At 55.3% G+C, this 60948-nt stretch overlaps 3 protein-coding genes across 4 annotated transcripts in view; all 3 read left to right on the top strand.

The window, feature by feature from the left end:
* Positions 1–298: 298 nt before the first annotated feature.
* On the top strand, positions 299–14830 carry BPIFB6 (BPI fold containing family B member 6). Of its 2 annotated transcripts, XM_056121937.1 has the most exons (16): positions 299–398; positions 978–1097; positions 2392–2491; positions 3517–3621; positions 4057–4206; positions 4351–4414; positions 4825–4885; positions 5454–5542; positions 6240–6416; positions 7367–7420; positions 7752–7925; positions 8715–8782; positions 10460–10505; positions 11577–11640; positions 12347–12423; positions 14717–14830. In XM_056121937.1, the coding sequence occupies exons 2-16, from the start codon at positions 998–1000 to the stop codon at positions 14747–14749; spliced, it is 1362 nt and encodes a 453-aa protein (XP_055977912.1). In that variant the 5' UTR covers positions 299–398; positions 978–997; the 3' UTR covers positions 14750–14830. The 2 variants fall into 2 exon arrangements, with proteins under 2 accessions (XP_055977912.1, XP_055977911.1); XM_056121936.1 differs by lacking the exons at positions 10460–10505; positions 11577–11640.
* Positions 14831–23465: 8635 nt separating this feature from the next.
* On the top strand, positions 23466–37393 carry BPIFB3 (BPI fold containing family B member 3). The gene is made up of 15 exons (XM_056121958.1): positions 23466–23577; positions 24241–24397; positions 25165–25269; positions 25567–25707; positions 26961–27024; positions 28546–28606; positions 29294–29385; positions 29507–29689; positions 30727–30780; positions 32408–32578; positions 34056–34123; positions 35153–35195; positions 36121–36184; positions 36583–36659; positions 37296–37393. Exons 1-15 carry the CDS (start codon positions 23466–23468, stop codon positions 37323–37325), a joined length of 1422 nt encoding a protein of 473 aa, XP_055977933.1. The 3' UTR covers positions 37326–37393.
* A 7275-nt stretch (positions 37394–44668) lies between these two features.
* Positions 44669–60948, top strand: part of BPIFB4 (BPI fold containing family B member 4) — a 21075-nt gene continuing 4795 nt past the window's right edge. Inside the window, exons 1-12 of the mRNA XM_056121969.1 lie at positions 44669–44774; positions 46332–46394; positions 47149–47653; positions 48486–48590; positions 49329–49472; positions 51765–51828; positions 52243–52303; positions 53243–53334; positions 55030–55233; positions 55454–55507; positions 58260–58430; positions 59952–60019. Of these exons, the coding sequence (XP_055977944.1) occupies positions 44669–44774; positions 46332–46394; positions 47149–47653; positions 48486–48590; positions 49329–49472; positions 51765–51828; positions 52243–52303; positions 53243–53334; positions 55030–55233; positions 55454–55507; positions 58260–58430; positions 59952–60019 (1637 nt within the window). The remainder of the gene's footprint in view (positions 44775–46331; positions 46395–47148; positions 47654–48485; positions 48591–49328; positions 49473–51764; positions 51829–52242; positions 52304–53242; positions 53335–55029; positions 55234–55453; positions 55508–58259; positions 58431–59951; positions 60020–60948) is intronic.

The following is a 60948-nucleotide window of genomic DNA, read 5'->3' as shown; positions in this document are numbered from 1 at the left end:
ACATGCACGCACTCACATTCATATACATACATATTTACACACACACACACACACACACACACACACACACACACACACACCCTGTGTCTCATTCTATAGCTTCTGTTTAAGATTCGGAGGTCAGGAGGGGGTACAGCCACTGCCTTGTGGTGCAGCCTCTCTGCCTGCATAGAGCAGGCACTCAATAACGGAGCCATGAACGAGCGTGTGCAGGCAGGTGTGAGCCAGGCTGCTCAGCCCCGCACAGGAGCTCTCAGTGCTCAGGCCTGTGGGCCCCGGGGTCCATCTGGAAGCCCTCTCACCTGGCATCGTGGCCACCATCCACGTTGGTTCTTTTCAGCCATAGCTCAAACTTGATACAAGCACTTGGCCTTCGGTTGGGAGACCCTCAGGTCTTGGTAAGTAGGAGGGAGGGGCTTTGGGGAGGTCGTCCAAGCATGGGATGGGGCTCTCCTGGGAATCCTGATAAAGGTCAGGGGTGAGAGATCCTTCTTTGGTTCTTTGCCCACTGACTGGGAGACTGGGTGTGTGTGTGTGCGCCTCAGTTTCCCCATTGTGTGGAGAGTTCTGGGCTTCCTGTAGAAGTGGAGCTCAGCTAGAGGAGGCGGGGCTGCTCTTGGCTGTAGTTTCAGAGGGCGGGGGCAGCAGAGGGTCCCCACCCCCTGGGGCAGGAACACAGGGGAATTCTCTCTGCAGTGGCACCACCATCCCTGGAGCCCTCCCTGGGCTCACAGGAAATGGCAGAACCCTCCAGCGCCCTTGATGCAGGCTGATGGGTGGCCCAAGGAGAAGGCTTGGGGAGGGAAGGGCTCCCTGGGTGCGGTGGGGGCCTGGGGGCCTGCATGGCCTTGATGCCTTTGGGAAGCCTTGATGAGGAGCACTAGAGTGACAGCCCCTGGGCCCCTGAGACCCTCTGGCCTCCCCACTACTCCAGAGCACACACATATCTCAGGCACTGTGGGCTGCACCCAATCCAGCCCCGTGGCACAGGTGGAGGATGCTGTGGATCCCGTGTCTCGCATTCTGGGGCCTGCTGACCAGTGCACGGGCCAACCCTGGGGCCCAGCTGCACTTGGGCACGGACATCATGAACCATGGTGAGCCTGGGGGTCCCGGGAGAAGGGCTGGCAGTGGGACTGGGTGGGCAGGAGAGCGTGATGCTCCTGTCTGCATGGTTGGAGCATCTTATGATCCCGAAGATAAACTTCAAAGGAAGACATTATTATTCCTCTGTTTTACAAAGTGTGTGTGTAGGGTAAACTGAGGCCCAGAGAAAACGAGTGATGTGCCTGAGGTCCCCCAAGTGTGGGAGGCAGAACTGAAAACACTGACTCCTTGGAACTGCCCCTGGGCCCTGAGGTAGGGGACTGGTGACCACAGATGGGCTGTGGGGGTGACAGACAGGCATCAAGTCCTAGCTCTATCCACAATTTGCTGTGTGACCTCAGGCAAGTCACGTCCTCTCTCTGTGTTTCCTTAACTCACCTGTCAATGTCAATATATAGAGAAGGGTGAATAGGGTGTCAATAGGTGTCAGTAGGGTGTCAATAGGACACTCTTGCCTTACCTTGGAAGGATCAGATGAGACCTGAGATTCACAGCCCCTGAAGGGACTCCAGGAAAGTTTAGTTTTTCTAACTCCACAGCTTCAAATAAAGTGGCCCCCAGGAGCTAAGGGCTGATGGAAGTGCTCTGTGCCTTCAGCATTTGTCCCCTCCCTGGGAATTCTCCTGTGACCTGAGTGAAGGTGTATTAGGGATGAGAAACTCCTTTGGGGATGCAGTCTCCTTCGTGGGGAACACAATGTTGAGCTTCAAGGCTGGAATCTTCTGGGAGCAAATCCCAGGCAATGCCATAGTCACGCAGCATTCCCAGTGATGGGGCCACCGGAGCAAGTGGACACTGTGGCTTGGCGTTTAAGGCTCCCGTGACATACCCTGGCAAAGACTCCCATCCCCCAAGCCTGTGCCTCTCCACCCTCTGGCCGTGCTGAATTGATCACGGTCCTGTCCATGCCACCTTCTCCGTCCCCACCCACCTGTACTGCTGTGTCTTCAGCCTGCCCAACCCGTCTTTATCCCTTTGCAACTCCTGCTCCTCCCTCAAGGACTGGGCGATCTGTCACTCTGTCGCCTCCTTCTGGAAGACTTCCCTTCCTGGCCCGACCCCTCATGCAGTTTCTCCAGCTGCCTACACTTAGGAAGACTCTCAGCACTTTGCCCACCATTGCTGGTGGCTCTGTGTCTCCTGCGTGGAGCTAGAAGGGGGCTGGGTGGGGTGGGGCATGGCTCACTGCTGGGTCTCCACACTGGTGCCCCTTGTCAGGAGGGGGCCAGGGCTGGAGTGGTGAGAGCTACAGCGAGTGTGTCTCTGGGGCCTCCCCTGTTCTAGAGGTGAAGCGGGCCCTGGAGGAGAGTCAGATCCTAGAGAAGATGGCTGCGGAAGCAAGCAATAATGGGCCGGCGATGAAAGCCGTCAAAGGCATCAAAGAGTGAGAGGGCACTGGGTGCGGGGGAGGGGGGTGGGGTGGGGGGTAGGGGTGGGGGAGGGGCAGCAGGAACAGGGGTGGAGCCTCTTCCAGGTCTGATACCTGGGTCTCTCCTCAGTCATCAACAGGGGCAGACACTTCCTGTTGTGAGCAGGGTCCCTTAAACAGACACTTCCTGTTGTGAGTCTGGGTCCTTGGACAGACACTTCCTGTTGTGAGCAGGGTCCTTGGGTGGAGAAAGTGGGTTGAAAAGACAGGCTCTAGTTTCCTACCCCAAGCAGGAGGCCACTCTGTGTGTGTGTGTGTGTGTGTGTGTGAGAGAGAGAGAGAGAGAGAGAGAGAGAGAGAGAGAGAGAGAGAGAGAGAGAGAATATCCTCCCAGTGGTGGGGCTGCAAACTCCTGACACAGACTCTGAATCACGTGATGACAATATGAATGACGGGACCAATGGGTTCTGTTACATCATATGGGATTAATGGAAATGGGACTATAATCAACTAGTAATGCCTGCCAAGAGCGCAGCAGAGGGAGGTTGAGGACAGTGTGCCTTTCTGGTCTGCAGGCTTGCCACCAGGAGGGATTTTGCCTCCAAAGTCTGTTTGGCAAAATCTGGAGGTAGTTTTGCTTGTCATGACTTGAGGGATGGACTAGGGGGAAGGCACCTATGTCCTTGGTGGGTTGTGGCCACAATTACTTCTACGCACCTACCACCTACAGCATGATCGCCATGATCGTCAGTCTCCCAGGTGTCAGTAGAACCCTTCTTGAGAAACTCTGACCTCAGCAAAGCTCATAATGTTTCCCGTGGAAAAGCAGAAGGCTTTAGACAGGAAGGAGCATACATTTAGATAATCTTGACTCCTATGATAAGTGCTCCAACTTTTGTGTCTGTTTCACCCTGGCTCCGAGAGATAGGCTGGTCCCTGAGACGGAGTGGGGGGCTTACCCCAGATCTTCTGGCAAGGTGGTGGAGGAAAGGGTGGAGGATCTGGCTCTCATTTCCTTGATTCTCTTGATGACTGTCCAGTGTGAAGGTGTCGGATGTGCTGGAACCGAACATCACCTTTAACTTCATCCCCGGGAAGGGCGTCTCCCAGTGTGTGTCCACAGGCATGACCATCAATGGCAAGAGGTGAGCGTGGAGGGAAGGGGAGGAACAGGAAGTGTGCTTCACGTACTGAGCCCTGTGAAGCCCCTGGCTTCTGTGGTCTGAGATGAGGCAAACTCAGATCCTCTCATAATGGGTAACAAGACCTGAGCTCAGAGGTCCAGAGACTAAGGATTCGGATTAGGACAGATGGTGCACTGGCAGAGTAGAGGGATCAGAAAAGGCCTTTGGGAGATCAGTTCCCAGTGGAATAGGATGTAGAGGAGTTCACCAAAGAAAGGCTGGCTGTGGAACCTTGGGCGGGTTCCATTCCCCTTCTTCCTCCCTGTCCTGTGGCTATGGTTCCTCACCTTTCCCCATCCTCAGAGCTACTGAGCTCATAGGCCCAGAGGAGACAGGGAGAGTGGACACCATGTGGCTAGGATGCCTCTGATGCCAGCCCCTCCCTGCCTGCACTAGCTTCATGGGCGGGAATATGGAGATCATCATCGTCCTGAACATCACTGCCACCTACCGGCTCGTGCAGGATGAGAGGACGGGCCTCCCCACATTCAGGAGTGAGGACTGTGAGATCAACCTGGTCAGCGTGAAGACCAACCTGCCCAGCAAGTGAGGGGCTCTGTGGCCGTGGGGAGGAGGGCTGGGGCACATGGTACACCCCACTTCCGACACCGTAGCTCGTCCTTCCCCGATGCATCCCTGTCTGTGCCTAACTTCCTGCCAATTGTGGCTCTGTCTCCATCCTCTGTCTAGCATGCTGCCCAACGTGGTGAACAAATTCCTGGACAGCACCCTGCACAAAGTTCTCCCCGGCATGGTGAGTGTCCTCACAGAGCCTACCTGTGGCCAACCTTAGACCAGGGCTGGTGCTGCATTTGCCTCTTGGTGACTGACTTTGATTGACTGTGATGCCTGAGAAGAATGCAGCCTCCCACAGGGATGGGCTGGCGATGTCTGCCATGAACCCAGGAAGAGGACAGGGAGGGCTGTATGTGGCGGTGGGCCCCAGCCCCACCTCAAGTGAGCAGGAGCGAATCCTCACCTATCTCACAGGCTGGATCATAGAGCATGCTCTGCCTCTGACTCTCCATGTGGCCTGAAGTTTTCCCTTTGAGGCCCTGTCCTGCCAGGCTCATCGTGGGCCCCGCTGTGGAACCCCATTCTGCTGGAAGGAGTGAGGTCCTCCATGCAGGGGGACCCTCTGTCTAACACTTTCTCTAATTCCAGCTGTGTCCAGCCATTGACACGGTCCTTGTGTATGTGAACAAGAAGTGGGCCAACCTTCTGGGTGAGTGTGGCCCTCCTGGCCACATCCAGGAATCCCAGGGCCTGCCTTGGGACTAGATGAGGCCAATCATTATGGTTTCTGTCCACCCACTCCCCTTCTCCAGGGGACAGGTGAGCTTTCGAGGGACTCAGGGATCTTCACTCATTACTTCTCCTCCCAATGTTCCGTCCATCAATGCCCAGCCAAGGAACAGCAGCCATTGGGCCTTTAGAGCACTATTCCTGATTGCAAGAATACCCAACTCCACCACCATCTTGGGAGCCACAGTGCTTCCCAGGGCCCCCCAGTGTGTTGGAGAGGAGAGAGTCTGAGACTGAGGAAAGCTGATGATTGTGCCCAACAGGGATGACCTAGGCCTCATCAGCCAACCTGTGGGGAGCCTCCAGCTCTGTGGCTGCGAAGAGATGGGGGTGGGGGGCGGCGGCACCAGTCTCTGTCCCTAGATGCCCTTACTGAGCCCTGAGCACTGAGTCCCTGACCTTAGCTCACATGGTGACCCAGTGTTCCTGGCGCCTGCAAGAGGCTCCAGGGGCCTTGGGTGTCTGAATGTAGACTCCTCTCTGCACAGACCCCATGCCCGTGGGCTCAGTGGGCACCGTCAAATACGTCCTGTCTGACATGACCTCCACGGCCAGCTACTTCCAAGTGGACTTCAATGTGAGTGCTGGGGTGCCCCCCGGACAGGTGGCTGGGCTGAAGCTATGGAGGCAGGAAGGGCCCCTGGGGTCTGCGAAGATCAGGCCCACTATGAGCGTCCCCCATCCTCCCTTTACCTCTCTCAGCAGGAACCCCAAGCCCGACACTGCTGACTCCTTGCTCACACCTTCTGCTAGAGCCCTTATGCTCCTTCCAGTGTGCACCCCTCTATACTCTATGTCTCCCGCTATAGTGTAGAGTGGGGAGCACTAGGGCCCCGCAGGGAAGCAAACTTTCTAGGTTGGTGCTGGAGTTGTTGCAGAGTTGGGTCCTCACCTATGTCTCCCAAGCCTCAGGTGAGTAGGGGAGATGCATCTTCTAGAACTGGGAAGAAGATTTCCAAAAAGTCAGCTCCTAGAGAAGTTTTCCTCCGAGCTGGCTCTGACCAGCCGGGGCTCTCCTCTTAACCTGCTCCCAGGTTCCACATATCTTGGGTTCCTTCAGCAACCTTGGAGGCTCCTAACTAGTGGGTTAGGGGTTGACTTCGCCTTCCAGGCGTCTGTCAGCCCATTGGTGCACTGGGTGCATGGACCTCCACAACTCACTCAGGATCCAACATCCAGTGACTTGCTCCTTTGGGGAAGGTTTGAGAGCCCTCCTTGGAGCTCTGAGACTGGCCTCTGGACACGGTCCCACCTGACTCTCTACTCTCCCTTAGCCCGAGGTGCAGCAGCAAGAAGGCAACACAATTGCACTGGCTGAGGCTGACAAGACCCCCCAGATCCCTGAAAGTTATGCTGAGGGCTCCTCACAACTGATGCTCTCGACCTCCTTCCTCACCTCACAGCTGACCCTTCTGCAGAAGTCCTTTGATGTAAAAATCGAAGAGAAGAAGGTGGGATGTTCAATGTCACCTCTCCTCTCCATACACATGACTTTCTGTCATCCCTGAAATCATTGTCTTGGGATTATGGGTAATTCTAGGACTGGGTGATGCCAAGACTGACATGTGTTTCTGCCTTCAGTTTACCCTCTCCCCCAAATTGACTATTGCTCTGTTCTTGTGATCATCAGCTACTCACCCATCCATTTTGTTGCCCATACAAACTTATTCATGAACCTTATGTGCCACCCACCTATCTTCTTTTTATCCAAATATCCACCCACTTACCTATATTGGTACTACGTATTCCTCCCCTAGGGCCTATCCTTCCAAGTAGCATCCCTTCATTCCTTCACGTCATCCATACGACATCTAGAACACGGTCTGATACTATGGAATTAGTAAATCTATGCATTCACATTGATCACCCAAACATTCTGTTCAACTCTACATTACCAGCTATCCTATTTATCTATTCATCTGTCCCTGCATCTATCTATCCATGCATATATCCTTTCCACCCTAACTGATCCACCCATTCATTCCCTCATCCAAGCACCCCCTCATTTATCCATGTTCCTTCTCATCTATTCTACAACTCATTAACCCATGAATCATATATTTGTTATGCCATTGTATCCTTCAAATACCCATTCATCCATCATCCAACCAACCATTCACTTATTTGTTTTCTTATCTTCTATTCATCTATGAAATCATTAATCCACTCGATCCTTCTCAGTCATTCAATTCTGCAATCTATACATTCATCTACTTTTTCATCCAACATTTTCTCAGTATTTGTTATTATGCTAAAAGCTATGGAATGCCACAGCCTCACAGCATCATGCATTTTTTGATGAAGAGAACTTTAGAATATCCCTTCTCTAATCAAAGGAGATGTTTGTTAGGATAGGCCAAGGAAGGCTTCAATAATTCTAACTCTGGCTTTTATTTTGTAGATTGGGAAGCTACCCCCACAAACCACCAAGACACTGGCTAAATTCATTCCAAAAGTGAGTGCTCCAACGCCTGATGGTCTCTATTCCTGTGAGCCTTATTCTTTCCCAGTTAAGAGCACAAGGACCTCAGGACACAGATGTTCAATGCTTCACTCAATGGGACATCATCTGGATAGCTCCTTACATACTGTTTATGTAACACTATAGAACTAGGGAGATGTTTGTTTTGTGCTTCTTTGATTTCCCAGTAGACACACCCCAACCTTCCACACTGTGCTTTCTGACTTTAAAAGATAGAAATCGCCCTTCATGTGGCAGATTCCTGCTTTGAATCGAAGCCACGGTTCTGGTGGGTGTCCCTGAGCTAGATGTCTACTTTCGATAGGTGGCTAAAGCCTACCCCAAGTCAAAGCCCCTTGTGACACAAATCAAGATTAATAAGCCACCCAAGGTCACCACGATGTCAGGCAAGAGTCTGCTGCACCTCCATGGCACCCTGGAGATGTTTGCTGCACGGCGGCGTGGCAAGCCCCCCACATCTCTCTTCCTCTTGGATATGGTGAGTCGAATCTCTACCCCAGTCCCACCCAGCCTTGTGGGTACTTGAGGCAAGAGGGCAGGGCTGCAGTTGACATCAAGTAATGGAGGGAAGGAATCTTCCTTGATCTTGGCTGTGGTTAACCCCCCAGGCACTGCAACCTGGGGCTGATTCTTGGCTCTGCCATTGATCCTTTGAATGACTCAGAATCAACACACCGAGGGTCAAAAGTTTCTCTTAGATAAATTTCTCCTCCTTCTTCTTCCTACCTTCCCTCTTTCACCCCCAATCCTTCATTAGTATCTCTAAGGACAGGAATAGTCAGAGAATCATGGGAGCCAGAGAGAGCTCATTCAGTCTGAAGGAATCAGAGGACTTTCTGGAGGAGGTGATGCCTGAGCTAGGTTTTGAACGTTGAGCCGGAGCTGGGAAAGGGGTCGGTGTTGGGAGGACTGGGAATGGAGGCTACTCCATGTGTGCCAAAGTCTAGAGCAATCACATGGTATTTGTAGATTCAGGGACCCATAAATATGCTAGATGTTTGTGTGTGTGTGTGTGTGTGGCCAGTGTGGGGTATGTTCGAGGCTTGGTTGTTGTCCCAGGCCAGGCCCAGGGAGGGATGAAGAGTCTGAGCTGGGGCCAGGGGGGAATCTGAAGGGTTCAGCTCCTGAAGCTGAAATGAACAGAGAGAAGGACCCTGGATTTGTCTGGGAAGCGAAGGTAGTGCAGGAAAGGTGGCGATGGCATTGGTTTAACCAGCTCTGACTGGGTCTCATACCATACCTATTTCCCCCTGCCTCTCCCAATCAGCACTTCAACATGAAAATCCAGTTTTCACTGAGTAAGAACCGACTGAAGCTGGCCACATCTATGAACAGGTGGGTGCCTGCTGTCTGGGTGGCATCCCAGTGCCCCTGTGGGGGTTTTGCCTATGCCACTGGTTTCCTGCTCCAGGCTTTGATACAACCAGCAGAGCCCACACTGCCAGCTCTCCGTGCTCCAGACCCTCAGTGGCTCCTCCCTGTTGTTCTGACCTTTTCTTAAATCTCAGCCTGGCACTTGAGGGTCCTTCTCAAATCCTTCACTGGCTGCTCCCACTTTTTCGGCAGGCCCTTGTCCTGAGTCTCACCATTGTTCCATGCCTCCCCTTTTCTTTAACTGGCTTTGGTCTGCACCATTCAAATGTCATTTCCCAATCTGAGTTCATCTCATATGCCACCTCCTCCAGGAAGCCTTTTCTTACTTTATGGAGCTCTGTCTAGGTGAGACACTGTGCACACATTTGATTCACTGTTCAACTTCCCTGCTTTACAATCACTCATTTTTTCCCTATTTTCTATAATCTTCTATCTGACTTGTAAGAGGCTAGGATTTTTTTTAGTTGCAGGAGACAATTTTCATTAGAATTGATCAAAACCCCAAGGGGAAATTCTTGCTCATAAAATTGAAAACTCAAGGGTGGCAGCCTGCGCAAAACCCTTCAGAATCTCTCTTTCCTGCCTGGCCTTTGCTGTCCACTTTACTGGCTCAATACTCAGGGGAGAGGAGGAAAAAAGGGTAGCTTTTGTCCCCGGGGGAACATTCACCCTAACAAGACCAGTCCCTGGTCTAGTAGTTCTAACAAAATGACCAAGGTTGGGGCTTCCCCCACGGATCAGGGGTCACATGACCTCGCCTAAGCCAATCAGTAACTCCCAGTTAGAATACTCACTCTGATTGGCCAGGTCTTATGCTCACCTTGCGGGCTCTGGCTTCAGCTCCATCCTCAGAATGAGAATGGAAGATAGAGAGCTTGTTACTAGAACAGCAAATCCATGTTGGGGAGATAGAGCCCCAGGTGACCGTCAGAGGCCTGTCTTACTGCTAATTCTTATGCCTATTGGAGGCTGTGCAGGGGAGAGCCAGGGCTGGGTCCCAACTGTTCTGCAAGAATGTGGGACTAGGTTAGCAGGGTGGCAGGTCTCTGTACCTGACAGGGCCGAAGCCACAGACATGGATGGGAAGCAGGGAGTGGATGTCCCAGAGGGAAGAGTTAGGACCAGTTAAAGGAGATGTAGGAATGCCAGTTTTTATTTTTTAACTTTTTAATCAAATCACTGTGAGATAGACCTTTACAAAGCTGTTCATGATTGAGTTCCAGTCATACTGTGTTCCAACAACCATCCCTCCACCAATGTACATTTCCCGCACCAGTGTCTCCTGGTTCCCTCCAATCACCCTCCACCACCCATACCCTGTCTGCCTCGATGGCAGGAGCTTTTCTTCTCTGTCTGTCTCTGTCTGTCTCTCTATGTCTTTGCCTCTGTCTGTCTGTCTCTCTCCCTCTCCCCCTCCCCTTTTTGCCCAGTGGTTTGAGCTGCGGGAAACAGAATAAGCTGCATTGAGAGGCGGCGAGTGCCTCAGCCTAGGCAGCTTGCAAGCATTGACTGGTGACCCCTGGGCTGTCCACTGTGGAGGGAGCAGGATGGTGGGTGGGGTGGGGTGGGTGCTGCTCTGGGCCTAGAGGCAGCAGCCCTGATTTCCCTCCCTCTTCTCGTTCTTCCCCTGTTTTACAGCTTACTGAGCCTGACCCGGTCATTCTCCTCAGTCGGAGACTTTAGTGTAAGTGTCCCAGGTGCTCTGCTCCTTGGGCTTGAGGCCTGACTTGGCTTATAGTAGGGACTGCAGGGAAGGGCTCAGAAATGGGGACAGAGAGAATGAAGGCAGTCAATGCACAGGTGGGCAGTTCCTGACTTGCTGTGTGACCTTGGGGGAGCCAATGAGCCTCTCTGAGTCCCTGCTTCATTTTCTGGATACAATCTGTCTCCCCAGACTAACCTCACTGTCCTCCCATTGTTCATAGATTTTCTCAAGCGGGCCCAGTAACGTCTCCAATGTGAGACTTTGTTGTTACTGTGTTTGGCACATCGAATATGTCATGGGTAGCTTGCCAGGCTTTGCCGTGTGGGCGAGATACTCTCGGTAGCTTGCCGGGCTCTCCGAGAGGGGCGGAAGAATCAAACTCGGGTCAGCCATGTTGGCCGCTTGCAAGGCAAATGCCCTACCCGCTGTGCTATCGCTCCAGCCCAGATTAATTTAAAAAAATTGTCAGACATCATGGCAGCTCGACTTGGCATGGTTGACCCAGGGATCATTCATTCTTCTTCTTTTTTTTTAATCAGTCTTTGTAGTCTCAAGGCCCCACCCAGAGCTCGACCTAGCAGACATTAAAAACAAACCAGAGCCATAGCAATATCCAGAGCAAATCACAGCAGTCACAGATGAACACTTCCACAATGCCCTGGGTGATACCAAAACTCACTGAATCCTTATGGGAATCCTGTGAGGAGGCACTATTATATTCTGCCTCCACAGGAGAGGAAATTGAGGAAGAGAGGCAGGTGTGAACAAGTGGTCGGAATGGACTTTTCTGGAGGAGCAGGGATGGGGTCTCTAGAACATGTCTCCTGAATCCCCTCATCCTCCCTATGACCAAATCCCCAGGGACTGCAGTGAAGGGAAAAGAAGTAAAAGGCATTGGTCTGAAGCAGAAGCAGGAGATCTGGTTTGATGGCAATTGGGCACTAGAGTTTACCCCGGGTCCTGGGCTGGCTGGAGTGAGTGCTGACCTAATCTATGACATTGGCATGGATGATGAACTCTGGGTGTTTCCCCCCATTCTCTCTCCTCCAGGAGGAGAAATTGAAGGACTTCTTCACTGAATATCTGAAAGCTGGCTACGTCCCCATAGTTGATGGTGAGGGCTCCAACACTTTGATTTTTCAGGTGCCAAGAAGCATTTGAGGCGGAAAGGGCTGCCTGAATGGTCTCAAAGTCCCTTCATTGGCTCCAGCTGGGGAGGGTACAGGGAGCCGATGGCCGTTGCTAAGACTTTGGGACTAGTGTCATGATTTTTGTGTTTTTGTGAGTCACATTGGGCTACTCCTGACTCTGTACTGGGGTCACTCCTGGTGGTGAGGGAAAATTGTTCTGTGCGGTAGTGGGGGGTTGAGGGGGTTGGAAGGTGGAGGCTGGGCATCCTGCATGCAAAAGAGCACATGCTCCAGTGACCCAGAGACTAAAGTATTCATTTTTTTTCCCTTTTTGGACCACACCCGGCTGTGCTCAGGGTTTACTCCTGGTTCTGTACTCAGGAATCACTTCTGAGGTACTGGGGGTCAAATCCAGATTGGTGACATGTAAGGCAAGCACTATATTATAGCCTCAGCCCTAATGTAGTCTTCCTGTCACTTTGCTGTACCAAGGCCCCTCCTACACATGGAACTCTGACAACGGCTTAGCCCCACTAGAGTCAGATCTCCAATCGAAATCAACTGCAACTTGCAGTCAGATCTGATGAATCAATCACAGCACACTCCTCCTCACCTCTGCTCCAGGGAGTGCATCCTCCCCAATCAATTGCAGAGCTATTGGGCCGGCATGACTCTGATTGTGTCTCTCAGATCTGCTCCAGATTGGACTTCCCCTTCCGAACTTCCTGGACATGGATTACAGCCTGGCAAAGCTGGATGTAGTAGAGGTGAGCAAAGGGTCTGGGGAAGGTCAAGCAACACTCTTGGCCAATGAGTGATGAGTAAAAGCCTGCCTCTCTCCTGCTGGGGGAATAAGGCTGAGGTGGAGGGCAGCTGTCCTCACTGTAATGCTGCCAACCCCTTCCAAACCTGGATCCCGTTTGGCTGAGTGAAACCTGAATTAAATTTGGGGGGGGGGGGGTGGGCCATACCCAGTGATACTTCGGGGCTCTTTCTGGCGTCATGGATACTTTTTTTTTTTTAAATTTTTTTTTATTTATTGAATCACCTTGGGAAAGGTTACAAAGCTTTCAGGTTTAGGTCTCAGTCATGCAAATATCAAACACATTTCCCTTTACCAATACTTTTTTTTTACCATGAAGAACCCCAATAAAACCCCACCCCCCACCCCTCCCAGTCCCTGTGGGGCAGATGAATTCTAGTTAACACTCTATCTGCTTTGATTAGATTCATTGTTTCAATAAAAGATTCACCACTATAATTTAGAGTTTACCCCCCCCCCCAAATCAGACATGCTGAAAAAGCATTGTGACGTGATTTGCTTTCTACAGCTGGGTTCAAGAATTAAATGTTGGTTTTGGATTTCTGCTATTTTACTTATTGACCCTGGAAGTATTTATACTGAAAGTCAGATAGTTAAGAAATTGGTTTCTGTGCTCTGGAGTCGTGGCCGTGCTGGAGAGCCGCTAGTGGGGGGCAACTGGTGGCCTCGGTAGGGCGTGAAGGGCGGACCGAAACGCCCCCTTCCCATGAGGTTTTAGTCGCCCCCCCACTCCCCCGGCTCATACCTGCTGTCCACAAGGCTCCCATGCGGCCGCCATCTTTCTTTCCAGAGAGGAGAAGGCGACTGGGGCAACACCCTTTCCCCTCCGGGCAGACATGATGGCCTGGATTAACGCATAGTCCTTTCACTTTTCTGCTCCAAGCTGCCGGGTTCTGCATTAAGTCCCTGTGCTTCTGGGGCTGTGGCCGTGCTGGAGAGCCGCTCGCGGGGGGCAACTGGTGACCTCGGTAGGGCGTGAAGGACGGACCGGAACGCCCCCCTTCCCATGAGGTTTTAGTCGCCCCCACACCCCCGGCTCATACCTGCTGTCCACAAGGCTCCCATGTGGCCGCCACCTTTCTTTCCAGAGGGAGGAGGGCGGAAGGGACCAATACCCTTTCCCCTCCGGGCAGACATGATGGCCTGGATTAACGCATAGTCCTTTCACTTTTCTGCTCCAAGCTGCTGGGTTCTGCATTAAGTCCTTGTGCTTCTGGGGCTGTGGCCGTGCTGGAGAGCCGTTCATGGGGGGCAACTGGTGACCTCGGTAGGGCGTGAAGGATGGACCGGAACGCCCCCCTTCCCATGAGGTTTTAGTCGCCCCCACACCCCCGGCTCATACCTGCTGTCCACAAGGCTCCCATGCGGCCGCCATCCTTCTTTCCAGAGAAGAGAGGGCGAATGGGGCAACACCCTTTCCCCTCTGGCAGACTTGATGGCCTGGATTAACGCATAGTCCTTTCACTTTTCTGCTCCAAGCTGCTGGGTTCTGCATTAAGTCCTTGTGCTTCTGGGGCTGTGGCCGTGCTGGAGAGCCGCTCGTGGGGGGCAACTGGTGGCCTCGGTAGGGTGTGAAGGACGGACCGGAACGCCCCCCTTCCCATGAGGTTTTAGTCGCCCCCACTCCCCCGGCTCATGCCTGCTGTCCACAAGGCTCCCATGGCGTCATGGATACTTTTGGAGGTGCTCAGGGGACCTCGCAGGGCTGGGGAATCCAACTTGAGGCCCTTGCCTACAAATCATGTGCTCCAGCTTTTTGAGCTCTCTCTCCAGACCCCCCCTTTTTTTTTCCACTGGGGGAGTTTAGGGGTCAGAAATAAATTCTTCTTGATTCTTTCTCTGCCATCTTGGCCAGAAGTTTACCCTAAGTGTCTACATTTTCTGTTGCTTAAAATGGGGTGAGTGTTAGTGTGGGTGTCCTTCTACTAGAGCCATTATGGTGAGTTACCGGGGGAGTTTCCCTGAAGACATGCAGTAAGTGCTCAATAAATAATCGCCTTCCAATGCATGCCAGGTGTTCAGCATGGCACAATGTGTGTTTTTTTTCCCTTCCATCTCTCTGCCCTGAAAGTGGTGGGGATTTATTCCCACTTAGCTGTTGAGAATCAGAAAGAGGAACAAGGGGGTTATTTTCTCCTCTTCACACCTGCTGGCTTCTCTTGCCGGGTTGTACTGCACTTTGGGGGGGGTTGCACTGTTTCTTTGCTCACCCCTCTCATGCCTTTGCCTCCCGTCAGGACGCCCTGGTGCTGGACTTGAAGCATAACTGACCAGGGTAGCATCGCCTGCCAGCCGCCTGCACACCACCCGCAGGCTCTACTCCACGCAGCAGAGCCCCTGATGGAGTCACGTGTCTGACCCCCTACCACTGGTGTCTGCTTCCTTGGACCAGGAGTGATCTCGGCAGGCCTGGATGGGGGCCTTGGCAATAAAGCGAGAAAGGCCCTCACCAACTTCTGCAGCTTGGATCCCTTTATTCATGGCAAATAAACCAAGATGGGTTTGGGGTGCAGGTTCCGGGCGGGGCTTGAGGGCAGCTGGCTGCAGCCGTGAGGACCAGCTCGAGCATATGTTGAGGGTCTGCTGAATGCTGTGCTCAGGGCTTGGACCATCTTGCCTTGTCCACAAAACCATCCCGCGAGGGGAGGACAAGCTTGGCTGTCCCCACTTTCCGGATGAGGACACCAAGGCCCAGGCGGGCGTGTGCCCTTGCCCATGGTCACATTGTTTAACAAATGGCAAAGCTCTTCGCACCCCAAATCTTGGTACGTGGAAGATGACCCCACTGACTGGAAAAGGCCTGGAACTACTCCATTTCTCCCTGGGCCACTTCCTTTGTCCTCACAGCAGTGCAGGGAGAGCAGGGGTGGCCTATTTAACAGAGAGGGAGCCTGAGGCCCGGAGAAGCAGAATAACTGGCCCAAGGCCACCAGAAAAACCAAGGGGGCAGAGCTGAGATTAGAGGTTGGGCTCAGGAGTTAGCTTGCCCAGGCTCAAATCTTACCTCTGGTTCCTGTGTGTCTGTCTGGGCAAAGCACACGCTTCTCTGGGACTCAGTTTCCTTACCTGTTCAGTGGGTGTATTGTATAGTGTATAACCTGTATAGTGGGACTGTCATGAGGAGGAGATGAAGCGAGTCAGGAGAAGGTTCTCACAGAGCCTGGGATGCTGTGAGTTTCCAGCATAAATACTCACGCCTGGGGGTCTGCGTGGGGAGGAACAAGCGAGGGGCATGTGTGCGGTTGTGTGCTCTCACATGTTCCCTGTGTCTGCAAGTGTATGTGTGCCTGTGTCAATACATGCATGCATACACACTGCTGTCCCCTCCCTCACCTTGGTCCGGATGCCAGGGCCGCCCCTGGCCCCTCACCATGTAGTGTGCCCTATGTCTCCTTGTGCTTGTCCCATGTAATGTGTGCATGTGTGTCCTTGTATGTGTGCACATACAAGCACATGTATGTGTGCACTTTCAAGTGTCCTGTGTTGGTGTGTATATGTTCCTGGGTCAGTACGTGTGTACACGCATGTGCCCCATGTTATGTGTATGTGCAAGTACATGGTAACATGTGTATATACATATGTCCATGTCACCTCCTGTGTACACACGTGCACTGTGTCAGCATGTGTCAGTGTGTGCTCTGTGTCAGCGTGTATGTGTGTTTGTGCACTCTGTCAGCATGTGTCAGCATGTGCCCCGAGTCAGCGTGTGCCCTATGTTGTTTTATTGTGCCTTGGAGCTCCAGCAGTGGGGAAGGCTGGGAGTGCGGATGAAGGGGGTCTGCTCACTGGGGTGTGTGTGCAACCTACTGGGTCTGTCCGTCCATCTGCCCATCTGTCCTGTGAGCCGAGGGTGTTTCTGCGTCTCAGAGAGGACCCTGCCGTGAGGGCTGGCTGGTGCCACTAGCTCTGCCCAACCTCTCCCTGGATCAACCCCACTGCTCCTAAGCGGCTCCTTCCACAAGTACACGGTCATTCACCCTGAAGTTAGACACTTGAAAATAAAGTGAATCCCCAAATTAAGGTCATTTTCTAGGCTAAAAAATTTTTAAAAAGGCCCTGATTTGGTAAAACATATGTAGCCAGGGGCCTCCTGGGATCAGCGGGGCCTCAGGGCCACATGAGAGTCTGCAGTAGGTGCTCCTGCCTCCACGGTGTGGGTGGTCTTTACTAGGGGCACATCAGAGGGGTCTGGTGTGGCATAGCCAGAGGGAGTTCATGGGTCCTGGCAGGTCAGCTGGGCCCAGCCTGGCCCCAGCCCATGCCACAGAGGAACAGGGCCTGCTGTCCCCTCCCTCACCTTGGTCCGGATGCCAGGGCCGCCCCCTGGTCCCTCACCATCAGCCCTAATCCCCGCCTTCATCCTCTGGGACAATGGCGCCCTTGACACCGGCCTGGCAGATCAGGCACCCGGGTAATCCTGGGGAGCAGCGGGTGCTGGGGTGAAGGTGTGCAGAGGTGCACTCTGAACCCCACCCCGACCTAGGATGGGGAAACCAAGGCACAGAACTGTGAGGACCAGGAGGCTTGGGTTCTTGACCTGGCTCTGTTACCTGGGATAGACCATGCTTCCTCTCTGGACCTCAGATTTCCCACCCAAGACATGGCCGAGGGCTGCAGAATCTGACCTCTGACCTGACTACATTCTCTGAGTGGTCAGTTATTCCAAATGGACCCTGCGCAGAAAGCGGGAGCTGAGCTAACTCAGCACCGTGACCCTGGCCAATGGGCAGGATAAGGCCTGAGAAATCCTGGGGTCTGTCCCGGTGAGGAGATGAGGCAGACCAGATGCTTTTTGTGGATCAGCTGCCCAAGGCCCACTTCCCTGTCTTGACTGACAAACGGATGATGAGATAAGTATTCGAATGACCCTGGGCAGTGGGTAGCACTGTAGCACTGTCCTCCCGTTGTTCATTGATTTGCTTGAGCGGGCCCAGTAACATCTCCATTGTGAGACTTGTTGTTACTGTGTTTGGCATATAGAATACGTCATGGGTAGCTTGCCAGGTTTTGCCGTGTGGACGAGATACTCTCAGTAGCTTGCCGGCCTCTCCGAGAGGGGTAGAGGAATTGAACTCGGATTGGCCGCATGGGCCATGTGCAAGGCAAATGCCCTACCCACTGTGCTATCGCTCCAGCCCAGTGATGTGATAAATATCCAAATGGCCCTTGGTTGCCCTGGGAAGGCAGTGATGGAGATTTGGAGCACATGGACACTCCTCACCTCCTTTCACCCTTCTGCCCCACAAGGAAGCAGAGGCTAGAGGCGGGGTGGACAGCCCATGGGCATTCAGGGAGCAGCATAGGTCCAGAATCCACCTGTGCCCATTTTCTCTTCACGTTTACGCCACCCTAATGGCCGTCAGCTCCATCCAGAAACCAGGGAGAGAGAGAGAGAGAGAGAGAGAGAGAGAGAGAGAGAGAGAGAGAGAGAGAGAGAGAGAGAGGATGCGGTTGGTGCAAGGATGAGGAATGAAGGGGCAGAGCTAGGTCTTGGGCCCACTGCTCTCACCCATCTCTGGGGCTTTGCCAGGCAGCCCAGGCCTAGGTAGAGAAAGACCATAGCATCCTCCTGCATCTGGGCCCCCCCTGTCCCCCCACCCCCTCCTCAACTCTCTTTCCCTCGCCTGCCATCAGTGCAAGCATCCCAGGGAAGGCTGGTGCCACCGTACCACTAGGGACCCTTTGCTTCTGATGTCCGTTTCCCAGACAATGCCCATCCTCATGCCACACCATGAACATGAACGTATTCTGCAGACAGAGAAACTGGTTCTTCCAGGTGTCGCCTAAATGGGGGTAACACGTGGACTGGAACCCAGGAATTCTGGCCCGCACCAGAGCCTGCACTCTGGGAGCAAATGCCCAGAGGTTATCTGTTTTTTTTTACTCTTATTTCCCGCCCTGGTCCCTTCTGGGCTTCCCCATCACCTTCCCCAGGGCCCTGAGGGCACACATCCAGTCTCCCAGCAGGCTTCCCCACATGCCAGGCTCCGGGGGCTCTATCCATGGTCTGGGTGTCCACACCGGGTGTTTAAATGACTCTGCCCAGGCCCAGGCCCTGATTCAGCCTAGGGAGGGCCTGCAGAGGCTTGCAGCATCCTGGGAGCTGAGGGGAGTGGCAGCGTCCTCTGGGGGTGGGTCTGGGAGGAAGGGGGGGAGATAAGGCCGGCCGGAAAGTGGCAGCGTTTTGTGTCCTTCCTAGCAGCCAGGCTGGGCGGCGGTTAAGACTGCGAGTGGTAGAGACCCAAGACTTGGCGGGCTTCCTGCAGGCCTGCAGCCTCCCCTTGGCTCCTGGGCTGTAAGATGAGGAGATAATGATAGTGTTAACCTCAGCAACCATTACAGGGACCGGATGGCTTCGCACACGTCAGCGCAGGCTTGCACGCTCCATGAATGCTGGCTGCGAGCTTGCCCTTCTCCTCAGACACAAATCCTAAATCTGTGGGCAATCCCCCGAGCGGGCGGGGTGCAGAGAGCTGTACTTATGGGGATTGCTGGGCACACGCAGGAGCCCTGCTATGATCCCACAATCCCACTCCCGTGGGGGGGCCTGGAGAGAGGGGAACATATGTCCACATGTGTGTCCACACGTGTGTCCACATAACACACATCCCACACTGCATGTGCACACATGTCCATGTAGCTCAGGCACACACAATATCCATACAACACATGTCCACACAACACATGCCCACACATGTTCTTGCAACATAAGCAAACACAAATCCATATGACACATGTCTATACAACACATGACCACACAATATGTACCCACACAACATATGCCCTTAGAATGCATGCACACATAACACATGAGTACACAACATATGTCCATGAAATGCATTCACAACATATGCCTGTATAACATATGTCCATAGCACATGTGTTCACACAACATATACCCACACACTGCATGCCCACATAACACAAGTCTACATAAAACATTGTGTGAAACATTCCCACACAACACATCTGTCCACACATGTGCACACAACCCCTGCTCATATAATACGTGTCCACACAACACATGTCCATATGATACAGGTCCATGATACACATCCCAATACATCTCACATAGCACATGTCCACAAACATATGTCCAGAAAAACAGGAATATTCATGGCGGCTTTGCTCCCGTTAGCCAAAGACAGGAAAAACCGAGTGGCCGTAGGCATGTGGGGCCACATCTCAGCCGAGAGCTCGTCAGTGGCTCTCCTGGCTCGAGTGAATGTCCTAGTGGGTGCAGGAAGCCACATGTGGCATTCCACAGCTAAGACTCTCAGGAGCACACTGGATTCTCCTGTAGAGTTAGAGATGGGACCACAGAGGGAAGGGGTAGGAATGGGATGGGGGCGGGGGAATTCTAGAGACTCTTGGGGCTATCACTCGGGATCTGAATTTACTTCCAATGAAAGTTGATTTTTTGTGGGGGCGGGTCGCATTCCTGGGGATGCTCAGGGGTTACTCTTGGCTCTGCACTCAGGAACCATTTCTGGCGGTGCGTGGGGGACCATACGGGATACCAGGAATAGAATCTGGGTCGGGTCCCTGCAAAGCAAGCACCCTATCTTCTGTACTATTGCTCCAGCACCGAAAGTTGACTTATTAAGAGGGTGTGGAGTGGTTGAGTAGCGCCGCACACCAGGTGATGGGTGAGGGTTCCCAGGTCACAAGGTGAATCGAGGTTCATAATGTGAAGGAGGTTCATGCACCCCTGCTTCCATCTCACTGGACACAGGTTTGGATCTCGTGCAAGAGACAGACCCTAAAACCTAGAAACGCGGCAAGTCACAGGCCCTGGAGAATCCTGGGAACTGCGGGAGCTGTAGGTGGAGCCTCATGCAGCCTGGGTCCCTGGAAGAATTCCTGGAGAAGGGGTTGCCTGAGCCAGGACTCCCGGAAGTTGTGCCATCCGGGCGGGGTCCACAAGCGTGAGCAGAGCTCTGCAGACTGACTGTCCCCTCCTTCATTCACCTCCTTGGCCCCCCCCTCTTCTCGCCTCCAGCCTCACGGGCCTCCTGCTGGTCCTGGAACACGCAGGCCCTGGGGCCCGTCCTCACCCTTCCCTCTGCCAGCTGGACTCTTCTCCAGATAGCCATTTGGTCACTCCCTCTATTCCTACAAGTCAAGTCCCCCTGGGGGGAGGGCAGGGGATATCTCCAACACCCTGTGAAGTTACCGCATCTCCTAATCCAGTACAAGGGCCCGTGACCCCTTGAGGCCCCTGGCCACCAGGTGGTGAGTACAGGGCATAGGCTGCTGTGAGCTGCTTGTGTGTCCTAGGCTGCCTTAGGTCCTTTAGCCTGTCAGAACCCTGAAACAGAACAACAGATTCAACCCCTTTGATCCTGCAGACGGGCTGTTGACAGGCTGTTAATATGGTGTTAAACCCAATATTTGGACTCTACTGGGGCAAAGTACACTATTAAAATTCATTCCACCTGTTTCTTCTTATTTGGGGGGGTGGGATTCTGGAGGCCTGAGGCCACACCTGGTGATGCTTGGGGGGTTACCCCTGGATTGGACCTTGGGGGTCACTGTGATGATGGCAGTGCTTAGGGGCTCACATGATGCTGGGGATCGGACCTGGGCCTCCTGCACTCAAAGCCTGCACCCCTCCCTTCGAACTTTCTCCCCCGCCCTTTCCACCTTTTTGCTAAAAATGTGCTGACTAGAAAAATGTGGAATCCTAGTGGAGTCCTAGCGGCCGGCAACCCGTCCAGCACCCAGCAGACAGCAGAAGGCTGTCAATGCTGCGGAAGAAATGAAGTTTTTCTCCAGTGTGCCAGGGATTAGCCTGAATTCAGGAAAAACCACGCACACTCTCTGGAGCTCTGGGGACCTGAGCCTGGAGCGGTGGGACCGAGGGGGTTCCTCCCTGACCTCGCCCCAGGTCCTCGCCCGCTTCTCCGTGCCAGGCCAGGGGTGGGGTGGGGGTGGCGGAGGGTCAGAAGACCCACCCGCCCTAAGCTCCTCCTTGTTCCCCACTCGGGGCTTGGGGGGGTGTGCGTGGGAAGTCCTGGCAGTGGGCAGTCTAGGGCACCCGTTTCCCCAGGCCTGCCCCCGTCTCTGCAGCCCCTCCACCCTCACCCCCGCCCCAGCCCCCCACCCCCCTCAGCCTTGCCCCAGAAGGAAGGCTTAGCCCAGGCCCACAGGGAAAACCGCAATTTGCTTCTGACATGACGCGTTGACGGGTTCCTGGCGGCTGTACCCCCTTTGTGTCCCCAGAGCGGTGTGGGCATAAAAGGGCCACCCCGAGGCCCTGGGGAGTGGAGGAACCACCAGGAGGCCGGAAGCCCCTTCCCAGCCCTCGTGGAGCTGCAGGAGGCGGTAAGGCAGCCTGTGGCAGCCACATCCTTCACCTGGCCCCTGAGCGTGGACTGTGGGGCCGTGCTGCTCCCAAGGAAGAGCAGGCACAGAGAGACTTTAAGCTGGGAGGGTCCTGGGAGTACCCGGAGGGCGACAGGAGAAAACACCCATTTTACAGATGGGAAAACTGGGGCCCAGGCAGGAACAAAGGGTGGAGGCAGGCCTTGAGAACCCCAAACCCAGTTTTTCCTATACCCTGGAAACCGACGGGTTCCCCACAGTAAGTTTTTCTTTCTGCGAGACAACGGGAAGTGGGAGGGAGCCACTGTGGATGCATCTTGGACCAGGAGACTCACCGCCAGGAGGGCTGCGGGTTCATGAGGCTCCTGGGTGTATCTCTGTGCCCTCGCTGGGCTCACACAGGTGGTGCCAGGGCAGATGGTTGGCACGTGAAGAGCGGCTGGCCTTGCAACCCCCCACCCCTGCGGCCCTCAGCAATGCCCCCTCTCTCCTGAGAGCCAGCATTCATGGAACCCCCAACATAGCCCTGTCTTTGGTGGGGGATGCAGAAAGACCCACAGCAACACACACACACACACACACACACACACACACACACACACACACACACACAGGCATACTTGGAATCAGCCCCTGAAGAAATCTCTTGGCATGTTGGGGAGTGTTTGGTGAACAGGCAGCAGGCAGTCACAGAGCAGAGCCAGGGAGCTTGGCTTTTCCAAGCAGAAGACACTTGTCCAGAGCCTGAAGGACAAAGAATCAGTCTCACAAAGAAGGAAGTGCCTTGGGCAGCGGGAAGAGCATGTGCAAAGGCCCCGAGGTGGGAAGGGGCTTGTCTTGTGTCTGCGTCCAGAGCGGCAGGGGAGGGCAGGAACTTCTGAGGAATGGTCTGGTGGTGGTGGGGTGTATGTTCTACTCTGAGAGCAGATGGTGGGGGGTAGGGGCGAGGGAGGGTGGGAATGGGGCTGACACGAGGGGAGAGATGAGCTGAGACTGGGTGCACAGAGCCAGAGGCCCAGAGAGAAAACCCAGGCTCCCGAAAGGTAGTGAGTTGGCAGGGCGCTGGCCCTCCATGTCCTTCCTCTCTGCATCATTCGGAGGGGCGGGCAGGGAGGGGGAAGCAGGACATGCTAAGTCCCAATGTTGGACGTGTCCAGTCAGCCACACCCTCTGAAACAGCCTCTTGGGCCAATGGGGAAGTAGGAAACAGAACTCCCATCCTGGCCCAAAAGGGGAGGCCCCTCTGTCATCTCCCTCCAGAGACCAGCCCAGGCTTCCCGGGCTGACACAGGGCTAAGGCTTTAAAGTCAGATGCACTGGGCCTGAGCCCTGGTCTCGCACTGTGAGGTCCATGGTCTCCGCTGAGCCTCCACCTGGACTGGGCCTTGATCTTCCCATCTGTGAAATGGGGCCCGGTGGAGGTGAGGCCTGTAAGAAGCCAAGGAGATGGCAGAGCGCACGGGGCACCAGATTTCTGGGGTGGGGCAGGCTTTCTTCAGGAGTTCAGCTGGTTCTTGCACCAGGAGGGCATCAGGGACGGGGGCGGGTGGACAGGGTCCCAGGAAGGGAAAGGAAGAGGCAGGGCCTCAGGGAGCTCCTAAGTTGTCGTTTCTGCTTGTGCCTCGCCCCCCACCTCCCTGTCCTAGGTGGGCACCGATAATGCTGGGCATGTGGTCCCTGCTTCTCCTCGGGGGTCTGGTGACTCCCTGCTACGGGCTGCTGGAGACAGTGGGCACCCTGGCGCGGATTGACAAGGATGAACTCGGCAAAGGTGAGCGGAGGTGGGCTGCAGGAACGCGCCTGGCTGAGGCTGGTGGGGGGGGGGTGTCCGTGGGGCAGTGGACAGGGGGCAGCAGCTGTCAGAGGCTTAGAGCAGACCCCGGGACTAGGGGACAGCCCAGGTCTCATGGGGGGGTTAAGGACCGGCTGGCTTGGCAGCCAGGGGTTGGCAGGCAGGATGGGGAGGGTGGGCGGGGACGGGGGAGGCCACTGTCCCTGTGCCCCTTAGGGGTGGGGACAGTGGAAGTGAGGAGGGGGCAGGGCGGGTGCTGGCTGGGCCAGAGTCCCCGCCCTGCTTTTGCAGTATTTGGTGTCCCAGCACCCACCAGCCCAGGGAGACGGTCTCCGGTGGCGGAGGGGCTCAGAGGTCACCTCCCTGCTCCAGTCTCCCTTGGGCATCCCTGCGACCTGTACTGCTCGTAGCCCACAACGGCAGGGCTTGTCTCCTCCATTCCCATCAAGCCCTGGAGACTGAGCCCCGCTCCTTCACTTCTGTGTTTCCTTTCAGCATCGTCATGGGTGGTCCAGCCGCTGGAGCCCTGGTTAAGCTCTTGCCCCCATATTGCTGTGTGATGCTGGGCCAGTCTTTGTTCCTCTCTGGCCCTGGATTTCCCCACCCTTCACATAACCCTCCCTCCCCTCGCTTTCTCTGCAGCCATTCAGAACTCACTGGTTGGGGGACCCATTCTGCAGAATGTGCTGGGAACCGTCACTTCCGTGAACCAGGGCCTCCTGGGCTCCGGAGGACTGCTCGGAGGAGGTGGTCTTCTGAGCTATGGAGGGATTTTCGGTGTGGTTGAGGAGCTCTCTGGGTAAGCCAGTCCTTGCGGTGTGGTGTGCTGACCGGCGAGCGGACCTTGGGAGGCAGTGGGAGGCAGAGGCAGCCCCAGGACCGCGGTACAAACACAGCGGGTCTATAACATGCCGTGTTTGCCTGTGGTTGGAGACCAGCTCTGGGCTTGATTCAGTTACTTTCTGTGAGACCCGGGGCAGGGTGCTCAGCATCTCTGAGCTAAGCCTGATTTGCAAAGTTATTGGCAGTTGCCATTTAGACATATGGTGAAAAGGGGACTACTTTAAGAGAGAGTAATGTGGAAATCATCTGCTCCACAGGTAGGGGGAGGGTGTGGGATGGGGGTAGACTGGAGTTTTTGGTGATGGAGAATGGGCACTGGTGAAGGTACGGGTGTTTCATTGTATGAGCGAGACTTAAATCCGAAAGATTTGTAACTGCTCTCACAGTGATTCAATAAATAAAATGATAAAAAATGAAAAAAATAAAAAAGTAAGGTGGAGTTTTTGCCCAGTTCAATCAGCCTAATCAGTTGGCTGAATAAATATCAGTATTCCTACATTAAAAAAAAAAGGGACTACTTTAGATTTTTGGTTTTTGAGCCGCACACCACTTGCACGGTCCCACTTTACAGATGAAGAAACTGAGGCCTGGGGAAAGTAACTGGGTTGGCCGCTGATATTTGGGAATAGGAATCTGGTGAGGGACACCCCAGAGGTGGCTGTGGGCTGCAGTGAGTGCCGGGTCTCGGTGCGAGGGGAGGGTCTCTGCTCCCTGCCGCTGCAGGCTGAAGATCGAGGAGCTCACGCTGCCGCAGGTGTCTCTGAGGCTGCTCCCGGGGGTCGGGGTGCAGCTGAACCTGCACACCAAGGTGGGCCTGCACGGCTCGGGGTGAGTGTGCCGCAGTGGGACCCTCTGCGCCCCGAATTCGTCCCTGCTTGGGCGCATCTACTGCGCCTCACCTCATCCCACTCACTACCCCTCCCGGCGACCACGTGGTCCCACGCATGTCCCTGGAGACCCCTACCCTCTTGCCCCGGGTGCGGTGGGGGTGGGAGGCTGCAGGGGGATGGGGGGTAGGAAGGGCCAGGAAGCCCCTGGGGTGGGCGTGGCCGAGCTGCTGGCGGTGGGTGGGGCCTAGCGGCCTGGCCACGCCCCGACGCCCCCCACCCCTCCCTCTCCCCGCAGCCCCCTGGGGGGCCTCCTACAGCTGGCTTGTGAGGTGAACGTGTCCTCGAAGGTGGCGCTGGGCGTGAGCTCGCGGGGGACGCCCATCCTCATCCTCAAGCGCTGCACCACGCTCCTGGGCCACATCAGCCTGCTGTCGGGGTGAGCGCGGGCTCCCTGCGGCCGCCCCTTCCCGCCCACTCAAGCCCCCTGACTGGGGTCCATTGGGGCGCTGGCCCCCGTGTCTGCCCCCTGCCCCGCCTCCCTTGCACCTCCCGATCTCTCTGCAGGTCCGGTGCCCGCCTGGTTGGTTTTGTTGTCGTCCCTGCTGTGGCCCGGTTGCCCACCCTTGGGGTTGCGCATGCAAGCCGGCCCGCGTAGGGGTGGCGTGCTGGGGGCTGCACACTTTGCGGGTGGCTCTGGGCGTGGCACTTGGTGCCTGTGGGCAGCCCCCAGGGACTGAACTCAGGGCCTCGTGCCTGCAGCTCTGGTGCTAGAATCTCCTCCTCCACCCCACCCCCTGCCTCGCCCCTCATCTGCTCTTGGACTTAGGTGTTCTGTGGCCAGTGGGTGCTCACAAGAGCTTAAAGGACATGCAGCAGGGGGCCCAGACAGGGCCTGGACTTAGCTGGGAGCTCAGTAAAGGCTGCTGCAGGAGCAGGTGTTAAGTGAACGACGGAGAGGGGAACCTGGGCAGGGCAGAGCCAGGGGTGGGCAGCCAGACAGCATGCAAGCTGCAGGACACTCATGCCATGTGGCCACTCCCCCGACCCCACCCCTATCATGCCCCCTTTGACTCAAAGGAGCAGGATGGAGCCCTGGAACTGCAGGCACCCAGAATCCCCTGAAATGGCCCTTTGGGAGACAGGAGCCACCCCAGGGCACACCCCGGTCCTGGGAAGTGGGTGGGGGTGAGGGGACCCGGGAGTGCAGCACCAGTGCGGGACGTGGGCCATGTGGAGCTGGACCCAGGGGGCAGCGGGAACCACCGAGAGTGGACACAGAGTGCCTGGGGACAGCCTGAGTCCAGGCCTACCCCTCGCTCCCTGCCTCCATCTGTGGGACCCTGAGAAGTCTCTGGGCTTTCTCTGGGCTTCAGGGGTCCCTGAGGATGAGGGTTCCGGCAAGTATAGGGACAACCGCTCTGAGGGGTGAGGGGGAGAGGAGGGGACTTTAGGAGCACCGCTGCCCACTAGAACACATGCACGCTCTGTTCAGTCCACTTCCACCTGACAGGAGGTGGCACACGGAGACCCTGAACTTGGACCCTGGTCCCCTGGCGAGGCAGCGTCAAGACTGAAATTGGGATCTCCCAGCCCCAGCCTTGTTGGGAGAGAGATCGGAACTCTCTCTCATCACGGGGGGCGGGAGGGGGTCCCTGTGCTTCCCCCACCCTCACCCTCTCCCCTTCCCAGGCTGCTGCCCGCACCACTCTTCGGGATCGTGGAACAGACACTCTTCAAGGTTCTCCCAGGACTGGTAAGTGGGGTGGGGGGGTGGGGTCTGTGATGGCGTCACCCCTCCTCCTGGGCCGCATGGGGCTTCTCCCCCAGCTTCGAGCCCGGCTGGGCGCCAGGCTGGATTAGCCACTCTGCCCTTCCACGCCCACCAGCTAATCCCATCCTGCTGCCCACACTGGCCCCCACGCCTCCCAGGTGCCTCCGGCTGGGAGCACCAGGTGGCCCGTATCCTCCTCTCTGGACCCTGCCCCTAAGTCTGTTTTATTTTTTTGTGTGTCCCCCGCCCCCCAACACACACACACACACACACACACACACACACACACACACACACACTTTGTCCTTACTCCTTGCATGATTTCGGACTTGAGACATGCTGTACTTTTGACCGACACACAGGGACACGCGGGCTCTGGCATGGAGTCCCAGTTTGCAGGCTGCAGTCTCATGCCCGGCTGTGTTAATGCCCGTCAGTTAAACCCCGCAGGAGATCCCTGGGCTGGGGCCAGGGGGAGCCATGATGTGTGGGAAAGGTTACTCTGGCCAGTTCATTAGGGCAGGAGAGGGGAGGCACTTACTGGGGTCGCCCCAGTCCCGAGAAGCCCTCCCTTGGGTGTCCTTGTGAGGTGCTTTGCAACCGTGGTGGGCTCATGGGGCAAAACTGCCCCGGGCTTGAAGTCACCCAGAAAAGCAGCTCAGGGGGGAGAAAACCAAGCTCCCAGCCCCCAGGGTCTCTACCAGGGTCCCTTAAATCGTGCCCCCTCACTGGACACAGGACAGGCTTTGTGTGACGCCAAGAAGTTTTAGAACAAAGAATTAATCAGCTGTACCCTGGAGACTTACTCGACAATCCGATTTCTGGCCTCTCTTGTGCAATCGGCACCACCCCCACCAGCCTCCTTCCTGCCGTGGCACCCGGCTGGCGCCGCGGTGGCTGCCCCCCGAACCTCTGTGTCTCTTGTCTCCCCTCTCCTGTTTGCCACTCGCCTTCCCAGAGACTGAGGTCCTGGGGGGTTACATGCTGCAAGGCGGGGGTCACTCAGGCGTTGTCTCTGGGTTCATCATCTCGCTCTCCTCCGGCCCCTGCTATGGGTTGAGGGGTCCCAGCGGAGGCGGCTGTGAGCCTTGGAGTAGGGGTTCCTAGACTGACCTCTGGGAACTGAGTCCCTTTGCACCCTGTTCAGGAAATGGGGTGGGTGTGGGCTCTGGGCTGGGGATGCCCACCTGGAGGGGGGCATCATCCCCTCTCAGGAAGGTATGTTCTCACGGGACCTCTGAGAATGGGCTTCTGTCTCCCCAACATCCTTGGAGGATGCTAACAAGCTGAGGTCACTGTCCCTCCCTATCACCTCCTCTGCCCGGGGACTCCAAGTCCAGCCGCTGCCCGTAAGACCACCCTAGCGCTCCACCCCCTCCACATTCTTCCTCATCCTGGCGCCCTGGGGCCACACAGCAAATCATTTGAAGGACACACTGCTCTCCCCATCCCAGGCCCACTCCCCCTAACTTCCCGGTCACCCTGTGCCCTCTCTCCACACAGCTGTGCCCCTTGGTGGACAGTGTTCTGGGCGTGGTGAATGAGCTTCTGGGGGCTGTGCTGAGTAAGTTGGGGTCCACCCTCTCCCCTTCGCCCCCTCTCCTCTGCCTCCCTTCATCATCGCAGTGCAGGGTGGCGGTGAGGTGACCCAGGGAAGCAAGAAGGGCAAAATTCTGAGGCCTTTTCAAACCGTGAAGCCCCCACTATGAGGAGTCTGGTGTTGGGGGACAGGACCAGCTCAGTAGGGCCTGGTGACTCAGGCTACCCCTCTGCATCTGCTGAGAGGGGGGTCAGGGGCTCCTGTGGGCTGGGTGGCACGATATTCCCACTCTGCATGGACCAGAGGCTAAGTCTCCCAAGAGTGGACAGATGGAGCCTGGGCACCAGAACATTCCAGAACACTCCAGAGCACTCCAGCTCCCTGTTCCTGTGTGGAGTGGAGCTTCAGTGCCCTTTGTCTTTACAAAGGGCTTTGCAAAGCCAGGGTGAGGAGGGGACACTGGGGGCAGCTATGCGTCCTGGTATGTATGAAGTCAGAGTCATGGCCCCAGCTCTGGAAGACAGGAAGTCCAGCCTTGATGCTCAGACCCGGACGTGGCCTTCTTCTGTCCGAGACTCAGTCTCCTCAGCTGGAGGCAGGACAGAGGGCTGTGAGCCCAAGGCTTGAGTGTCCCTCGGAGCCGGGAGGCAGAGGGTATTATACCACGGCCTGGGTTCATGGGCTTTCCCTCCCTCCTCTGCTCCCCTGCAGGCCTGGTGCCCCTTGGGGCTCTGGGGTCCGTGGAGTTCACTCTGGCCACGCTGCCCATCATCTCTAACCAGTACATAGAACTGGACATCAATGTGAGTCCCAGCTGAGGTGCTGCCTGCTGGGGGGCGGCTGGGTCAGGGGACTGGGGCTCGGGCTCGGGGCCACATGCAATGTGCCGGACCCCCACCCCATGTCTGTCTCCTGCCCCCGCAGCCCATCCTGAAGAGTGTAGCCGGCGATGTCCTGGACTTCCCCAAGCCCCCTCACCCCCCGGTGAAGGTGCCCCCCAAGGAGGACCACACGTCTCAGGTGACGGTCCCGCTGTACCTCTTCAGCACCGTGTTCTCGCTCCTGCAGACCAACGGGGCGCTTGACATAGACATCACCCCGGAGCTGGTAAGCAGGGCCCAGCCACGACCGTGGTCTGTCCACGCAGGCGATGACCGAGCCGCATCATCACGGATGCACTTGGGGATGGGTTTGCGGCTCCGGATGGGACGGTTCAGGCGGTGTTGCACATGTGTACACGTGCACTGCTCCTGGTCGCGTGATGCTAACGCAGGACCATGCTCTGCGCCTGGCTGCCAGTTCGGTGACTCTGGTCTTTCTCTCTCCACGAAGGGCCAAGTTTTTATTCCTGCCCAATGAGCCCAGGTCTAGTTTACCACCAAGAGTGAGTGGCTTGGGCCTGATAGTACAGTAGCTAGGACATTAGCCTTGTATGTCCTGATCAAACCTGACCCAGGTTTGATCCTCGGTATCCCATAGGGTCTCCCAAGCATAGCCAGGAGTAAGTCCTGAGTGCAGAGCCAGGAATTAACCCTGAGCACTGCCGGGTGCGCTCAAACCTTCTCCCAGAGCCCCCCTGGGGGCCCCATCCAGGGACCGAGTCATTAGTTGATTTGCTGAGACTGAGTGAGTTGGGACATCTCTGTCCCATTTCGTGAGCAGTTGCTGTGTGGGAACAGGCCCAGGGACCACCATTTCCATCTGTCTAGCCAGAGGCTGGCACACTTCCTTTCAAATTTCCGATGTGTGTGTCCTGGGGGGAATAGTCATCATTTGGGAAAATACTGCTAAGGCAAAGAGTAAAATTATCTGGGGCCAGGTTCCTTGGTCTTTGCTGGTGAGCTCCGGGCAGTGGTTTGGGAGTTTGGAATTTGCCTGCCTGGGTCAGGAGCCTGCAGCCACCACATACCTGCCCCTGCCCCACCCCCCCACCTCTGTAGCACTGGAGTAATGAGACCACCCACTCTGTGAGCCTTATCAAGGCTTTTCACGGGTAACCGGACTGGAGTGAGCGCAATGGCCATTGGGGGTGGGGGGCATCTGAGTGTGGTGTGGCTGGTGTGGGGAACCATGTGAGCATGGGGGTCCGGTCCCACCCTATCTCTGTAATCATTCTCTGCTCCTTTGTTGGGTCTTGGATCCAGGTTCCCAGCAACGTCCCATTGTCAACCACAGACCTGGCGGCTCTGGTTCCTGATGTGAGTAATTGTCCCAGAGCTGTAAGCCTCCGAGCTCTTTCCCAGAGAGGCCGGTTCTGAGAATCACTCCCAGTTCGACTCTCTGCAGACAGCTGCCTCTGAGTGTTGAGTTCAAATTCACACTGAAGTGTGAGTGGCTGATAGGCAGGCTTTCCTGCTAGCAGAGGAAAGGCAGGGATTTTGATTTTGCCTGTGATTTGGCCTGTGGTGGTGACTCCTCTATCCACGCCTCCTCCCTTATGCTGCCTTCCTTCCTCTCGGACTTTGCTGGTAGGGCGCTGGCCGAATGGAGTGAAGGGAAGGAAGAATATTCAGGGCTGGAATTTCGGCCCCCCCTTTTTTATATTGAATCACTGTGAGAGAGTTACATACCTTCATGTTTGAGTTTCAGTAATACAATGATAGATCCCCCATCCCTCCACCAATGCACATTTTCCACCACCAATGAGTATCCCCCCCAACCTTCCCAATCCTTCCCCTGCCTCTAAAGCAATTTCCCCCATACTCTTCCTTTACTTTTGGGCGTTATAGTTTGCAATACAGATACTGAGAGGGTATCACACGTTGGGTCCTTTATCTACTTTCAGCACACATCTCCCAACAGGGATGGGATTGATTTGTGGGCATTAACCTATGGCCGTAGGACCGCCTTACCACTCAGTGTGGCCACTCCCAGCTGTGAGCATCTGCATTCCTGCTCTGAATGTGAACGAACTCTGATGGGCCACTTAGGTAGAGGTCAGAAAGGCCCAGAGGGCTGGATGGAGGGGACCTGTGGCTAAAGGACAAGGCCTGGGGAGGGACTAGAGCAAGGCTAGATACCCAGAGACCTCCCCACCCCCAGGGTGGGCCTGGGTAAGTGCTGGAGTGGGGGACCAGAGCTACCCAAGCCATGTCCCTCCAGCTGGGTCCTGGCTCTTGCTATGTCAGAGAACCAAGGTTCCTGTGGCCCAGGAAGTGCCCTCTTTGTTTTCATCAAGTCTGGGCCTGGGCACTAGTCCCCAGACACCCACGTTCAGGGCACTCTAGGCCTCTGGGACTCTATGGTTCCCAGTCATCCCTTGATTCTAGGGCAGTTCAGAGACGAGATGTCCTAATAGCATGGTGCAGTCAATTACTGGTCACTGGGTGCCTCATCCAGGCCAGCAGGAGGGTCAGAAGATGGAGAGCAGACCCAGGGGGTGGCCAGGTAGAGACAGGTGCAGGGAAGGGAGCAGGAACAGGGGAGATTGTGGCCAGTGTTGTTAGGCCAGAGCCTCACACCGGGGCCTCTGAGGAGGCTGCAGGGGTCCATGTGGGCCCCAGGCATCAGATAGGGGGTTGGTGGGGCCCTGAGGTAGGAGCTGGTGGGGCAAGATGGAGTGGCCGGTGCATTGGGAGAGAGGGGCTTAGGGGTCCCAGACAGGGGTCTCAGGCCCTCAGGATGATGAGCGGTCGAAGGGAGCAGATTTGGGTTCACCTGCCCTCTAGGATGGGGTGTCTCCGCTTGTCTGTCTAGTTCCCATTCCCATCTGGTGCTCGCGTGGGGGTCCAGAATGCTCCCCGAGACTTTGCTCCCTGATGGAGGGGTTTTGTTTTGGGGTGTCTAAGCTGCTTCCCTCCCCTGCCCTGCCCGGCCTCGCTCCAGGCCCTGGGCAAGTTGCCACCTGGCCAGAGCCTCCTGCTCTCCCTGCGCGTGAAGGAAGCACCCACGGTCACGCTCCAGAACAAGAAGGCCACCGTCTCCATCCCCGCCACCATCCACCTGCGGGCCTTCCAGCCCAACGGCACCCCTGAGGCCCTCTTCGACCTGAGCGCGGTGAGTGACCCGGGGATGCTGCCACTGAAGTGCTCTAGGCTCCCAGGGGTTGCCTTTCCCTCCCCTGCCATCCACTCATGGGTGGGACCCCCTGTGGTGTGCAGTGCAAAAAGCCCCCTCATTGTATACTGCATATTCATACTGACCTCATCAATCTGTGCTCTGGGACCCCCTCCACATCCCCCCACCCAGCCTTACTGGGCTCAGAGGTCTCTTATGTGGTCTCCTGCTTCCTCCTGCCCCTGACCTCCAGGTTACTCGCCTCCATACCTCCTCCTGGCGTTCACCCCAACACGCCTCTGAAGAGAGCACTCTCCTTGCCCATCCCTAACCAGTTCCTTTTTTTTTTTTAAATTAATGTAGAAGTACTATTATTTTTTCAGCCATTGATTACGCAGATTGAATGGGCATGAACTCCACATTACTTTTTTTATTTTATTGTATCACGGTGAGATACAGTTACAAAGCTTTGTTTGAGAGTCAGCTATACAATGATGAAACACCCATCCCTCCACCAGTGCACATTTTCCACCACCGATGTCCCAAGTATGCCCCCCACTACCCCACATCCCAGTCCTCACCCTGCCTCTATGGCAATTTCCCCAGTACTCTCTCTCTAATTTTGGGCATTATGTTTTGCCCGAAATTTCCCGCGACCATTCAAGCCTGCCTGCCAGGGGCAGATGCTAGATAATATATTTTCCATAGCTCATTTTCAGTCTCATGAGAGCTCACATGGTCACGGTTATAAATGTAAATTTGCAGATTGTAAACGGTTGAGTTCCAGAGACATCTCTGTATGGCACGAATTCATTTTGGGATTCAATTGGGAGTCTCTGGGCCAGGGCTGTTGGTGCACTAAGACGGCATGCCCAGCTCCTTAACTCAGCTCCTCTGCACTCACCCTCTGCCCTTCCCACCCTGATCCCTAAGCTCCCGGCCTCACTTCTCCACCTTTAGCAGGGGGAGCTCTGGTCTCCCCTCTGCTCACCGCATCGTGGGCTTTATCGATGCCCCCCAATTTCTGCAGTCCCCAGGGTTCCTCAGGGTGTGGGAGGTGGGGAGAGGGAGAGAAGGAAGAAAATTCAGGGGTGGGATTGACTTATGGGTCTCAGTCTATGACCGTGGGACCTGCCTTACCTCTCGCAAAATCCGCTGGCCCCCAAATTTCTTACCTAGAGGCCAGCAAGATAGTATGGTGCTTTAAGGCACCTGTCTTGCACCCACCAACCCTGGTTCCATCCTTGACACCTCCTATAGTCCCCTGAATACCACCAGGGGTGATCTCTGAGCACAGAGACACCGCCGGCTCTGGCCCACCCCCAGCCCCAGAGTGTTTTCTCTCTGGTTCTGGAGCACCAGAATCTTTAAATTCTCCTAGCACAGCGTGGACCCAGCCAAGAGGAGGGTGCGGGCAGGGAGAGGAGTGGGAGTGCTCCAGATGCTGGGGTAACCGCATCCTCCCTTCCTCACACAGGTCATGACCTTGAATGCCCAGCTGACGCCCTCGGCCACCAAGCTGCACATCTCCTTGTCCTTGGAGAGGTAACCTGGGAGCCGAGCTTATCTTTATTATGATTCATATTTTTATTTAATTTCTGGCAGTCCTGGGGGTGCCACCCAGGGCCTCACACACCCAAGCAATACTGAGCCACCCCCGAGCCCGGCCCTGTCTTGGGGATTGAGAGTTAGGGAGTAGCGGGAACCTCTCCTCTTTACGTAGGCACCTGCCTCCTTCTGGTTCCCAGGACCTGCTGGGGAGGGTTGGGATGGGGGGACAGAGGAGGTGGCAGTTCACGGTGTAGAGCTGCTCTGAGATTAACCTGGAGGTAGGTGAGGGCCTCTGGTGCCCCAAACTCCCAAACTCCCTGTCACCAGCCTGGGGTCTCACGGGGGCACACACCCAAGCAACGTTCACGTGAGCTGGTATTTCTGGACTCATGTCACCCCAACGGGAGCAAGGCCTCCTGAAGCTCATCAGAGCCATCTGAGCCCAGAATCTGTAGGGCGTGGCCTGGGCCCTACCCCCGACTTTCAACTCTCACCACAGCTGGGGATTGGGGGCCTGGGGGCGCCTCTGCTGGGCCTGTCCTGAGCTGGAGACACCCAGGGCTCCCCCAGCCTCATCTCAGGGTCTCCCTCTGGCCCTGCAGCCACCATTCCCTCCACCAGGCGCCACTTTCTAGCCTTGGCAGAAGGTTCTCTGCACCTGGGCTGGCATGCGTCTGTGTGTATGTGTGTGTGTGTGTGTGGGGGGGGTGCATCTGTGTGGGGATGTGCAGCAGTGACCCTCTGTGACCTGTGGCCTCTGCCTTTTTTGAGCCCCTGCGGAGTGCAGGTCACCCTGTACTGTGTGGGGGTCTTTCCCTAAAGGGGCTGGGCTGTGTGCAGGGAGTGAGACCGGGACCGCAGGACTCCCGACCCACACCCGCCCGGATCTGTACACACGCGGCAGAACTGAGAATGGAGAGAGGCAGAGTCAGGGCTACTGCCTGCCCCCCAGACACCTGGGCGCAGGCAGAGCTCATGCAGGGTGGGGGCTGGGCCCTTCACCCTCTCTCTTCTTTCCCCCAGGCTCAGTGCCAAGCTGGCTTCCTCCTTTGCCCATCCCTTCGATGTAAGTTGTTGGGGTCCAACGGCTGGGAGGTGTTGAGGGTCTCCAGGGGGTGTAGGATAAGCCACGTGACTGGACTGATGTATCAGTCTCCCTCATCCTGCCACACCTCCCTCCCCCCCCCCCCCATCAGAGTGGGAAGGCAATTGGACAGATGTGTTTGGGGGGGATGTATGTCATATCAGCAGTACATCACATCTCTTAGAAAAGAGACTCAGGGTTTTCAAAAGTCTCGGAGACTCACCAAGCAGTCAACATTTAAAGTAATGTTTCCCAAAGTTGGAGATCCCACTATGGGTGGGGGCAATGGAAACATCCAGAGGGCTGGCAGTAGTCTGACACCATTTGGGAGGCGCTTTCTATGTATTCACTTCGAAGAGGAACATTTCCAGGGGGCACTGAGTGACATTTTTTTCTCCTTTTGAAAATGGGACATAGTCCATATAAGTTCGGAAGTCTTCATTATAGAATTTTACAGGGCAGAACAAAAGCTCTGGAACCTTACCCAAGCTCTAAATCTCTTGCACTTGGACTTTGAGAGTTCTTTGTCATCTGCTTTTTAAAGGTCTGAGGACATGGAATCTCATGATGGCTACAGATTCTGGAACATTCTCTGGGTTTCTAGGTTGGTGGGAATCTAAGATGAGACCACATGCAGTTCTACTGGAGTGGAACACGCCCTCCCCCTATTCCCGGGGTCAGCCCTTTTCTGGGCCCACCGACTCTTTCTTGGAACACAGTTCCACTTGTCCGAGCTTGTGGGGCCCAGAGTGAGGTCAGCTGAAACCAGGGAGTGTCCTGGGTGGTCACTGGTGGAAAGCCCACAGCAGTGGGCCCTGTGCCCAGCAGGAGTGGTGTCCTCCGATTCGGGGGTGGTTTGGCAGCTGGACCTGAATTTACTCCCCCCGAACCCTCTTCTTTGTCACAGGCTTCTCGCCTTGAGGAATGGCTCAGCCAGGTCATCCGGGTGGCCTATGTGCCAAAGCTCAACGGTAAGGGAACGTGTGGTAGGATCTGTTGGCGGCTCCATTGTTCTGATAAGGACACTGATACTGGGAGGGTTGGTCTCCTGTTGTAAGCTGCAGAAACCTTCAAAACGTCTATGCTTCTACTTACCCAACATTGATTAGAACCTGCTTCACTCCTGACGCAGGGACTGTCTAACCCGAGGCTCAGCCTCAGGTTTAAAATCCAGAGGGAAATGGTCATATAAACAAATGACTAGTGTGCCGGGGACTGACGAACCCCTCAACAGAGCAATTGATGATGATTCAGGAAAGGGACATTTTTGTTTGGGTTTAAGAGGATCCATAGGAGTTTGCCATTAGACTTAGAGAGACTTCTGCGCTCTACTCTGGCTTTTCAAACTTTCAATCATTTTCTCTTACAGTGGACTTGGACGTTGGCATTCCCCTGCCTAAAGTGCTGAATGTCAACTTTGCCAATGCTGTCCTGGATATCATAGAGGTGAGTGTCCTTGCTGGGATGGTGAGTGTCCTGCTTCAGACTCCTGAGAGGAGCAACACACTGTTTTTTTTTAAGTTGCTGAGGGAAGTGCACGTTCCTTGCCTTGGGAGTGGCAAAGATTTGTCGTGGGCCACCTGCTCAATTCAGACCCAGCCTGTAGGATGGGAGCTCACATCCCCTCAGAACCATGGTCCCCAGGTCTAGGGATGCAATGTGTGTGTTCTGTCTCTCCCTTCCTCTGCCTGGAGCTGGGTACTCCACAGATCTTGGTTGTTCTTGCTGAAGGTCAGCATTGCCTCCCAAACCTGGTCCTGCCGCTGTGACTTTGAGTCTTTGGATGGCTGCAGGAGGTGGGCTGGGCAGGGGGTCCCAGACCCATTTTTTCAGAGCAGGACCAAAGCCAAAGAGCAAATTTTTGGCTTGAGGTCACGGTAAATTTGTAGCAGAAGTGGCCCTGGAACTTGGCCGCTACTGTCTCCACACTGGTGACCTGTGTCAGATGCATCGGTCACTCGTCCATTTAGTGAGTGCCCGCTGAGTTCCAGGCCCAGAGCTCAGTCCAGGGCATGTGGTGGGGAGGAGGCGGAGATGTGGGCATTTGGCCCGGGGCCTAACTGAGATCATTGCTCCCTGCAGAATGCGGTTGTGCTGACTGTGGCGTCCTGAGGCTGCTAGATGGCCACCGTCCCGCTTGATCGCCCGCCTTCTACCTGCCCATTCTGTCTCAACTTCCCTTGCAGTGTTTAGCCCGTGTTGGTGACAGTCTTCCCTCACCTACCCGGCGCCCCTGGTGCTCTGACCCTGTCTCTCTGTCCTCCACCTGATCAGGAGCATCCACCTTACCCTGGGGTAGAGAGCACTGGGCATGTCCTGAGCTTTCAATAAACTCCTCCTCGAACTCAGCACCTTCCGGCTGGTTTGTACCCAATCCCACAGAGGGCGCTGTGGCCTTTCCCTTCCATGTCCTCCTAGCCCCAGGCAGAGGTTTCTGGAAGGTGAGGGGGCATTTAGTCATTGCACTTTTGTGTCTGCTTAATCCGGGCAGTTTCTCTGTCCTGCCTTGCTTCCGGTGCATGGTGTCACCGCTGCTCACCCAGTAGCTCAGCCTTTCACTGTCTCTGAGCGTGTCTGTGTCTGTCTCTCTGGCCTTGAGATATTTTTAGAAGTGACATCTGCAATAACTAACTAGAACAATGGCTTGGCGTCTTCCAGAAAGACAAGGAACCAGCCCCCTGGGCCCCGCCCACAGGGAAACAAGGACAAGTAAGACAGGTCCTGCCTCCCCCTAGGGAACCCCACTGGCTGTACATCACCGAGGGCACATCTCAGCAGGTCCTCAGAACACAGTGGCACGAAGGACTGGAAACGCAGGCAGGGACATTGAAGCCCAGACCACAGGGTGGCATGGTGAGGATGGGAAAGTGTGAACCTGTCACTGGATCCTGGAATTCTCCCATTCACTCCAGATGGGCATTCTTGGTTCTGGGGAATTGCCCTACTTAATACTTATGGGAGCTGGAGGGAAAAGAGGCCCATGAAATCTGGGTAACTTGCTCAGAGGATTTGGATCAGGGGGATAGAGAAGAACTGGACCCACTTGGAAGACTATCTTCCAAAAAGAATGACATTGTGAATATTTCCCCCCACTCATCCGTCCCCTTACTATCTATCCATCCATCTACCCACCCTCTTATCTATTCACCCACTTGTCCACCCACCCATTATCCATCCATACACCCATCCATCCATCCATCCCCCACCTACTCATTCATTTATGTTTCCATCCATCCATCCATCCATCCATCCATCCAATCGATCCATCCACCTGTCTGCCCACCCACCTATTATCCATCCATACACCCATCCATCCATCCATCCATCCATCCATCCTCAACCTACTCATCCATTTATTTTTCCATCCATCCATCCATCCATCCATCCATCCATCCAGTCCGTCCGTCCGTCCGTCCATCCATCCATCCATCCATCCATCCATCCATCCATCCACCCACTCATCCATCCACCCATTCTTCCCTGTTTCCCTCTCTCTTCCTTCTGCACTTCGTCCTGTGCACCCACCTCTCATTGAGTGGCCCCTCTTACGTGCCAGATCCAGTGCTTTTTGATTGCTTTCCTGCTCCTAGTACCTCCCAACCCACAGTCAGGACAGTGCTGAGGCTGCCTGTGTTCCATCCCTGCTGTTGGCTATCGATGTGGCTCCTAGCAAGTCACCAACGGCTGGAGCCTTGATTTCTTCACCAACGACTCTAGGGTGATAGAGTGATAGGGATAAAGTTCTGAGGGTTCAAAAAGGTCTGAGGATGCCAGTTGGCAAGAAGAGGTGCTTAGGTTACTGCTGCGTGGTTCTCCCTGGCCATGCCAACATCTGGAACGTCCTCTCTGGGCACAGTGACCCCTCCTCATCTCTCTCATCTCCCGTACTCCTGGCCTCCTCTCCTCCATCCTGTTCGGGACTCATCTGACCAGCTCGCATCACTGACAGTCCTTCAGTGGCCTGATTCTCCATGCCAGCAGGAAGTCCCACAAGTGCCCTGGTCTGGCCCCGAGGGCCACCTAGCCGATTCCTCCAGGAGTGTGGAGAGGAGCTGCATTGCCTCTGTGTCTCAGTCTCTTCTTCTGTGAAATGGGAGTGTTGTCAGCCCACGAGGATTCAAGGAGACCTTCTTGAAAGCATCTGGCCCCAGGGCAATGGATGCCTAGTCAGAACCCAGACCTGAACCTGGCTTCTCCCTCCTCCTTGGGCATTCACCTCCTCCAAGCATAGCTGGCACATTCCTGCCACCCCTCAGAGCAGCCTCTGCCTCCCTGTGCCTTGGGCGTCTGCCAAGGTGTTCACCCCCCAAACCCACTCAGGCCCACTTGCCTGCAGGGTCAGGGAGTGTTTTTGCTTTGTCTGTTGGGCTCATGGCTGCACAGAACAGCTCACCCCCACCGAACACCCACTGTGTTGGAGTCCTCATACTCGAGGACTGCTCCATTGGGCCCATACCCCCCGTATGAGGAGGCTGAGACCAGGACTACGGGACTGAAAACTTCTAAGTAGCAGAGGCAGGATTCGAATCAGCGTCTCCACATCTCTGTCATGAAAGCTGAGCTTGCTCTGTTTCTTGTGTGCTTGCCAGGTGCCTGACACTGTGCCAGGTATACTAGGTACGTGATACCCCAGGTCCTGAATCACTCCACTCTCCAGCAGTCATGTTTGCCCTATTCCATGACAGTGGAAACAGCCCCAGAGAGGTTGAGTGACTTGCTCAAGACCACACAGCCAGGGCATCGTGAGGTTGGAGTGTGAGCCCAGGTCCGCTGGCCCCAAGGCTCAGCCTCTAAACTTCTGTCCTTGGGCGGGGCTTGTGGAACAGAGGTTCAGGGTGCCCTGAAGCTGCACTCAGCAGCCTGTGGTATGGGTTGGGGTGAGAGGGGTTAGGGCAGGGGAGCTGGCTGTGCATGCGGGTGATGGAAGCTGAGTGAGGCCTTGGTGCTGTGGCTGGTTGTGTTTCCCAGAGCCTGGAGCCTGCCCCTGCCTGAGTCCCCATGTGGTCCCCGGGCCCAGTCACCTTCAGGTGTGTCACCTCCCACGGCCTGGTCCTATCGCTGCAGACAATAGAGCCTTTGGAAGCTCAGTCCCGTGATCTCCTTGGCGCCAGAGCCATGCTAATCCTCTCGGGCCCCAGGGGAGCAGCCCGCTGCCCGCCCCCCCCCCCCCCCTCCGTGGCCCCCGGGACGTGACTGGGTGACTGGCCTCAGCTCTGAGGAGAAGCACGTAGCCCCCATCTGCTGGTGAGCATCACCTCCGTGTGAGCATCGCCCCCTAGAGGCTGCTGTGTGCATTGCTCCCACAGCCGGAAGGGCTTAGCTGCTGCCCATGAATTTCAGTTACAGAACATAACAGGGGCCCCCAGAGTTAGCGCCAAGGACCCAGCTGTGCTTTGCATGCTGGAGGAAGCCAGCCCAGCACCATCACATGTGCTCGCTCCAAACGGTAACATCTTAGGGAAAAAAGAGCAGCGTCTTAATTTCCTAAGGATCTCTGCCGCTAAGTGCAGGCAAGGGAGCACTGCTGTTTACAGAGCTTCCTCTGGGATCCTCCCGACCCTGTTGGGGAAGGTCCATTTCTCAGATGGCCAGACTGAGGCCCCAGAGGGGAGGACAGGGCAGATGGGAGGTGTGAGTGACTGTGGTGCTAAAGGCCAGGCTGGAGCACCCACTTGGATTCATCAGGGTTCTGGAATGATGAAGACAGAACTATCGCTTGCTCTGCCTCAGCACCGCTAGGTGTGGGCCTAGTGGCCTGGAGTGACGCCTGGTGTGAGAGATGCACCCAAGGGTCCACGGATACCAGCCAAGCTACTCTAGAAGTGACCACATGAAATAAACAGAACAACAAAGCCAGAACCCATTGTTGTCTGCCAGGCCCTATTCTCAGCACTATTTCTTTCCTTAAAAATTTTTTTCTTTTTCTTTCTTTTCTTTTGTTTTTTCTTCTTTTTCTTTTTGGGTTCTTCTTTGTTTTCAACATTTTCATTTTGTTTTTTCTCCTCCCTGGTGCTGACCCTCCCCCCCACACACACCCCTTGTTCTCTTTGCAGACTGAGATGATGCTTTGAGCTAGGCCCTGCAGGTATCCATCCCCAAAGCCAGAGGAGGGCTGGGGAGAGCCAGCAGGAATTCCTGTCCATGCCCACGCCACAGTTGGCAGCTCAGCGGGCAGGATTGTGGTGGGCCAGACTCAACCCAGAGTCAGGCTGGCCAAGTAGGACTGATGCCAACTGGCCTATCTTCTGAGCCTCAGTGATCCCCAGAAGGAGAGAAAGTCTGTTCCGAGTCCAGGAAGACACACTTTCTGCCGAGCCCCACGGCATGCGGGCCCTGGGGGAGAGGCCATGCCCCTCACCCCACAGGAGGCATCAGGCAGGCCCCAGTGACCATGGGATGGGGGGCAGGGGTCACCTAGTCCGGTGCTGAGTCCTGGAAGAGTCTCTGATTCTGATGCCCCCTGCCCAGGGAGAGAGCGCTGCCACCTGTCCCACTCTGCCATTTGTACCCGTGGGAGTGGAGAGCAGTCCCGCCTTGGCTGTTTGAGCCCCACCACCTGGCCCCGAAGACACGGAGGGGAGGGGTGCGGGGTAGGGTGGGGGTGGATTCGGCACAAAACACATCCTGAAGTTGCTGTCGTTCTGTGGGACTGACACAACTGTTTTCTGGAGAGGAGTATTCTACAACAGACTAGGTACTGCCTGTGTAAAGGCCCTGTAGCAAGGAGGCTGGTGTGTGTGTGTGTGTGTGTGTGTGTGTGTGTGTGTGTGTGTGTGTGTGTATGAAATGAGCAATGGGAGCAGGACCTTGTGTGGATGCCACATCTCTCTGAAGTGCTTAAGAAGAGGTCTGGACAGTGCCCCACTGGGCCTTGGAGGGGGCAGCGGCTGCCTCCGAGAAGGGATATTTGTTTTGTTTTATTTTGGGGGCCACACCTGGTGGTGCTCAGGGCTCATTCCTGGCTCTGAGCGCAGGCATCATATCCTACGGGATCTTGGGAGACCACGTGGGGTGCCAGAGATCAAACTCAGGTCACCTCATCCAACGCAAGTATAGCCTTACCCGCTGTAATGTTGCTCTTGCCCCAAGGTGGGAGAGGAATTGACTGGGAAGGGGCGGGAGGGAATATTCTGGGCTGATGGAAGTGCTCTAGACTGGGCTGTGGGCTGCAGGACTGTATGAAGTGCAGAAAATCAACCAATAAATGCTTAAGATTCATAAACAGAGTGATATGTGAATTCCACGGCTGCAGAAAGTGTCACCTGGTGTCACCTGGGGTGTCCAGGGGGACCTGTTCTGGGGCCTTAAACTTACTCTGAAATGTGTGAGCAGAGACAGTCAGATGTGCAGTAAGGCAGGTAGAGTGAAGCATTGGTGGAGATAGAGCGATGGGGGTCAGAGAAGAAGGAACTTGGTGTTCCTGTACACATCTCAACATTTCATGGCAAATAGCGCAAGAAAACCTTTTGCAGATCAAACAAACAACCGACCAACCAGACAAGTGAACAAACCAATAAAAACACATCGGCTCATTCTTTTTGCACCGGGACCCAACTGCGTAAAGCAGAGAGTCTGAGTCCCACGAGTGGACACTGGGAGGTGGCCGCACGCCCATTTCACAGATGGAAAGAGTGGGAGGCTCAGAGAAGGGAAGCAGCTGCTGCCGGGGTCATGCAGTGAATGGGGGTGCGGAGCAGCTGAGGTCAGCCTGATTTGAGGTCCCAGCCTGGCAGCCTCGTCCAGGCCTTCTGGGTGCAGACAAGCCCGCCTTGGACCTAGCATACAGGAGCTTGTGGGGGTGTCTCCAGCTCTCCGGTTGGGGGGCTGTGCCGGGGTCTCCAGGAATGTGCCCAGACTAGGGCCTGATAAAGCCCGGCTCGTGTGACACCATCCGGGGCTGAGCACAACTCTCGGAATTAGGCGCTAACCGCAAACCTTTGTGGTTTGGGAGCTCAGAGCCTGATTCGCGGAGCCAATCTGGATTCCGGTGTCTTGTAATTACACGGTGTGACCCGCTCGGGGTCTGGGCTCAGACACCAGCTGCTATATAAGGCTGACGGGTAACCAGACTTGGCCAAAAGCAGAGGGTCCCGTGACCGGGACCTCTCCACAGCAGGGACCTCCTGGGGGTAAGGAGGAACCCCTTCCCTATTTAATGCCTGGGCTAAAGGGGAAAAGGAGGCGGGCAGGGGAATCCCAGACAGGACACCCATGCAGTGACCTCTCTGAGCCTCAGTTTTCTTGCCTGTAAAATGGGATTTGTAGGAGACTTGCTTGGGAAGCCACAGGGAAGAGGAGATCTGTACCCTGGGCATGTGGGGGGCCCCGGGAACTTTGCTTCTCCCCTGGGCTTGGTGCTCATTTGTTGATGTCTGACATCCTTCAGTCAGGGTCCATCACTTTAACCACGGGATTCCTAACCCGGAACTTTCTGAGCAGTGTGGTTAGGATGAGGAGAGGGGTTCAGGAAAGAAGACTCCTAGTACATACCAGTACTCCATACTCTAGAATCAGCAAGAACCCCTCATATTCCTCTGGGGTGCGCAGAGGAAACCAGAGCTTTGTGAAAGAGAGCTGGGGGCAGGGCAAAGGAAGCAGGTGCAAAGGTGGAGGGTGGAGGAATTAGGCAACATTCTCAGCTTGACCTGGACAGAAGCTTGTCTTGAGCTGGTTCTCTAAGAGCCGTGTCAGGGTAGATGGGGCAGAGGGAGGGAGAGACGTGGGCAAGGGCATGGAGGAAGCAAAGTAAGGTCCCCGTCAAATGCATGCTTCACCCCTCCAATTTCCTAACACATCACCCCACTTAGGGATCTGAAATAGGAGTCCCCAAATGACAGCAAGAGCTGTTGTTAGTGGGGCGTTTGGAGTATATCAGATCCAACATGCAGGGGACGGAGCTGCAGGGGTGCACAAGGAGGGCCCCTCGCCTGAGAGTTAGAACCCAGAGGGCTCTTGCCCTGGGCTCTGGGTCTGCAATGCAGAATGTAGATTTGCCTTGTCCAAAGGGTGACGGTTGGCTGGCTAGACCATGGCGGTTGATGGAGAGATGGGAAGCAGGATAGAAGGATGGATGGGTCCAGGGAAGGATGGAGAGGTGGAGAGAGGGGCAGATGAGCAGATGCTGGGGAGATTGCCCCAACGCCTGTGGGCCAACAATTCACTGTTTTGTTGGCAACCCCCATTGCTCCTCAAGGTTGCACTTGAGAATTTCAACTTGGGAGCTAACCAAACATCCATGTTTTTGAAACGGTTTGCTTCTCGGGTTGGCGATGTGTTTCCAGAGTATCAACATGCAAAAAAGATGTGGGAGGGTTGTATCAGAATTGGGACCCTCATCCCAGGATTGGCGTTGGGTCCCCTTCCCCTGTCTTGGGGCCCCAGCATCCTCTGGCTTGGGGTGGCAGCTTGCCCTGCCATGGGGTTCACTGTCTCCCCAGCAGAGAAACAGTGCCAGCATGTGGACGTCGTGGCTTGTGGCTGCTCTGACCGTGGCGGCCGTGTGTGGTGCCCGCCAAGACACAAACACTGTCCTCCGAGTTACCAAAGATGTGCTGAGCAATGGTGAGTCCAGGCCAGTGGTGCAGGGGTGTGTGTGTATGTGACAGAAGTCCAGCCTACTGTGATAGCACTCCCCTCTACACCAGATTCTGTCACATGGATAAAAAAATTTCTCTTCTCTGGGTTTTCGTTTCCCCTTATGCTTTAGACAGTCATTTTCTTGAACTCCTGTTTGGTACCAGGAGTTCAAGACTGGGGACTTTTCTTTACTTTTTTTTTTCTATTGCTTTTTTTTGTGGGGGTTACACCCGGAGTTGCACAGGGGTTACTCCTGGCTCATGCACTCAGGAATTACTCCTGGCAGTGCTCGGGGGACCATATGGGATGCTGGGAATCGAACCCAGGTCGGCCACGTGCAAGGCAAATGCCTTACTCACTGTGCTATCGCTCTAGCCTCAAGGCTGGGGACTTTTCACTGGAGTCATGAGTAAGAAACTAGTGACTAAGAGCTTGCTTGGGGCAGGGGTTGGCTTCTTGGAGTTCAAATGCTGACTGTGACCTTAACTAATGACTGGAGGGCTCTGGCCTCAGTTTCCTCATCTGCAAAGTGGATAAAACCACAGTCTCCACTTCAAGGATTGTTATAAAGTGAGAGGGTTAAACAAGGGCCAGTTAAACGGGAGGAGTTTTTGAGAGTTGAGCATCGTTCCTGGGCTGCAGAAGGCCCTCTGAAGGGGGACCCCTAACTGCTCCTCCCTCCAGTTCTTGGGTCTGCACTCCCGTCGTCTCACAAGAGCAGACACACTCCCGGGCCTGACTCTCAGGAGAAAGAAAATGGAGATATTTTGACCTGAGAGTCAAAACCTCTGTTACCCAGCAGGGACAATAATCTGGCCCTAACTTTCCTTAGAATCAATAGGGCAAATGCATGGGGAATAGGGTTTTCTCTCCTTTTTTTTATAAAAAAAATTAATTAATTAATTAATTATTATTTTTTGGCTTTTTGGGTCATACCCGGTGATGCACAGGGATTACTCCTGGTTCTGCATTCAGGAATTACTCATGGCAGTGCTCAGGGGACCATATGGGAATGCTGGGAATCGAACCCGGGTCAGCCGCGTGCAAGGCAAACACCCTACTCATTGTGCTAACGCTCCAGCCCCATCTTTTTTTTTTTTTTTAAATGCTTGGCCTGGTGGTGCTTTATGCCTACTCCTGACTCAGTGCACAGGACCTGCTCCCGGCAGTGCTGTGGGACCGTGTGTGGCTGGGAGTCTCAGCTGGGCTTTCTGTGTGCTGAGCGTGAGCTCCGGTCAGTCAGCGGAGCTATCTCTAGGGGTGGAAGTGGTATTGTTGTTGTTGTTATTATTATTATTTTGTTAAAGATGGGGCATGGAGCACTGGCAGGGAGGGTGAGGAGGAGGACCCCTGATTCCAGCCTGGCTGGAAAGCCAGCCAAAGTGCGAGCAGGTCGGGGCCAGCAGCTAAGGCGCTCCGGGTGCCCACCAGGTCCGCCAGGTCTTCCCACCCTAAGACTCCAGCAGATTCCCACTGGGGAGGGAGGGGCGGCTGGAGGAAGCACAGAGGCCTGACCACCCCCCCCTTCTCTGCTCCCCGCAGCCATCTCAGGCACCCTGCAGCAGAGTGACGCCCTGCGCTCGGCCCTGAGAGAGGTGCCCATGGGTAAAGCTGGTGGAGACGGTGGCGGGCCGCTCCTGGGGGGGCTGCTCGGTGGAGGCGGAGGTGGAGGGGGGGGCCTTCTGGGGGGCCTGCTTGGTGGTGGGGGTGGAGGGGGGTGACGACTTACTGGGGGGAGTCGGCGGAGGCTTACTGGGTGGCAGTGGTGGTGGGGGGCTCCTGGGCGGTGGCGGCAGTGGTGGGGGGCTCCTGGGAGGTGGCGGCAGTAGTGAGAGCACATGGGGGGGCGGGGGCAGTAGCGGTGGGGGGCTTCTTGGGGGCAGTGGTGGGGGGCTGCTGGGGGGCAGTGGTGGGGGGCTGCTGGGGGGCAGTGGTGGGCTTTTGGGGGGTGGCAGCAGCGGTGGTGGGGGCCTTCTGGGGGGCAGTGGTGGTGGTCTACTCGGGGGTGGCAGCAGTCATAGCGGGGGTCTTCTGGGGGGCAGCGGTGGTGGCTTATTGGGGGGTGGCAGCAGTGGTGGTGGTCTATTGGGGGGTAGCAGCAGTCATGGTGGAGGTCTTCTGGGGGGCAGCGGTGGTGGCTTATTGGGGGGTGGCAGCAGTGGTGGTGGTCTATTGGGGGGTGGCAGCAGTGGTGGTGGGGGCCTGTTGGGGGGTGGCAGCAGTCATGGCGGGGGTCTGCTGGGGGGCAGCGGTGGCGGGCTGCTGGGTGGTGGTGGCGGTGGTCTCTTGGGCGGTGGTGGTCTCCTGGGCGGTGGCCGGCACCGCTACGACGACTACAGACGTGCTGAATTTCCCCGAGGTGTCGGTGGTGTTCCCTACAATGACTTCCACGTCCGCAACCCCCCCCCTAAGTACACCAATGGCTACCAGCTCGGGGGGAATTACAAGTATGGTCACATCGAGACCAACGACAACACAGCTCAGCTGGGGGGCAAATACCGATACGGTGAGATCCTCGAGTCCGACGGCAGCGTCAGGGACCTCCGGAATGGCGAGAATGCGTACAGCGCCCACAGGGACCGCGGGCGGTATAGGTCCGCGGAAGGCACGGGCACCGTGGGCCGGCTTCACCGGCGAGAGCTGCGGCCGGGAGAGATTCCGCCCGGCGTGGCCACCGGGGCACTGGGCCCAGGTGGTTTGCTGGGCACCGGCGGCATGCTGGCGGCGGATGGCATCTTGGCGGGCCAAGGGGGCCTGCTCGGCGGAGGTGGTCTCCTTGGTGACGGAGGACTTCTTGGAGGAGGAGGCGTCCTGGGCGTGCTTGGTGAGGGCGGCATCCTCAGCACCGTGCAGGGCATTACAGGGTAAGGAGGGGCCAGGCTGTCCCCAGCAACCCCCCCAGTACAACTGCAAACAGAGGCGCTTTCCCCTCAAGAGGCCTGGGGGTGGAGGAGGGACAGTTGTCAGGGCTCAGCCAACTTGTCTGGCTTTAAGTCCCAAGCTGTCCCATATCTAGATTTGAGTCCCAACTCAAGTCTTTGTTTTTCTGTGTGGCATTGAGTCATTTTTTTCTGCCTCAGTTTCCCTTATCTGCAGAACCTCCATAGCTGGAATATTCAAGCAACAGTGTTGGAGAATTTAAATCTCTGCATTTGTGAACCCTCTCACCCCCGAGATCCACTCCCAGAACAGCTATTTAGGGTTTCCACGGGGATGACAGTGGGATGGCCGCAGAGTCCTGACCCCAAGCACCTGTGCCCCATGGCCACATCTCCTATTCTCCCAGGATCTGCAGGCTGGGGATGGCGTGGAGGCTAGTGATCAGGGGTAGTGCAGAGGGCATCCTGGAGAAATGTCGGTGTGCATAACAGGGAGAAGGGGGGGTGGGCTTCCCGGAGGAAGAGGACCTTGGACAGGTGTCAGAGGAACCAGGCGGAAGGAGAGGACTAAGCAGCAGGAAGGGCCTCTTGACCGGAAACAGAATCTCCCGAGGGAACCCCAGGGGGCATAAGAGGGCAAGGTAGGGTCGTGGTTCTGGCTGCATCTCTGTGTCTTCCCAACTCTCATCACTAGCTTTGGGTCTCTGCAGAGTCGGGCGCTGGGTGGGGTGCAGAATGGAGACGTGAGGTGGGGGACCCCCTGGGTGAGCTGGGGCCAGGCTGGGTGGCCTCGCTCTGACCATTGCCTCCTGTGCAGGCTGCGCATCGTGGAGCTGACCCTGCCCCGGGTGTCCGTGAGGCTCCTGCCGGGTGTGGGCGTCTACCTGAGTCTGTACACACGTGTGGCTATCAATGGGAAGAGGTGCGTGCCCCGGGCGTTGGGTCCCCAGGCCCCGTCCTGGCTGGGAGAGCTCGAGCAGGTGGGGGGGGGTCCCTTCTCTCCACCACGGCTTCCTGTCCACCAAGACCTAATGGGGTGCCAGTGTGGGCGGGGCTGATCCTGGGGCTCTGCTTGCCGCCCTGTGTGGTGGGGGCACTTGGGAGTTCAGATTCCATCTGGATCCCTTCTTTTAAGCAGTGTCACCCTGGACCAGTCCCCTAGCCTGGCTGAGCCTTAGGGTCTTTCCCTGAGGGCCATGGGACACTTCTGTTCCCAGGTGGACACAGGGCAGGACAGCAGAGACATAAGACCCTGAGGCCGGTTATGGCTGGTGCTGGCAGGAGAGGTCCTTGAGGATGTACATACACAGGGTTTATGCCTATGGGACGGGGCCATCTCCACCCAGCTAGGCGTGTGCCTGGACAGTGTCCTGGGCAGCCAGAATTGACCTCTGTCCAGGTCCCTGCAGCACTCCTCACCAGAGAGCTGGACAGGTGTCTCCATGGGCCAGGGAAGCCTGCTGGCTGGGGATACTAGTCACGAAGAGTCACGAAGGGTGACATGTCCAAGAAGGCAGCAGGTCCACCTAGAGGAAGGTGACCCAGTTGCCCCTGTTTCCACCCTCTCCCTTCCCTTGTGAGGTTTCTGATCACTGACCCCTGTTTCCATGACCTCCTGGGGGGTCTGACCCATTGCCCCTGGCCCCATGTCCCTTCACAGCTTGATCGGCTTCCTGGACATCGCAGTGGAAGTGAACATCACTGCCAAGGTCAGGCTGACCATGGACCGCACAGGCTACCCGAGGCTGGTGATTGAGCGATGTGACACCCTCCTGGGGGGCATCAAAGTCAAGCTGCTGCGCGGGTGAGGACTAGTGGGTAGTGGGAGCCATGGGGGGAGTGGGCTAATCTGGCACCCTCTCCCCAGCTAAGAGCCCAGGTCCTGGGAAAGTTCATGCCTTGCTCATCCTCTTCCTCGTGGGGGAACTTGGGGCACCTCTGCAGCCCCCCTCTCTCACCCCAAGCCCTGCCTCATCAGCTGGGAAATGGGGGTGACTGTAGATGCAGGGGAAATGTTCTAAGAAATGTTCTTAAGTCTGAAGTTTTATTAGGACTTTATCTCAAGAAGTTCCTGGTGGGGCTGGAGAGAAAGTACAGAGGATAAGGCGCTTGCTTTGCACAAGTTCGACTTGGGCTCATCCCTGGCATGCCACATGGTCCTCTGAGCGCCTCCAGGTGGAGCCCCCACAACCTAAAAAGAAAGTTTCGCTTTGTTAAACTAGACCAGCTAGGTGCGGGGTTGGCTGGGACGTAGGCAGAGATGCATGGCAGTAGAGGAAGGGGGATTTTGACAGGCAAGGGCTCCTAAGTGATTTTCTGGAGGCCAGGGTGGGGGGACCCTTCCAGCAAGGCCAACTGGGCTGTTTGAGTTCTGTGGTGCTGGGACTCCCTGGTCACATTGGAGGCTCTCAGGGGTCTCCAGGTCTTACAGGGCAATGCTTGGGGGACCATGTGGTGCTGGGGATTGAACAGCACCTTAACCTCTGCACTGTCTCTTCAGCCACGGGAGGGGGATGTTTTAAGGAGTTAAGCTGTTGGCGATTGGACACACTTTGTGTAAGAGTAGTCCCACATTCTCATTTTCTCATTACTGCAGGGACTTAGGAAACTAATACTCTGTCTGTCCAGCTATGTGTTTTCTCTCTCCTTTTTTTTGGGGGGGGGGTCACACCCAGCCGATGTTCAGGGGTTACTCCTGGCTCTGCACTCAGAATCACTCCTGGCGGTGCTTGGGGGACCATATGGGATGCTGGGAATCGAACCTGGGTTGGCTGTGTGCAAGGCAAATGCCCTACCTGCCGTGCTATTGCTCCAGCCCCTCTCTCTCCTTTCTTAATGAATTGGTTAGAATTAGGTTAAAGCTGGATGATACATTTAGAACTTAATCTAGAGGCACTTCTAGACCTCAGTTGTTTTGTCTTTAGATGGATCACCGTGCCCCATCTTTTCTGCTTTTCTCTTGGACCAATGGACCAATCAGCACATTTCATTTTTATTTATTTATTTATTTAGGGCTGGAGCAATAGCACAGTGGTAGGGCGTTTGCCTTGTATAAAGCCAGCCCGGATGAGCTGGGTTCGATTCCCCCACCCCTTTCGGAGAGCCCGGCAAACTACCAAGAGTATCTCGCCCACTCAGCAAAGCCTGGCAAGCTACCCGTGACATATTTGATATACCAAAGACAGTAACAACAAGTCTCACAATGGAAACATTCTGGGCCCGCTCAAACAAATTGATGAACAATGGGAGGACAGTGCTACAGTACTATTTATTTATTTATTTATTTATTTAGGCTTTTTGGGTCACACCTGGCGATGTTCAGGGGTTGCTCCTGGTTCTGCACTGAGGAATCACTCCCAGAAGTGCTCAGGGGACCATATGTGATGCTAGGGATTGAACTTGGGTTGGCCACATGCAAGGCAAATGCCTTGCCCACTGGCCCATAACTCCAGCCCGCAATGAGCACATTTCATTGGCCATCATCACTCCTTCCCTCTCTTCCACACACATGCATTGAGCTCTTATGGTATGCCCAGTACTGTGTTAGGTGCATGGGTAACGTGATGTGCTCGGTTTCTCTTTGGGGAGATTACACAAAGTTGTAACAAACAGCCCTCAGGTGGGGAGATGAGCAGGAGGGAATGAGTTCTGCAGTTAAAAATCAGGCATGTTCCAGCCTGGACTTGTCCCATCATAGAACTCAGGAAAAAGTTGTTCATTGAATGAGTGGATGGATGGATGGACGATTAGATGGATAGATGAATGAATTGGTGAATGGATGAATGAGTCGGTAGGTGGATGAACGGTAGATGAATCGATGAATGAATGGATGGATGGATGAATGAGTAAATGAACAGGTAGACGGATGAATGGATCAGATTGCTGTATGAATGGATAGATGGATAGACGGATGGATGAAAAGACAGTTTTCCTGAGTAGCTTCCAGTCATGTGTAGGGTGAAGCTGCACAGTCTTCCAGCTTCCAGAACAATTTTTCAGCATTCAAGGGCTCTCATGCTTCAGTCAGAACTTGGGTTCAAGACCCCAACTCTAGGCAGGAGGATAAGCCCCCCTCACCCCAGTGCTCTCTCCTTAGGCTTCTGCCCAACCTGGTGGACAACTTAGTGAACAGAGTCTTGGCCAACGTCCTCCCTGACTTGGTAAGCACCTCTGCTGGGGTGGGAGGGAAACAGGGTTCCTGACTTTCCCTGGACCCAGGGCCCCCAACCAGCTTCATTCTATGGGTCTGCAGGGCATCATCAGGCCGAATCAGGTCCTTGAGGGTCTGGGAAGGGGCCTGAGGGACAGAGGGACAGATTAGTGAAAGGCAAGGATGCAGAGAAGGGTCCTGCTGGCTGGACGTGTGCCCCAGCTCAGGCATGCTCTAACCCCTCTCCCAGTTCCAGTGTTCCCATATGTAAAATGGGAGTCTTAAGAGGCCCTTTCCTGAGGTGATGGGAGGCCAGCACCAAGCAGAGCATGAGCGGAGAGTAGCACCCTGGGGTGATCCCTGCCCATGCGCCTGTGACCCCAGCCACACACTGTACCCACTCCCTGCTGTCTCTCCCCTCCAGCTCTGCCCCATCGTGGACGTGGTGCTGGGACTTGTCAATGACCAGCTGGGTCTCGTGGACTGTAAGTCCTGCGTGCTGCCCTTCTGTGGACCAGCCCTGTCTGCCCAGCCTTGGAGATACTTTGTGGACTTAGCACTGTGAGCCAATGCCTCTCAGGCTGGCCCGTGTGATGAGAGAGGGCTCTTCTGCCTTTCCCTCTTGAACCCTCACATCCCCCACTATCCCTTATGGATCAGGCCGCTGACTTGCAGCCCTGGCTCTGGCCTGGCTTCCGTGGGGCTGAAGAAACTCTCTCCGGGTTGCCTAGGCTTGAGTGAGGGCTTGACTTTGGCCACCAAGGGGCCGGAGAGCAAGAAGCACAGGCTGGAGGAGTCAGCCTGGGTCCTGCAGGACTCCACGTCAGCCGAGTCTGGGATCTGAGGGTGCCTTCTGGAAGGCAAGCCTATTCAGGAGGGTTGTGAGTGTGTGCCCTGTGAGGTGCACAACCCCTACAGCTGTGCAGTGCAGTCCTCCCTGAGGGTGCTCCCCTCCTCCTCCTCTCCAGGCAGTTTGAGGGTGGCTTTCTCATGCATGGAAATTGGCCAGGGAGGTAGATCCCAGAAGGTGGGGGTACTCAGCACTAGCAGTCTGGGCTGCACCAGATCCAATTTAGCACTGTCTTGCGGAGACCTAAAATGTATTCCCTGGTGCATACCACTTCATGGTTTACAAAGCTTCTCGGTAGCCAGGACTTTCTTACCTGGATCCTTCCTCTCAGTAGTGTTCAGGAGTTCCATGAAGCCCATTTGATAGAGGGTAAAACTGAGGTTCAGAGAGGCGCAGCGTCATGGGTAAGGTCACACGGTGAGAAGGGGGCAGAGTTGAGATTTGAACCTGGAACTCGAGTTCTTTCCATGGTGACTGAAGCTGGAGCATCGCTGCACTATTATGCCATGGGCACGTGGAGGGAAGGCATCTGGGCAGATGTTGGCCTCTCTGTGACCCCCATCTTTGCTTGCAGCTCTGATTCCGCTGGGGATACTGGGAAGTGTGCAGTATACATTCTCCAGTCTTCCACTTGTGACTGGGGAATTCCTGGAGTTGGACCTCAATGTGAGTGCTGGGCCCTGGGGTGTGGGGAGGTGGCTGTTTCCCCAAGAGCAAGGGTGTGAGATTCCCCATCCATGGTCTTTGCTAAGAGCCCAGGGAGCAACATTTCAATAAGAATCTTTCCTCTTTAATGATACGAATTCCTCTTGGTGCTGTGTTTGAAGCATCATTGCAGCTAGCACCTCTGAATGCTTAACATTGTGCTAGGCACATTCTCAGTGTTTTTTTGTGGTTGAACTCGCCCTATCTCCACACGAGGTAGGTGTGCTTAGCAAGGAAACCAAGGCATGGAGAGGTTAAGCCACATTCTCAAGGTCACACAGCGTATGAACGTGAGCTGGAGTCGGAACCCAGACAAGCTAGCCCAAGGCTGCTGCCAAGGGCTCGGATTGGCTGGAGAAGTAAGTGCATCTGGCCAGCAGAGGCTATACAAGCCCTGGCGAAACACTCCTGAACTGTAATGTTGGCTGATCTCCACGGCAGAAATATGTTCACTGGGGCCAGTTTCAGATTTACTGATTGCAAAGGTGTGAGGAGATGCTGGCCCGGCTCTTCTGAGCAAGTGTGGGCTGACTTCCAGCACCACTGCACCTGGCCCCCTGGCTCTGGGTGGCACCTGAATGCACTTCCCCTGGCCACGTGAGCCACGTGCCTTCTCCTCCCCCACCGGATCAGGTTCAGGGCACATGTGCACCCCCATTTGCTCATTACACAGCACACCGCACACAGGTGTACAGTCATACCCTGGCGTCTGACCACTACTCAGCTCACAGATATTTGCCCGTTTGGTTCTGTGTGCCAGGCTCTGATCTAGGGATGGGGGTGCAGTGGTGAGCAAGGGGTGTTCTCTGGCTGAATGGAGGTTACGATCTTGTGGGAAGGAGAGGCCATCCCAGGATCCCTCAATCAAAATGTATGATTATAGACCATGAGCACTGTGAAAGGGGGTTCTGGGGTATGAGTGACAAAGGGAAGGATGTAACCAGGGAGTCACAGAGGCCTCCTGGAGCATGTGACTTGAAATGAGAACTGCCAGATGAGGGCCTGTAACAAGAGAAGGCCGGAAGAGAGGGAAAAGGTGTGGGAAGGACCAAGGTGAGGGTTCAGAGGCGGTGGCGGGTGACAGCACCCTGGTGGATGCAGAAGGGGTCAGAGATAGACCACACAGGGTCTTGTAGGAGAGGACTCCGGCCTTTAAAGAGCACGTGACAGTGTCTATTGCATGGCTGCTAACTCTCTAGCAGACACACTAACTCACTCTGGCAGACATGCTAACTCACTCTAGTGGACACACTAACTTACTCTAGAGGACATGCTAACTCACTCTACTGGACATGCTAACTCACTGTAGAGGACACGCTAACTCTCTAGCAGACATGCTAACTCTCCCTACAGACATGCTACCTCTCTCCAGCAGGCTGAGGGGAAAAGATTTATGTCACACACTTTAAAATGTCAGGCAAGAGCCACGACTGCGATCACGAGCGATTGTCAGTAGTCAGCCGGAGCAACTACCCCTCACTCCCCGCCTGGTGGGGGCGACCTTGTGGCACCGCCTCTGTCCTGCCCACAGTGGGTGAAGCCAGGAGCACTGCCGGGGATGGGGAGGGGGAGCGGGAGGGTGAGGCCAGGGCCTGACCCGGCTCCAGTCTTCTCCCTGCACCCCTCCCTGTAAGCACCTTCCTCTTGCTCCCCCAGACTCTGGTTGGGGAGGCTGGAGGAGAACTCATCGACTATCCCCTGGGGCGGCCAGCTGTGAACCCCTATAAGAAGATGCCGGACCTGCCCCCCATGGGCGACAACACCAACTCCCAGCTGGCCATCTCTGCCAACTTCCTGGGCTCAGTGCTGACCCTCCTGCAGAAGCAGGGGGCACTGAACATTGACATCACGGATGGCACAGTGAGTGCCCTTCCCCCGCCTACTGAGATGGGGGCGGGTTTGACTATGAACAGCTCCCCAGGGTCCCTTCCTGGTCCCTATGGCCCGAGGAAAATGGCTGAAATAGTTCCCACGGGGATAGCAGTCACCCAAGACTGCGGCCTGGGGGGCGTTAGGTGAGCATTTGATTGCCATGTCAGAGACCTCTCAGGGACTCACCAGCCCTCCTTCTCTCCTGCAGTTTGAGGATCTGCCTCCACTGACCACGTCCACCCTGGGAGCCCTGATCCCCAAGGTATGTGCCGGGGGATGGACCCCAGGGAGCTGGCTTAGGGGGGATTCTCATCCTTGGGAGGGAGACTCTGACACCCCCTCATTGTAAGTGTCCTGATGAAAGCAGAAGGATCTGGAGGTCCTCAGGGAGCCGCCCGCCAGCGTATTCTCTTCTGGGCCAGGTCCTGGCGGTTTGACCTGGACAGGAGTTTGTAACACTCTGAGCTCCCCGTTACCTTGCTTATCCAAGGAGGCTGCCAACACCTGCCCCACAGGTGCTAAGAGGGTTACAGGACCAGGGTTGGGGAGAACACATGGCGCTAACTGGTGAGCACTGGAACTTTCCAGTAGACACAAGATTCTGAGTCCCTACGGCTCTAGCTTAGGGCCGTGGCTGGTTCTATGTCTTACCTAAAAAGTGGACATCATGATCCCATATCCCAAGGGGGCTGTCAGTAGGGGGTCTGGCCCTGGCACAGAGCAGCCATAAATGTTGTTTCTATTATTATTATTATTGCTCTTTGGGTCACACCCAGCGATGCTCAGGGGTTACTCCTGGTTCTGCACTCAGGAATTACTCCTGGCGGTGCTCCGGGGACCATATAGGATGCTGGGAATCGAACCCGGGTCAGCTGCATGCAAGGCAAATGCCCTAGCCGCTGTGCTATTTCTCCAGCACCTTGTTCCTATTCTTGTGCACAGGAGCAAACCTCTGCTAAGAAGAGAGCAAGTGTGCTTCTGTGTGATTAGAGGCTGTGTGCAGTTGTGACAGAGGCCTCTCGGACCCTGGTTCTCATCCCTTTACTCTGTGCCTGGCAGGGAAGAGCATCGTCTGTAGCATGCTAGAGGCACCAAAGAGGCTATCATCCACAGCTGTCTTAGAAGGAAAAAGTGTCTTTTCTCCCGGACCTTAGATCTGGGTGGAATCCAGAGGCGGGAGAGGGAATGGCACCTGGGCAGGGCCGCTGTTGCCCTCCTGTGGCCAAACGCTGCATGGCAAGAGTTAGGGGCAGCTCAGGCTCAGGTGGGCCCTTGGGTGTTTTATGAATTGGACTGCCCTTCAACATTTATGAAGACAGTTTTAGGAACCTCTATTTAGTCCCAGTGATCCCATCCGGGGGGCCAGGAGGAACAAGCACCCCAACTAAAGCTCAGACAGGAGGCACAGGTGTGCTGGAGCAGAAGACTTTGGGCTTGATAGGGCACTGGGTCTGTTTTTGGGGGTTCGAGCTGGACACAGAGCAACGTCCCTTGGGAATTAGACCCTGATGGAGTCCTCAGAGGGGTATCTGGTCTCCTGCTGTGATGGGGAGAGAATTACAGGCGCTTCTAAAAGGAAGCTTTGTTCATTTTTGAAGACTTGGTATGTTGGGGTGGGAGTGATTAGGAAACTAGCACCCCCACCCCAGAGAAATAGGATGAAAATCCTTCTGGGAAAAATCAGAACACCAAAGCACTGGCTTGTTGAAAGCCACTTTGCTAAGTGGATTCGCCGAGTTGGCCAGATTTGCCGATGGATCAAGGGCTTGTGCAAAAAAGATTTTCAGAGGAATCAATCTTAGAAAAGGCCCCTGGGCTGCATTTCTTTTAAAACCAACATCGTGTGTTGGAATTATGCATATGAGAAACCATCATTAAACAGTACTATGAATCGCAAAACCTCAACCGATAAAATTTGGAAACCACTGACAATAATAATAAAACCAACATCTTGAGGTTCCCCACGTATTGCTGCTCAATGGATAAATTTAAGAAAAACATTCCTTAAAGTAAGCACTGTAGCACTGTCCTCCCGTTGTTCATCGAGTTGCTCGAGCGGGCCCAGTAACGTCTCCATTGTGAGACTTGTTGTTACTGTGTTTGGCATATCGAATACATCACGGGTAGCTTGCCGGGCTTTGCCGTGTGGGCGAGATACTCTCGGTAGCTTTCTGGGCTCTCTGAGAGGGGCGGAGGAATCGAACCTGGCTTGGCTGGGCCGGCCACGCGCAAGGCAAATGCCCTTCCACTGTGCTATTGCTCCAGCCCTTAAAGTAAATTAGGGTCAAATTGGTTATTTAACAAATATGGGAGATGGGTCAGTCGGTGATTTGTTCCTTTAATATATTGGCTTTGGGGGGAATCACTTTGTGGTATGTGGAGACACCTCATCTCCCGTGGGGCTCCGGGGACCCTGGTAAATCTAGGTTGGGGGGCAGCTGTGCCTCACTCTAATACTTCACTGAAATGCCCACTTTGTGGACATTCTCGCTCCAGGTGGGGTGTCAAGAATTGACAGGAGAGGGGCAGGCCCGTGCTTGACTCACAGGCCTGGGCTGGGGCTTCCACTCGGCTGCTGGCTGGGGCATTTGACTTGGCCTTTCCATATGTGGCCTGGAGGAAGAAGCCCCTCTCTTACGAGCACAGCCCAGGTGCCCGGGCTGCCTCTCACTGGGTGGCATTTGGAGCAGCTCCACATGTGGTGCGTTGGGGTAAAGGTTTGCTGACTCCATCACCTGAATCTCACAGTACCAGGATGTGCATGGCCTGGAGTGGCAGCTGGTGCCCAGCACCCCCTGGCAAGATCCCATCTGCCTGCTGCTTGCAGGCTCCAGCAGAAAACAGCTGGATGAGGCTGTTCAGATGAGGAGTTTTATAAGCCACCTTTAGCCTTCATGGGTCCTGCCAGCTCCATCCAGCTGTGCTATGCATGCCCAGGTGGCCGTGGACCCCTCGTCACCTTCTTCTCCCATTACAGAGCATCTTGATCACTCTAATCTGGTCTTGGTCCCCAGGTTTTCCAGCAGTACCCCGAATCCCGCCCACTTGTCATCAGGATCCAGGTTCCAAACCCACCCACCGTGACTCTGCAGAAGGACAATGCGATAGTGAAAGTGTTTGCCACGGCTGAGGTCACGGTCTCGCAGCCCAATGATGTTGAGACCACCATCTGCCTCATCGATGCGGTGAGTGTCTGGGGAGTGGTCACAGCCTTCCTGGAGTCCACAGACCCCTTCCCATCCCACTGGTCACCTTGGTCACTCGAGCTTGCCCGTGGGGCCAGATGGGCTTGTCGGAACGGGGGCTTTAGCACTGCCAGCAGAGCCAGCTCGGTGAGTCTGTCCTCTGGGCCCCCCTCATCTTCCACCACGTGAGGACAAAGGCAGAGCCAGGCCTGCCACCCTGTGGGTACATCCACAGTACTGGTTCTTAGTCCCATGGCAGAGCAGGCCTTTGCCCCGCACTCAGTGGGACTTAGCAAGTACCTTCTCTGTAGCATACTTTCTTTTCTTTTCTTTTCTTTTCTTTTCTTTTCTTTTCTTTTCTTTTTTCTTTTTTCTTTTCTTTTCTTTTCTTTTCTTTTCCTTTCTTTTCTTTCTTTTCTTTCTTTTCTTCTTTTTGGGTCACACCCGACGATGCTCAGGGGTTCCTCCTGGCTCTGCATTCAGGAATCACTCCTGGCGGTGCTTAGGGGACCATATGGGATGTGGGGGATCGAACTCGGGTTGACCATGTGCAAGGCAAATGCCCTACCCGCTGTGCTATCACTCTGGCCCTATAGCAAGCTTTCAACGGAGTGCAGAGAAGAATGGTGCCCAAGCTCTTGTCCCTGGTACCTGGCTGGTGTTAACCACAGATAAAACCATTTCTACAATGATTTTCTAGAGTGAAATTCTCTGACAAACAATCATGTACCTCCCCTGCTCAAGATTTTCTTTCAATCCTGAAGCAAAAGCCAGCCTCTTACCCAGGTCCACGAGCCCTTCCTGGTCACTCCTGTCCCTTGAAAGTGTTGGGCCCCTGTGGCCTTGACCCACATGAAGGTCACCTCTCCCCTCACCTGAAATGCTCTTCCCTGTTATCTCCTTCCTTTCCTCTCTACTCGAATGTCAGTCCCTCAGAAACCTGGCCAGACCACCCGCCCATGGCCTCTTACCCACCTGGCCCACCCTAGTCTTAGGTGTTTGTTTAAGTGTTCAGGCACGGGGGGCCTGCCGGGTCTGACCAGGTGCCCCCCAAGCTCTCAGACAATCTTGGTCATTGCCACATCACCTGAACTTGTTGGTGTCCTCTATTCTGGGCAGAGGCAGGGAGGAAAAGAGAGTTAACAGGGCAGGGGGCTGGGTCTGGGCTGAATCCCCAGGGATGGGGAGTTCCGATGGGGAGAGACAGTGGCGCCCGGTGCCACCTGCAGTGGCTCGCCTGAAGTGGGTCCCCTGGCTCAGGTCCCCCACCTCCCCTGACACTATGTCCACCCTCTTGACTTGGTATCCTGTGATTGTCATTCTGAGAAACGCCTTCTCTGCCCGTGCCCATGGAACTGGCAGGAAAGCCTCATGCCAGCTGTGCTGCTCTCAGCCTTTCCTCAAATGCTGAGTGTAGGTTATGGTCGTGCTCTGCTCTGGAAAGGGCGTTTGCTCAAGTGCTTGAGGACAACCCCCCATCCCAGCTGTGTTCTGACCGTCCCTCTCCTTCCTTCCCTCCAGGACACAGAGCTTTTGGCCACGTTTTCCGTGGAGGGGGATAAACTCATGATCGACGCTAAACTGGACAAGTAAGGGGTGGGAGGTGGTTTGCAGTCAGGCTCCTGCTCCTCGGGAAGGCTTCTTTGGGGAGGTACCTCCTGGCATGATGGGCTGGCAGGGAGATCTAAGACAAAGAAAAGGTGAAATGAGTTTCTCACCGCCCAGAGCTTTGGCATGAGCTGGTGGGTGAAGCTGTTTGTTTCATACATAGAGACTACAGCCAACCAGTCACTTCACTGTCCGGGATGGAGCCCTGCTCCACACAGGGACTTTACCTGCTCATCCTGTCTGGCTTACACTGGTCCTGAGGAGCCAGGCCAACTTTGTTCCCATTTTATTTACTGATTGGTTTGGGGATCACACCAGGTGTGCTCAGGGCTATTCCTGGTTCTTGCTCAGGTTCTGCACCAGGGTTGCTTCAGTGATCAGGAGAGGCAGGGGATCAAATCCGGGGCTCCTGTGTGCAAAACATGTACTCTAGCCCTTTGACACATCTCCCTGAGTCTCCTCTTCATTTCAAAGAGGAGAAAACTGAGGTTCGGGGGTGATTTTACTCACTCAGGGACTGTGGGCTGATCTCTGAGGATTGGTGACAAGCACAGACTTCAGAGCAGCATGGTCTGGGATCAAATCCCAGCAACGACCCCTGACAGGCTGGCGGCTGATGCCAAGTGACTTTGTCCCCCAGAAATTCAATTTTCTCCTCTGGAGAAGGGAATGGTTATTCTTCTCTCACAGGATTCATGAGTCTAGCACTAATAAAAACTAGCAGTTGGGCCCTTTTTATGAGCCAAGCATTGAGTTGAACCCTAAATGTGCTGAAATCCATGGAACTTCGATACCTGTGGAAGTAAGTGCCATAGTAGGAGCCTCGCTTCCAAGCTGAGACGAGATTAGAGGTAAAACTCCCAGCTGTGTCTCACTTCTGGAGAGTGTTCACAGATATTTCACAAATACA

Source organism: Sorex fumeus, unplaced genomic scaffold, assembly GCF_029834395.1.
Source record: "Sorex fumeus unplaced genomic scaffold, SorFum_2.1 ptg000044l, whole genome shotgun sequence".
Classification (NCBI taxonomy): domain Eukaryota; kingdom Metazoa; phylum Chordata; class Mammalia; order Eulipotyphla; family Soricidae; genus Sorex; species Sorex fumeus.
Note: the sequence above shows the minus strand (reverse complement) of the source record. Positions and strands in the feature narration are given on the sequence as shown.

Excerpts from the sequence above, each read along its gene's own strand:
- BPIFB6 (XM_056121937.1), top strand. The coding sequence starts at position 998 with ATGCTGTGGATCCCGTGTCTCGCATTCTGGGGCCTGCTGACCAGTGCA. Across the intron at positions 4,415-4,824 it reads ACAAAGTTCTCCCCGGCATG|CTGTGTCCAGCCATTGACAC; the intron begins GTGAGTGTCCTC and ends CTCTAATTCCAG. Across the intron at positions 12,424-14,716 it reads CAAAGCTGGATGTAGTAGAG|GACGCCCTGGTGCTGGACTT; the intron begins GTGAGCAAAGGG and ends GCCTCCCGTCAG.
- BPIFB3 (XM_056121958.1), top strand. The coding sequence starts at position 23,466 with ATGCTGGGCATGTGGTCCCTGCTTCTCCTCGGGGGTCTGGTGACTCCC. Across the intron at positions 25,708-26,960 it reads CACATCAGCCTGCTGTCGGG|GCTGCTGCCCGCACCACTCT; the intron begins GTGAGCGCGGGC and ends TCCCCTTCCCAG. Across the intron at positions 28,607-29,293 it reads GCTTCTGGGGGCTGTGCTGA|GCCTGGTGCCCCTTGGGGCT; the intron begins GTAAGTTGGGGT and ends GCTCCCCTGCAG.